Source organism: Rhagoletis zephyria, unplaced genomic scaffold (assembly GCF_001687245.7).
Source record: "Rhagoletis zephyria isolate East Lansing unplaced genomic scaffold, Rhagoletis_zephyria_1.1 Rzeph_scaffold_03093, whole genome shotgun sequence".
In the NCBI taxonomy this organism is placed as follows: Eukaryota; Metazoa; Arthropoda; class Insecta; order Diptera; family Tephritidae; genus Rhagoletis; species Rhagoletis zephyria.
Window position 1 is genome coordinate 1 of NW_016160177.1, and position 68,999 is coordinate 68,999.

Here is a 68,999-nt window from a genome sequence, read left to right on the forward strand (position 1 = left end):
TGGACAGGTTCTCATGGCTCCCGTTATGCATACGCATGCCAGCCTTTGTGTGTTGGAGAGCACTTTGATTGCTCCAAGTTGTGAAGTTCTATCGGCCCAATCGATGGCTCCATAAGATATCATGGGTCGTACTATTGTCGTGTAGATCCATCATGTAATTATTCTTAGTTTCTCCTTAGGGAGACCCATGAGTAGACTAAACGTTTCCTTTACCATGTTGGAACCCATTGAAAGGAAGCGCTTAGATCCTATCGAGGTCGAGACAGCAGTCATTTCCATCGACTCCCATGTGCCCTCATACCCATAGCTATTGGATAGCATTATTCTCAGCCACTACGACCACTGAAGATTTGATCGCATCACATTAGAACCTTCTCACTTCGGTAATTCCTGCGAAGATTGATCTCAACACACAGACTGATGGCATAGAATTCCGCTTGGAAGATGCTTGGAATGATTTCCACTTGTTGTACGACCATCGAGATCACCATCTTTTTTTTGGTGAATATGAGTATTTCACGCATTGAATTCCGGGCTATCGGTCTCTGAGGTGGTTTATGCCCATGTTGCCTTTAATTTCAGTTGGTACCGCAGACAACTTGTGAGATTATTGTATGTTCAATTTTTGTAGGAGAAGCTCATAAACGTGATCGTCATATATACATATGCTTGCAACCTTGATTGTACACCCCGTCTTCAAGAAGATGGAAGGTTTTTGCTTCTTTCCGACCTTCGCTCGGGTTACATAAATTGATTGCGTTATGCATAATTAGAGTAAACTTTGTACTTTGAACGCTTATGTATATATATTTGGGCTAGAGTTTCGCAACTCCTTTGGAAACCTGCAACGTTTTGTTCAGGAACTGGAGTTGTATTTACATTGAACCAGTAATTCGATTCTACACCATTTCGGTCAGATTTATATAACAAGCTAGTACTCTTATAAGTTCAGACCACCTCAAGCCCTTCCATCCATCTTTCTCAAGTGTTCTACATAAATCGCTTCTTCCAAATTCTTTATATGTCGGCGGTTGTTATTTTCTCAGATTGTCAGGCCGCCATAGTTAGAAGCTCTGATGTGTTGTATAATCATTTCAAAAACCGAAAAAAATCGAATGTAGAGATATTCCAAGTGGTCTGTAAGGCAAATATACAACAAAGTAGTGTGGCAAGGGTAGGCACATCCCTTTCGGCCGTAAAAACCTGCTACGTTGAGGGATTATCAAAGAGGAAGAAGGATCAAAATGCAGACTAGCTAGACCATAACGTTTTATCTCGTAAAACGCCCTCAACTTAGAGTTCTCACTGGCCAACCACTTAATCGAGACTTAAATGTGTTAATACAGCTGTGGGCACGACTGAAAAACGAAAAGGTGGAAAATTCCCCAGCCTTTTTCAAGGATCTGTCAGACGAGGAGGGGTCAGCTGCATTCGAATCATACGGTTAAAAACCTTAAGATTCCAAAAATCCCTTCATGTTTGACGTTTGCATTTTTTTTTTTGGGAATTCGCAGTTTTTTTGAAAATAAAATCTGACAACACTGGTTACACGGTCTAAAACTCGCATCTCCTTATTTCCAGTGCTTGAATTGTATGACAATTAATTCGATGAAATTTTCATTTCAGATGACTCGATTTCGACATGCATCCTATCTATAATTAGGCAGTCAATTTCGAAACGAGACCCAAGAACTGATTCTTACGGTAAACTCTTCGTGAAAAAACTAAAGAACTCAAGCATAAGCTATTAAAGTAGGGAGCAGAACAGATTATATATATAAATAAACAAAAAATATATCGAGTCCTAGCCGCCAAACAAATGTAATCGACATTTTTCGACATTTTTTTCAAAATATTTTTTGTGATGCAGAAATGCTTCTACATGCCTTAGGAGCATTTCTGCATCAAAATAAAAAAAATTTAAAAAAGTCGCTTACGTTTTTTTTTTGCGGCTAGGGCTCGATATAATTGTGTGTGGATCGACGCTCGACTGAATTGAAACTTCTTCCTGTTATCCGTATAGTGCCCCACATTAAATGAGTATTTTACTGTAAAGTAATGAACAATTATCTTAATCTTAAGCTTACCCTTAATCTTAATCCTAGCCTTAATCTTAAGCTTAATCTTAATCTTAATATTACTCTTAAGCTTAATCTAAATTCTAATCTTAATCCTAATCTTATTCTTAATCTTAGTTCTAATCTTTATCCTAATCTTTTTCTTAATCTTACTATTAATCTGAATCTTAAGCTTAGTCTTAACATCTTTATCTTTATCTTAATCGAAATTTAAGCTTAGTCTTATTCTCTCAAACACATTTTAAAAGAAATTTAAATTAAAAGATTGCAAAGAAAAATCACAAACCTATTTGACAAACCTCCCAGCTTCAGCAATTTTTTTTATTTTTTTTTTACTCTAAAATAGTACACAATTTAATTTCGAGTTCGTTAAATTTTATTACAAAAAAGTTTCATTTCAGATTTCGGAGTGTACATATATACTTATGTATACAGCATATGTAGACAAGTGTGTTCATATATATACTGATAAAGTCACAACAAACTCACAAAGGTACCAGCGAAACTCAATTTGTGCTAACATGTATGTATGGATTTTAAACCGTTATATGAACAGCTGATGATAACACTACTCTTAAAAGCACACCATCCATATAAGTATGTATGTATGAATGAAGGTATTGGCGCTGCTGCAAGTGTTCCTTTTACACATATTTTTTTTAGAGATATAAGGTCGATGGCTTTTAATATTATTTACATAATTTTACACTCTTTCACTAATTTCACTTTCTTTCTTTCCTTCACTTGCTTTCAAAGTAAACAAGCACGCACATACACATTTTAAACACATACATATGTACATACATATGTATAAATGTATGTGTGTACAAAACCGACGGACCACTTAAAATCGTTCAGTTGCACAACCGTTTTAACCGTTTGCCCGTCCGTTTACCAAACTACGCGCTGGCACCAACGAAATGAAACTGATTTGAATGAATTGATGTCATTCACACAATCGTCAGGATGCTGTATCCTTATATGTAGTGCATAACTCCATAACTGTTGTATGTTTGGCAATATACACATACGCATGTGTGTATATATTCGTTCGAAGCGAGAGTTGTAAGCAGCTGGCTCAAAAACTCATAAAAGTAAAGACTCGTTTCATGCTGACGTTGCTCTAGTTTCGTCGGTAGGCATCGGTAAAAGCTTTGCCGCCATTCACATCCGGTAACGGTGAAGAGGAGAAAACGTGAGAGTGAGAGTGTGAGAGAGTAATAATGAATTTGCTACAAAGCTTTCGAGTCACTGGAGCATAAATGGTGGCATTTCGTTTATTTGCTGCCTATTGTACGAGTGTGTAGTCGCAGAGGTTCCTCTTTGATATCGCGTACATACATATGTACATTAGGGTGGTGCTTAAAAACCAAATGAACGATCTTTTTCAGTCTCACCGTCTCACATCACATATCAATTTTGGTCCCAATTGGAGACCGTTACGGCGTGTCTATAGAAACTCAAAAAATTAAAATTATTATTTTTTTGTTCATCTAATTCCCAAAATCGATACCAAAACCGGACCAAAATTCATATGTGATATCTTCGACTAAAGTAGTATCGATTTTCAGTATTAAATGAAAAAAAAATTAATTTTTTGAGTCTCCATAGAGTCATTTCACATTTGGCCCCTTTGTGACAAGCCTCAGTGGTCTCAAATTGGGACTAAAAATTATACGTGATATCTATGACTGTGGTATTACCGATTGAGGGGGTGAGACTGAAAAAAATCGTCCATTTCATTTTTAAGCATCACCTTAATATACATATATATGTGTGTGTGTGTACTAGTAAGTTTGTACATGTGTCATTACTTTCTATGGCACAATTTTATCAATCCAAATTGTATCAAACTCTGTCGTTTTATGTCTGCCAAACTACTTTGTTTTAGTTGAGTGAGTTTCCGTGTATGCTTAAGCAGTAGGTATAAAGCAATGTTATCGAATCTACAACAGCTAGTAATTCAAAAACGAAGCTTTGTATTCTAAAGCCAAATTATGAATACTTATCAAACTTTGATTGGGGTTTGTACAGATTTCCCACTTAAGCTCACTCGAAAGAATTCACTTTTATTAGATAGACAATATCATCTTAGACGGTATAAGTGCAGCTCTTCCAATGAGGATCTAAGCCTTCAAGAAGTTGTTCATGTGCAATATGTATACGACAAAGTATAAAGCAAACCTTGGTTCGGTTACCCTCGGAGGGCCAGTGGTTGAGTATTCCGACAAATTCAAATATCTATATGGGAATTACCATCGCTAAAGGGCTCACCAACTTAGCTAACTTCAAAATAGGGTACCGAGTTTATTTTTTAATTGCAACTTTTCGAATAACTCGAAAACAGGTTTTGGGAAAAAAGGCGAATAACCGAACACCATAATTTCAGCGGGAAGTATGTACTACGCTGCGATTACTCACTTTCCCATTATCGATTGTTAATATTTTTTGTTATTAAGTTTGATCAAACGCGGGGATACGTGGCGTATGCGTAACAAAATTTCAAGCTCACATTTCATACAAAAAACTTGAATCATTTAATTTAACAATCGATTACGGTAAAGTTATTACTCAGGGCGTAGTAACTGCAATTATTTAGATAATTTCCGCCTCTACGAAACATAACTTCTTCTATCTTCATATGATAAAATAGTTTTGCTACTGAACTGTTGAACCATATCAATTTCGCGAAATAGCATTTGTTCAAATATTTGTTAATACCAAATTTAATAAATTTTGTAACCGACTTCACAAAAAGGAGAACGTATCCAATCATCGGAATATATATATATTTTTTTATGATGTTACCGCATAACTTTGGACCACGATAATGGATTTCTATAATTCTTTTTTTAATGAAAAAGTGTTATCTCACAGGTGGTCCCATACTACATTTTAAATCCGATCATTAGATTATTGGAATTACCGATAACACTGGATCACAAATTTTAATTTGGTTTTTGTTCTTCAGACGCCACTATCCAATTCCTTTGTAGAAAAACGTGTTACTTAATCTTGCGCATTTTTATTTGACCACTCATTATTTCGTATTTATCCATCGATTTTCTTCATCAGTAACTTGATTTTTTTTTTTTTTTTTGTAACAGAACAGACTTTACCACAAATGCAAAAATTTGGCACAGAACCTGTTATTTTTTTAATTTTTCTTCTGTTAAAGTTTGATTTTTTTAATTTGTTCATTAAAAAATAAAAAAAATCTGTAATGATTAATTAATTTTTCAGAAACTATATTATGAAGAATTTCATTGGCTTTCATTTGCCGCATTTTATATTAAAATTTTTAAATTGGTTCGTAAGATATACGTGATTAAAAGGAACCAATTTTTGCTTTAAGCTGAATAACGGTAAATTGCAAATATCTCGAAAACGTATCCATAGAAAAAAAATTAATTCGATTTTCGGAATCACCGAGCAATTCTACATAAGAATGGGATAGTGACATCCATAGAACATTTTTGCTGTACACCAGTGTAATCTTAAATTTTTATCTGAGAATTGAAGTCGATTTTGCGTTTTGCTTAAAAATTACTTGTGAATTAAAACTATCTTATACATTTAATGAATTATTTTTTTAAATATCTGCAAACACTTTTTATTCATTTTTCAACATAAAAAGTAAAGCTTGTTTGAAACATCGCCTAGGATAGATTGGCGCAAAATTTTATTATCTTTCATTAATAAAAAAAATAATTTGAAATCATTTTAGATTTGGGCTCTCAAAATCAATTTGCCCAAGATCTTTAAGTTAGCAGTGCCCCTTATTTTTCCAATTTAAATTAACTAACTGTTTTACGAGTGACTCAAGTCAAAAATGTATCAAAAATGTATCGTATACATAGCGCTTTCAGACTAAATGAGATTTGAAGAATACAACTACATGAAAAACTTCTTACTTAACTATTTCCACATAATTGTGTACCACTCAAACTCAACCAGCAGGGAGTAAAGTAAAATAATTTTATTACAAACAAATTTTCCCATAAACATTCACATAATGAACACCGCTACCAATGTTTGCTATAAGCAGCGAAGAGATTTTTGGGACCTGAAAACCTTATACAAAAAAATGCAAATAAAATAGCGAAATAGGCACGAAATAGCACTAAAAATCTCAAAATAATGGCACTAAAAACCGAAAAATAGGCAAAAAGGCACATTAATTTTAGTAGTTTCTCTTTTTACACGAAAAAAATAATAATAATTACTAGTTTTCCATTTTAAATGTTTTCCCTTGAAGCAAATAATTGTACTGCAATGACCAATGTATATTTAAATAAACAATTAAACGCCCTACAAAGAATCTCTGATATGGTTTTTTTTTTCGATCAATTTACTCCTCCGAAAGTTTTTCAAGATTAATACTGTTTTTCAATGTGGATATTATAGTTTTTCAAGTTTTCCTAGCGTTCCAAATTGGGAAATAACGAACACACTAGTATGTATGTATGTTCGGTGGATGAAAATATCAGGTGCTAGGTAGTTTCCTCGATTAAGTAATATATGCATACTTTTTTATAATCTTAGCGTTAAAAAAAAAATCCAACAACTTTGCATTTTGGCACATCACTCATACGCCATGCATGCCGCGTGCCCCGACTACCAGGCAAGCCTACTTTACTGTACTATGTGTTCAATTTTCCATTAATATATCGAAGACTTATATTCGATACCCTCTATCTGCTTTTCACAAAAATGAGATTCCGATATAAAATCCACCTAAGACTTAACTGGCATCGGTGATATTATACCTTAATTTGACATGCTCGATTTGAAGCGCCTGCGTAATTCTATTTAAGGTAAATAATCGGTGTCATGCCTTAATCTTATGGAAAGAGAACGGATTTTATTGGAGTTTTCTTTCTCTGCTAAGAATAAGAGGAGTTTCAATAAAAAATTACCACTACTTACTACTGTTGATAAAATAGTAAAGGGCGGGGCAATAGAGTGTCCAAGCTGGTGTTTTTTTTGCTGCCGCTCATTAGTTTTCGCACTAAAATAAAAATATTCGAAATCATGTAACAATTCCCCAAGTACATAAATAACATGGGATTTTTTTGAATTTTTGAATTTATTTATATTCATATATATATTATAGGACGCCTAAGTTTGTCTTTAAAATGTCTGCCATTTAATGCCTAGTTGAAATCCGGCATAACTTTAGAAGTTTTCAGTTTCATTTTTCCGTTTTTATCATTTTTCTTTTTTTCGTTTTTTCGATAAAAATAAATGTTAGAAAACTTTAATACTTTATATATATATAATATAATTAAGAACATTTTGAAGAACAGTAAAGCCTACTTTCCGCTCTATTATCGGAGCAGTTCGAAAACACTCCATCTTGGTTATCATCTCACAAAATTATAGGTCTTTGTTTTTTGTGGTACCGAAATTCCCTTATTTAAGTAGTCCTAAAGGTACACTTTTTTCATATATGTATATTGAGAATGTCCTTTTCTCCGCGGGTATGCTCCTCTGGGACTCTTTTCGCAGCCACCCTAGGAACATCAACGCACCGTACGGACTCCGCTGGTATGCTGGAAACAATATTTTTGAACAATTAAATTTAAAAAAAAATTTGCTTAAAAAAAATCATTGCCGACGAACTGTGTTAAACTCTCGATAAATGTGTATGTCGGTAAATTTCAATTTTCTTTTGCGAGTTAGAGATGGTCGAGAACTCTCCTCAGTCTCAAAAACTAAGATAAGTACAATAAGAGACTATTTTATGAGATGTAAGTAATCAAAACCACTTGAAGCACTGTACGGTAGTTATTAAGGAAATGGTAATGCCTTGATAAGAAAACGTTTACTATAGCATCGATACTGTCGTGTATAGTGTCAAAACTGTTCTGATTTTTTTCCTGCCAATCAAAGAGTACCATGTGAAATACAAAAAAAGTAAAAATTAAAAATTAAATTTGGGAAAAAATTGCTGCGACTTTCTTTCTTAGTAAATTTTGTTTGCTTCTCGAAGCATTGATCCATTATTTGCAGGGCCCAGGCATCAGTGTGCTGCGGAGTTAGGTGACCGTTCCAAAAATTGCTTTTCAATCGCTTATTTTGTATGGGAAGAGGTTTTACATGCCAAAACATTTTGATAATTTATATTTTTTGTGAGAAGAAATTAAAAATATTTAAAATTTTGAAGACGGAATAATTTGAAAAAAAAATAAATCAAATCAGCTGCTCTACTGATATTACCTGTTCAATTTGTCTTGGGTAGAACAAAATATTGCAAAGAAGTACATTTGACTGTACTTCGAAGTACGACGTACAACGGCTCAAAAAGAAGTGCTGTACTTCTGAAAAAAGTACGATTGGTCACATTACGTATGAGTAACATTATTTCTGGCTTCTATTTCATACAAAAAATTATTGCACATTTACATTTAACCATTCAAACGTTATTTATTTATTAATCGGTTTTCATCGTTAGTCGCTAGATTTTTTGGCAAGCGAACAGACTTTAATACAAATGAAAAAGATACAAGAAATGTGATATTTTTTAATCTTTTTCCTGAGGTTTGATTTTTTTCATAAAAACTAAAATATCTTGGAGAATGACCTGATGCAAAATTAAGTTTACGTGTCTCGTGCTTTTTTTTGTCATTTAAAAACTTGAAATTTTCCCTACAGTGTTATTAAACCTTCCGTCTGACAAAATAACCAGCAGATATGCTTACCTCAGAGCCGTGTAAATATATTTGAAAGCTTTCAGAATCTCACCCTCGGTAAAAGATTATGTGCATGTCGTTACCTTAATATAGAAAGGCCCTATTTCACAATTTTGTTCTTTCAAACATAGTTCGAAAATTTAGCGAGAAGCGAACTTCTGCCATTGCGAATTTAGTCGAAGTGCTGATTTTTATTAAACATAATATATATTTTATCTAACGCTGTAACATTTGTTTTCAATTACCATTCGATTTATTGTGAGCATATGACCTTGGTTTCTTTCTGTCATATTAGTCTGCTCTACTATTACCGCTGTGAATAAGAAGCTCAATTCAATTCGCCTTGAAAGTGTCTTCCAGGCATAAGTATTACCAGTTGTCCAGTTCCGATTAGGAGCACCCACATATATCACATTAAGGAACGTATGCGTTTACATTGTTGTAAGATCTGTCTGATAATTCGTACCTAACTTTATCAAACATGCTGATTTTTAAATAGGGGTTTCATCTTACCAAAGGCCAATTAGTCAGTCGCGCGCAATGGTCGAAAAAGTCTCTGTGTGTATCGAAGGGGGGAATCCCCCTGGGCAGGCTATGTATAAGGGTCTGAGATTTCTCAGTTCGGGCCCGAGTTTTCTCTCGGCGGCCCTGTCCTTGGATCATTTGTTATGTCTACAGAAGTTCACAAATCAGTGGCATCATCTTCCTCGCCGGTTGTTGTTTTTTAATGTCCTTGAGGTCACTTTTAGTTATTTTCATCTCTTTTGTATTATTTTTTTTTGTTCTCGATTCCAGCAAAGCTTGGAGTTAAGTGACTTAGTGATGCGCAAATGCCTACCTTTTGTTGCCTCTGAATATGCCATCTGCAGTAGCCATGGTTAGAGAGCTTCTCCGTTGTCCGTATCTAAAAATTTTTGTAGCCGCCGCTATAAATGAAACACTTCATCTCAAATCAAAATGTTTTAGATGAAAAAACTTCGCTTTAAATGCACACCTGAGCTATGGGATGAGACAGCGATTTTTTGTTTTTAGGCTTTGTTGTAATATTGTTATTTGTAATTACCCCTAAATGCACTTCAATACACATACCTACATACAAACACAATTTCAGTAAAGTTCACATGCTCACCTATGTACATACATACGAATATGGTTGCAAATGAAGCACAGAATGTGTGGAAAATAGCAAAGGACCTAATTCTTGGACTGACATTCAATGTATGGGGAACAATGATGCGCTCTTGGGACAAAACAAAACAAAGCATGTTGGACTACTGACTGTTTGGGTGAATGAACTGTCTGACACACCAATATCAAGCCAATACCGGTTGCCTCTCTCCTCGTACACTGGTGCTTTCGTAGCAAAGCTCACTTGACTCTTCGTGCATGTACTCGTGTTGGTATTATTTTGACCGGAAATTATGATATATGATTCAAATTACCACAAGCTTTCTCATAATCGAGTGAAATGAAAGTGATAAGCACGATTTTTTGTTTTGTTGCCTAGAAATTTTTTATATCAAGGTTGAGTGAAAACTCATCCATACGTACATATGGGAAAACTTCCTTTAGGTGCGGAGAGAATTAGGTCAGAAATGGAAATTTTTAACTCAAAACCAAATGTAAAGTTTTTTTGAAAAGCTATGTAGTTATTTTCGGTAAGCAAATATGTACAAGCCTTTTAAACAAAAAAAAAAAAAAAAATTGTAGAAAGTAACTCACTTTAGTTAAGAGCAATTAAATGCTAGTCACGTCTTCCTGATAATCGCAGTAAGTGGTTATTCGGTCATATTTTTGTACAGATTACACCAATAAGATATACCAAAGAATAATAGCTACCACATAACCTACTAGACGGAAGGTCTGAGAATTGTAGAAAGATGCTCGTATGCCATGTGCAATTGAGTATAAGGAAAAATTTAGCGAGATTAATAAACCGTAAATAAATTGAAATTTAGGCATAGCTTAAAGGATGGTTCCGGTTAGAGAAGTCCACGCATGTGGGTAACGTTTTAGATCGTCACTCACCTTGGAGTACCAAAAACAATTAATTAGCGTCCAGTTCAGGCACCTTCGCCACTCAACTCTCACTCCTGTTCTCAGCGAGCACCTTTCCGCTCATTGCAGCGATCCCGAAGGAACAACTGGTCCGATGAGGAATGCAGAGAAACAAGATGCCGCCTACAGGGCCCGCTACGATCGGGCGCAACGCGAGCCATGTGGGACCGTTATAGGCAACTGAAGAGGGAAGCAAGATATATTTGCCACATTAAGATGAGCGAGGCCAAAATACATGAATGCAAAGCGCTCGAAATGCTGGCCGAAAGGAAAAACGCTCACAAATTTTACCAGAGAGTTAGGCGACTTACAGAGGGATTTTAAGAACAGGGCGAACTCTCCTGTTGGAACAACGAAGACGGTCTAGTGACATACTTAAATTATGGAGGCAACAATCTTTTCCCCCTATTGAATGGCGGCAGCACTGAAAATAGTGGAGAACACGAGAACACATATGACGAGGTACGAATGGCAATTACAGGGGAAGCCTCCTTCATTAAAAAGGGGAAAGAAAATGCTGTTTACAATTCTATTACTGCAAAGGTTGCTTCCTTTTTTCAGTGAGCAATTTAGGAAATTCAGACCTTTCAGGTTATCAATTTCGCTAACAATTTTCAAAAGTAGCCACTACAAGATTGGTTTTTATAATTTTATTTTTTATTTTTTTGTATACCAATATTAAAAACATCACTGCACTCAAACTTTTCGATAAACCACAAATTTAAAAGTGAAGAGTTAAGATATTGTTTTTGCAAAAATATGGTATCTACTCGTTTAACGTACATAATTAATTTTTGTAAAAATTTGTCTGTGAAAAACGCAGTTTCGAAAAAAAGTGTTGGTTAGGGCCTTTGTGAATTAAGGTAAACGGTATGTAAAATGTATTTAATTAGGTACTGGCATTGTTGAAAACTACATATTTATCTTTCGTTTTACTTACCATTAAATAGCATGGTAAATAACTGGGAATTTAATTCCAGCATACTGAATTGAAAGTCTTTTAGTTTGCTGTAGTTATTTCTGACTTTATTTTTTTTATGTTGATTCTTTTCTTAAAAAAAAGTTATTTTTTAATTTAATGTTAAATAAACCCTGCGGCATACCTATCTATTCGTCTCCCAACCAACCATTAATTTCCGCGCGTAAGGTTTTATTTATTTTTAAAAGTTTTACACGTCTCGCTGCAAGTAAGTACTCGTATATCCGAAATCGAAGCTCACGTGGAATTCCAGTTAAGCTTGGGTGTGGAAAAGCGCCTATACATGACAGCTGATCACCGCGCACTGGCATGAATACTTCATTACGCAATTGCAATCTCAGTTGGTCTAGCTTCTGATAACATGCTTCCACTGTTCGGGGATCCTCCGAATGCGATATTACGTAACGGCCTATAGATAGACAGCTGCTGCGGCCTAGTAATTTTGTAGAATGATGTGGTGTTAGCGTAATCATCATAAAATCGCCCGACACTATGGCCGTAAGCACAGACTTCAAAGCATCATCTTGTTCAGCTTTAACATTTGTGCTGAATCTTTCATGGAAGTAAGTCTCATGCGGGGAATCGTATTCATACGTAGGCGGTTGACTGCAACAAATCTCCACATTTTTCTTGTGAAATGTTGACCAAGATTCCAAAGGAAACAAACTTTTTAATTGGTTCACAAAAAAATTCTGTGGTATAAATCCGGTGTGTAGAGCGACAACATAAACGGCCAAGAAGAGAAAGTGTGCCTGAGATAGTGACTTTTTATCTAGCAGCTGATAAAGCTCCTTCAGACCCTCCAGCATTGGTTTGCGTGAATTATCCATTCTATTTATTTCCATATCGACTGGTTGAGAACCTGAAATAATACATAGTTGGGAGAAAGTTTATTTTGCAGTTTGTACATACATTACTCCCTATATATTAAATTTAGTATTACAGCATTTTAATAGTTCCGCCAAAAGATTTCGTAGCAATATTAAGATTTACGTGAGCTGGACCCATTTGAAAATACATCCAAAAATCGAGATTTTTATAAATAAAATGTTTTTTTCTCAAAAATCACAAGGTAAAATCATTCTCTCAAGTCGTCGGCCATGATTTTTTTTCTGACGTTTGCGAGCATTTCAGAATAATATAAAATTGAACATAAAAAATTATATTGTTCACAATTGTTGTTTGAGATTGAAAATGAGAATATGTACATACACATGTATGATTTCAATCAATGATTTTACCTGGTAATGTTATTATCATGGTATGGTCGCATAAAGATTTTTAAAAGACTTATCGACGGAATCAAAATAATTAGATTTTTGGTCAAAAAAATCAAAATAATTGGTTTCGGTCCAGCTCACGTAAATATTAATTTTTTCCCCAAATATTTTAGCCGCAGTTTTAAAATATATACATTTTATACTTCCGGTGGAAAAACCCCAACTTTTTTGCTGACACACCCTAATGTACAAACCTATTTTTCCGGCTTCCAAAAGGACGCTATATGCGGTTAGTTTTTTTTTTTAACTACATAGGCAACCCTGATATTATATAGCATAAAATACGTTTACTTTAATGGAGAGAGGAGATGGCACCGAATTTGGCACAACCCCGACACCGAGTTTGTATTTTTGCTTATTTCTTCTATTTTTGTACTATATTGGAGTGGAATAAAGCTTATTTAGCGAATTTCGTACGACGGGCACCTGACTGATCTTGATTAAAAGTATGAATACACTCTGAAAAAATTCGAAGCATTCGCATAGATATTTCAGAGAGCCGCTAAGTTTGTTTTGCAAATGTTACTATTATAGCTCTGTTCCACTACTCCATGAACATACAGGTTTTTACACAAACTTGCAGGAAGTAACAGGAAACATTTTCCCGTACTCCAAAATCCTGTAAATGAGAGCAATTTTTGGAGAGTTGTGTAAAGAATGAACTTGCAAGAACTTTCTTTTTTGGTAAAATCATGAAAGGGGTCAAGCGATAAGCTGTTTGAAGTTTTTACAGGAAAAATGCTTGTTTGTTCCCGTACTTTTTGGTTGTTGCTCACATTTTACTCTCACTTCAGAGAGTAATTTTACTGTTTGACCTTTTTACAGGATTTCACACGAAAATATTGGATCAGAGCTAATTTTTGGAAGAAACTTTAGAGAATTTAATAAAGAGACTAGCGGGGTTGCTTTGCGCATTCTTTCAATGGTAATAGTAATGCGTAAGTATTCTGCTTAGTGGCCTGTTTCCGTTACGATGCAGTGTTTCGACTATATGGAGCCAGGTGGAAAAAATGGTTGGCGTGCACCGATTTCGCTGAAACTTTACATGTGCTATAATTTTTCTTTGGGATAGAGAATTATGAAATATGGTAAAGATGGGATAATTGCCACGCCCTCCACTTTTGTGGGCGTAAACGTTAAATTTCATCCGATTTCTTTCATTAGAAAAACCTAAATATAATATATGGGGAAGAAATATAAAATATGGGGAAGAAGATTGAATCACTATAACGCCTACAATTCGCAAAAATATGTGGGCCCAATCATTAAATGTGATGAAATTTCTCTTAATTTTTGTTTTCTGTTGTCCACTCAGAAAAAAAAACAAAAATTATACTTAACAATTACACCTCAAAATCGTTGTACAAATACGCAAAAAGTGTCCGCTAAATTTCCTGCAAATATATTCGAATTTACGAAAGAAATTTCACTACTAATTGCCTAATTTGCGTAGTTCTTTGTCCTTCGTAAATGCAACCTTTTGTAAGGAGTGTCAAACCACAGCTGCCAATAATTATTGAATAAAGGCCCGTTTACATACAACTTTGGCGTTGCGTTGGCGTTGGCGTCGCTTCGACAGCTGACTATGAATACATGCATTTATATGAAAGTCTCCACATAACCAAAGTTGGGCAACGCCAACGCCAACACAACGCAGAAAGATGACCAACTCTCAACTTTTCGCGCGCGTCATTCGTCAGCTGTTCCAAATAATCAAAATTATGTGATTCAATTTTCATTTTTAATCAAATGCGGGCAAGAAATATATTTTTTAAAGCAATTATTGATGTAAAATTTTGGTTTTTGGTGCCGCTAGTATGTTAATTTAGTGACCAAAGTATTCTCTGCTAAGCGTTCATTGTAGCAAGCGCGGGCGTTACTCGCGCTGCTGTCAAAGCGACGCCAGCGCCGACGCAACGCCAAAGTTGTATGTGGACGGGCCTTTATGCTGACATCCCTAGTCAGCTGATGTAAATAACATCTCTGCCCATGGAGCTAAGGATGTTCGATATCGTATCGATTATTCTGAATATCGATATTGCATGGCAAGACAATCCATTTTTTAGATCGATATTCCAAGGTCGATATGTCGAAGACAACGATACCTTAAGCGAAGCGCACATTGGCGCGATTCTGTCGTTACGAATACGTTGCGAATTCGGCTGTTAACTTCGAATCCGCAAACGTGCGCACACTTGAGCGATTTTTTCGCGTCGATTTCCGATGTACAATTCACTCAATTTTCCCTTTATTTCGTGTATTTTCGCACTCGGCGTGCCCAAATCGTACAAAATACTATTATTACGAACGTTTTTATTAGTTTTTGTACATTACACCTTTTTTTTTCTTTGCCTTTATTGCTGTGACACCTTTCTTCTTCTTCTTTGACGCCTTCAAAACGCTGCAAGCCGCGTTTCGAACGCGTCAATAAAGAGGAACATTGAATGTTCGAAAAATTCGCAGCGACGGAATCGTGCAAGTGTGCGCTAGCGCATTAATATGTATGGGTAGCATTGTTGTAATTTTTGGGCTTGCGGATTCGCAACGACAGAATCGCGCCAATGTGCGCTTCGCTTTACCCGCAATATCGATATTTAAGTTGAAATTTATTTTTCATCTTCAAAAAAGTGCATGGGAAAATACTAAGTAGGTTCAATCAGCAGCTTGTGTGATTTATTTAGCTCTAAGTTTTACAAACCGCTTAAGTCGACCGTCATGCCGTTTTAATCCTCAGTAAATATCAAGATGGAAATAACACAATTAGGTGAGTTGATAGGCAGGTCTAATATTAGGCAAGCAAATAGCTAAATCTTGGTCAAATAAAACGAAATCAGTTTATTTCCTATGTTAGCCTAATTTTGACAGTTGTTTGAATGCAAATAGTGTCAAAGCAAGTTTTTGCCTCTTTCTGATTGGCTGAAGGAGAAAATTTCTGATGCTGAATGGCAATGCCTCTTGTTCAATATACAAGCCAAGATAGCTTTTCAAAAGCCAATATAATTATGTTGGGTAAGTCCTCCATACAAAATAAGCTAATAGCTTAAATTTCTGGACAAATAAAACACGGCTATTCTATTCAATTGGGAGTAGGCTTTTGAACATCGATTCTTCCGATATCGATATTGTTCAGCCCGATATATCGCAATATCGATTTTACATACAATGAATTAAATCGATAAATATCGAACATTACTACATGGAGCCCCAACGATAACATTAAATGAATCCAAATTCTTTTTGTAAAAATTATATGCGTAATACACTCACGAACAAAGATACATATATCTTTCTAGTGCATTAGCACAAGTACTTACATATGCAAATGCAAACGTCTAATATAATAATTATGTATATGAATGTATAAACAAACAAATTTCACAAATGCATAGCTATGAAGTTAGAACACTAAACAATGCAGCTCCCATCTTTCGATAGCCGCTCACACTCATGTGTAGCCTACGCGCTGTGCGTTTTTATCAATTGATTTTAAGTATGAAGATATTACCTTTTTCCGTGAACAGTTTTTCACGTATTAGCAAATTATTAATTGAAAATCTGCTTAAAAGAAACAAAATATTCAAGCGCACGAAGATCTCATCTCATTTGCGTGTTTTCTTTTTTCTATTTGACAGCATGATTTTGACAATCATTTCAGTAGTGTTTAGAGTGCGGTTACCCACGAATGTGTACGTAGCATACCGTAGAAATACGTAAACTCATATCAAGTTTGCTGTGGATTCAAAGAGAGAGAAGCAACGTCTTCGTCACGGTCAGGCGGTAGCAAGACCGATAGAATAGGGGTCTTCCCTTAAACTTATAAAAGTCTCGTAAACCTCGTAAAGCTAGTAAATTTACGAGCCTCGTATAAGAACTATCAAAATTTGTATGGAGCTTTATTTACGATCCTGTCGTAAATTTATGAGGCAAAGTTGATGCGCAAACGACCTCGTAAACTTCAGTATTGCCGAGGGGCCGAAGTTTTTATACTAAAATGTATGACAAAATAATGAAAATAAATGAAGAAAACAATACGCGACTAAAACGATTGAATTTCATCCACTTACTGTATTGACTTAGGTTTTCTGCATTTTTAATTGTATTTTAGCTAAGAGTGATAGAGACAAGATGGCGGGATGTTATGGAAAATACTACGCAACAAAAATTGCTTCACAAAATCCTGGTTGATCAGTCAAACAGCCACTTTACGCCCTTATTTACACCTTTTCACAAAGGGGGCGTTCCCATAAAAGCCTCTTAAGATTACGAGTTTTACAAGGTTTAAGACTTTGCGAGTTTAAGGGAATCCCCTAATTATTTTTCATTTGTATTCAATATTATATAATACATTTTACAATGAAGTAATAAAATTCGCCGCACTTGGGGTCTGTAAACCTTTTTTATAATTATTTAACATTAATTCGATTTTTGTAAGAACTATACAACATATATATAAAGTACGTATACCAAATTAAAGGGAATCTAATTTCCTATTAAATGATCATCTCTACCGAACCCTATTTTTTTATTTGAGATTTGGAGCCAAACTGCATTTATGCCAAGTTCGATGTCAGTCTGCGCTACGGAAAAGAACTTATCTGGCGAAGCCCTTAGTGCTCATTTACACACGGCGATTTTTGTTGCCGCAACTCGACGTTTGTAGGAGAGAGCGGGACGAGGAAAGGAGAGGGGCACCGAGTTGCTCGTGCTCGGGCAACACGCTTTGTGCTCTCGTTCGCCTGTGTAAATTGAACCGCTGTTCACAGCTGACAACAACAATTGCATACACACAAATCTCCGTGTGTAAATGGAACGAGCAACACCAAAAGGGAATGTGAAAAATCGCGGCGACAAAAGTTTTCGTGTATAAACGCAGTCTAATGAGCGGACGCTCGGAATTGCAAAGGCAATGCGAATTAAACAAAGAATTACTTTTCTACTACCTTAATAGCCTTCAAATTGGAAATGGAGTGAAAAAGAAATGAAGAAATGTCATCAAAAGGAACGAAGAATAAAATCCGTGTACGTATAAGACCTTTGCATGTGTGGGATAATGAATGGTGCATGTATGGGTGTTTGTCAATTGGACTGTTTCGAATTTTCTTTCATCCTTCAAAAAGTCGTGTTGTACCTCCACTAGCCACGATGGCGGCCAATCTAGGAAGAATCTTCGGCTCCAAATTATTAGGAACTTCGACTGGAGTTAATCTCCAACAGGTACTTAATTATATTTACCAGCCTTATATAAAAACTCGGAATTTTACAATACAGCAATTCCCATAGATTTACCCCGGACCCGCAATTTTTGAGTGTTGAAATATTAAAAGTTTTAAGTGAAATTACTTAATCCTCTTCGAAATGTACTAAATAAATTGCAATCTTTGCACTATAGCGTAAATTTATGCATGTTGTGCTCGTTATATATCTTTATATTTCAGTTTTAAAAGCTAGAGAGTTTTTCTTACGCTGCTTACATAACGAGGCAAAGTAGTGGTGATAGTAGAGCGCTACATAAGAGCAATTACCTCATATGTTCCTCTGAAATTCTATATTTATTAAACCTATAGCAATAATTTATTTGCGAATTTTTAACTATGGTAATAATTTACTCGAAATTTGTTCTTCTTTTCAGGCCAAACAGCTGTCTACCACTAAAGCCTGGACAAATGGACAAAAGAAGGTTTGTATAACTGAGTTATGTTTATACATCAGCAAGATACCCTTAAAAAATACTTAAATGGCTAAGGTGTGTGTTGTTTGGTTGGCGAAAATTATCAAGTGTTTATTCTTGCTGTATTTCATAATGAAAAATTAAACATAACCTCAATGTCATCTAGGGTGAAGTGGGTGGTGGTGGAGTGATTGTGAAGAAATAAACTCAAATAAACAATATATAATAAATATTTGTAAATTACGGAAACTCATGCCAAATTTTTGTGTGGCATTTTAATTCACACACAGCTCATAGCGGCGGTTGGTGCCGTCACCGGGGGCTTGGGAGCTCTGCTTTTTGCTCTGGAGAACTCGGTTGAAGCTTCTGGTACAGAAGTCCATCCACCAGCTATGCCATGGAGTCATAAGGGCATCATTTCCTCACTGGATCATCAAAGGTGAGAAAACAAAATTCTAAAATACTAATAAGTACCTAATTCTAAAAACCAAATTATTAAATTTTATTGCATTACAGTATCCGCCGTGGCTACGAAGTGTACAAGCAAGTTTGCTCCGCTTGTCACTCTATGCATTATATTGCCTACCGTAATTTGGTTGGGGTTTCCCACACCGAAGCCGAAGCTAAGGCAGAAGCAGAACAAATAACGGTATAGCCTGACACTTAATAATTAATTGTAAACATATGTATGTATATATGCTATAACTTTTCTCTTATACATAAGGTAAGAGATGGTCCTGACGATACCGGAAACTACTTCGACCGTCCGGGCAAACTCTCGGACTATTTCCCTTCGCCATATCCGAACGAAGAGGCTGCTCGCGCTGCAAACAACGGTGCTTACCCACCAGATTTAAGTTACATTGTATCAGCACGTAAAGGAGGTGAAGATTACGTATTTTCGCTGCTTACCGGCTACTGCGATGCTCCAGCTGGTGTGGTGTTGCGCGAAGGGCAGTACTTTAACCCGTACTTCCCAGGCGGTGCTATTTCCATGGCTCAAGTGCTATACAATGAGGTAATATTTTTACATATATCGATATGGAATCCTATTTAAATGTCTCTATCTGCTTAAAGGTAATTGAATACTCTGATGGTACACCACCAACAACGAGTCAATTGGCCAAGGATGTAGCTACGTTCCTTAAATGGACATCTGAGCCAGAACATGATGACCGCAAGCAACTTACAATTAAGGCATTTGGTATCCTTGCCTTCTTGGCTATAATTACATACTATATTAAGAGACACAAGTGGTCGACTTTGAAATCTAGGAAGATTGTTTTTACGCCAAAGGATAAATAAGTATCCTGAAAAGGGCTTGCTATGAAAACAAATTGAAGCATTAAAACATCAAGAAAATTTATGTAAACGAATTATGCATACCGAATAAAGCACCGCCATCAGCCGAAGAAAGCGCAAAACTTCACTGCGGGGAGGGTATTATTGGCAGAACTCCCAAAACAACTTAGAAAATTGTTACAATTTAAACTAAAGATTACATTTAACGTAATGATTAAACGAAACAAATAGACATACAAATAAAATGCTAAAGATACTAAAGAACTCGATTGTTTTTGATTATTTAATCGCTCGCTTTCATTTAGGGAATATTTTTATAGATTTCCTGAAAAAATAATTTAAGTGCATGTCTAATAGCCAGTTTTCCAGTGCAGGTTGTGATTTAAACTTAGTTTAAACATTTGTTGTTGTGGTAGCGGCCGGGCACACAGTTCATTTAATCGTAAGTTTAAACTGGCACTGGAATGCTGGCCCTAAGGCATTACATCTTAGTGTAGTTTCNATTTCCTGAAAAAGTAATTTAAGTGCATGTCTAAAGGCCAGTTTTCCAGTGCAGGTTGTGGTTTAAACTTAGATTAAACATTTGTTGTTGTGGTAGCGGCCGGGCACACAGTTAATTTAATCGTAAGTTTAAACTGGCACTGGAAAGCTGGCCATAAGGCATTTCATCTTAGTGTAGTTTGCATTACGTTACCTCAATATAGAACGGCCCTATCTAAAATTTTTGTTTCTTTACAGAGTAGTTATACAACTTTAGAAAAACTAAAGTTTTTCAGTTGCGATTTTTATGTATTTTTTTTTTAATTTTTTATGTAGTAGTGGATTTTAAATTCGATGATGTGTAATCTCCCGACTTTTATGCCGAGCTGAATTTCAAGTGAATATGAATTAGGGCCTCCCTATATCAAGGTAACGATTTGTAAGTATTAAAATTACATACTTTTCAACAGTTCGAGATCACGACTATCGCGTTTGAATAGCAGATATGTATTTTCAAGTTTTCAGTTTATCCCGATGAGATAGCAGAATCTTAGCATTAGTTTACTCGTTCTAACCATATACGGACCATATCCTTAATACATCCTCCAAGAACCAGTAATTTTTAGCAAAAATAATATATATTCAGGGTCATAAAAACCGCCCTTGAAGTGGCAGTCGTTAAGAGTTGCGAGAATTTCATTTTGTCCTCAATAATATTCCACTTNGAGTAGTTATACAACTTTAGAAAAACTAAAGTTTTTCAGTTGCGATTTTTTTTCAATTTTGTATGTAGTAGTGGATTTTAAATTCGATGATGTGCAATCTCCCGACTTTTACGCCGAGCTGAATTTCAAGTGAATATGAATTAGGGCCTCCATATCAAGGTAATGATTTGTAAGTATTAAAATTACATACTTTTCAACAGTTCGAGATCACGACTATCGCGTTTGGATAGCAGATATGTATTTTCAAGTTTTCAGTTTATCCCAATGAGATAGCAGAATCTTAGCATTAGTTTACTCGTTCTAACCATATACGGACCATATCCTTAATACATCCTCCAAGAACGAGTAATTTTTAACAAAAATAATATTCCAAGAATACTCAGGGTCATAAAAACTGCCCTTGAAGTGGCAGGCGTTAGCCACGTAAAAATAACGACTCCACAGGATTACCTATAAAGTTCATAGAGGCATTTCGATTCTTCAGACCACTGCGAGCATTTCATTTTGCCCTCGGAGGGTAAAGTTCCACAATAATGTTCCACTGGCGGCAACAAGCCATTATTGGCGTCCAGTTTTCATAAATGTCAAGAACCGTTTCTCGTAAGCTGCCATCAGCTGCTCCCTGAAGATATTTACTTGTTTTCACGGTCAAAAAGACTTCTCTCAACGATTTCTCAAAAGAAAATCATTAGGGCTAAAGTCATTAAAGGGATACCTAAACAATTGGGTGTTCAATCGTTTTTATTTGTGTTGGCTTATTGCAACATCATTCTAAGAGGTACTGGTAGGGTGGGCTTAATGTATCGTANTTCTCGTAAGCTGCCATCAGCTGCTCCCTGAAGATATTTACTTGTTTTCAAGGTCAAAAAGACTTCTCTCAACGATTTCTCAAAAGAAAATCATTAGGGCTAAAGTCATTAAAGGGATACCGAAACAATTGGGTGTTCAATCGTTTTTATTTGTGTTGGCTAATTGCAACATCATTCTAAGAGGTACTGGTAGGGTGGACTTCATGTAGAGCCATACGCTGCCCTAATTTCGATAGCTATGCGCAAACATTATCGTAACCTGTATGGTAGAAAAAAGATGAATTTAGCAACCAGGTTGCTGATGGTACTGCATAGGGCTGGGAGCTCTATCCGGATAATCTAATAGTGTATATATATCCGGATATTCCGAGTATAAAAATTAACAATTGTTTGTGTATTACTTTATATGAACTATATTTATTTTGCAACTCGATAGATTCCTTTCAAATACTGTTTAAAATATCTCGAAATCCCAGCCCTAGTACTGGTGCCTTCCCTTTAACCGGTTTTGTAAAAGTTTTATTTTTTTTTAACAAAGGGAGCAACTACTAACGTTATTTTAATTGTTGATAAGCCGATATTACTACTGAGGTGTTTTAGCATACTGTCTTATAATGCTTAAGTAAAAAAAACCAGTGCACACATAGCATCCGCATACCCTGACACTACTAAAGTTAGGACGCAACTAAATGGGCCACACATGAAGCACAATTGTAGGTTTTCCTAATACCAATTGAAAAAAAACATTGANTTTTTTTTTAACAAAGGGAGGAACTACTAACGTTATTTTAATTGTTGATAAGCCGATATTACTACTGAGGTGTTTTAGCATACTGTCTTATAATGCTTAAGTAAAAAAACCCAGTGCACACATAGCATCCGCACACCCTGACACTACTAAAGTTAGGACGCAACTAAATGGGCCACACATGAAGCACAATTGTAGGCTTTCCTAATACCAATTGAAAAAAAACATTTAATCGTAGAAGAATAAGCCATCAGACAAATTATCGTATGAAACAACGCATAAATTTTTGAATTATTTTTAGATTTTTGGTTTTTAATGCATTTATTTACGTTTTAAATTTATTTTATTTATAGTAATTAAGGAAAGAATCAAAAAGAAAATGGAATTTTACTTATTTTAACCAGAAGCCAAATGCGAATGTACATTCTTATGCATTCACTTCACGCTTCTTTAAAAAGCTATAACTTCTAACCAGTTTTATGTTTGTTGCCACAAACCAAATGTTAAAGGATTTGAAATAAAAACAACAACGAAAAACACAATTGATCCAACTTGAGCAAAATTATAAATTTTGGAACATCAATATTTCTAATGAGCAACAAAATGGTCTTTTTAATAGAAAAAACTCGCAAGTTGAAATGAAAAAAAAAACTAAAAATATAAACAATTTTAAATGCAGCAGCTTAGCCGCCTCATCGAGAAATTGCCTGCTGTTCATGTCGCTCCATAGATGTATTTTGTTTTCGCTGTTTGGTGCTTAAATCTTTCGATTTCAATGTTAGAAGCTTCATATAAATGCACGCTTACAAGCGGCTGAATGTTAACATCTTTTGCTACTTTATTTCTTTACTTTAACTTTGCATAATTACTTAGCAGCACATAGAATATATTACGCTTTTCCTCTGCATCTATTGTTCAAGTTAATATTTCATTAATTAATAAATATTTAATGCGCTTATAATCTTAATTATGTTATGCAAGTTTTCTTTCGGCCGTGTGTTTATTTTAGGCGTGTGTGTATGTTTCTAGTGTAAATGGTGTTAATGAATTCGTAAGTTACTGTTCGTCACTACTGTAGTTCTTTTAGCCTTCTAAGCTATTCAAGAGTACACCTGAAGTTTCACTTGCTTATGTGTGGTTATTTCTATCTTAGATTCCCTTCTTCTTGTTACTTATTATTTGTTTCAACTTCATCCACTTATTATTATTATTACTATTTTCGTTACTTTATTTCTTTGATGTTTCCTTTTTACGGTTCAACTTGATTAATTAAATTTAAGAGAATGATAATAATAATAACACGTTCTCATACGAGAAGACGTTCAAGTGGTGGCGACTTATACAACGGCGACGACGTTTACGTTGAAGATTTATGACTTCGTTTTTCGGCAACATTGATGACAGCAACTGCAGGGCAATAGCAGCAGCAGTGGCGACGGCAGTAGCGGCAACTGTTGCTGATTTGTCATTAAAGACAATTGAGGTGATCAACTAAAAAACACTGCCTTCTGGTGGTTGCGCCAATTTAAGATTTTCTTTGCAAGTCATGATTCTTCGAATTTCTTGGAGCATTGACTTTATAGTGTATTCCCGATTCCATCTGGATAACATGGGCACTAATCTATGATCAACCTAATATATATATATAAAGTATTGCTTTCATTAAGTTAGATGCAAAATTTTGTTTATCAATTTGTAAATAATCGACACACTTACCACACCATTGCTCTGATTAATGCAGTTTATATTAATTCTTGTTAAAAACCGTATTGCAGGCGGTTCATCTGGATATCTATCGCCGCATTCAATTTTCAGCGAATACATTCTATTTTCATAAGGAGTCTGTTGGGATAACATGAGAGTTTTTATCATGGTGCTGACAAATATCAGATACTTACTCTGGGAGGGCCTATTATCATGCCAATCCAGTGTGTTAGTGTCATGTCATCGTCGTTTTCGAGACCCCAGGAAATTGTACCATCGCCTACACCTTTTTGGCCTTGATCCAACTCTTCTAGCAAGCGAAAGTTTCGCGGAACCACTGAAAAATAGGGAAAATTATAAAATCAGTATAACAATCTCTCGGAAACAACCACTATTGATATGCATAAAACCCCAACGTTTCGTTATCTTTGCAGTGTACCTTTTTTAAAAGTCGATGAGCACCCANGAAAAATAGGGAAAATTTTAAAATCAGTACAACAATCTCTCGGAAAAAAGCCACTACTGGTATGCATAAAACCCCAACGTTTCGTTAACTTTGCAGTGTACGTTTTTTAAAGTCGATGAGCACCCGCATTTGTTTTTCCCTCATCTATACCATACCTAGCATTATTTAAGCATAACTTTTGCAAAAAAAAAAACAAAAAAGACAAACTTTGAGAATAGAATAGTCGGGCCTAAATAATAACAAATATAATTTTAAACAGGCGGAAAGGGCATAGCATAAGTGGATTTATCCATGGTCTTAGNCCATACCTAGCATTATTTAAGCATAACTTTTGCAAAAAAAAAAAAACAAAACAAAAAAGACAAACTTTGAGAATTGAATAGCCGGGCCTAAATGATAACAAATATAATTTTAAACAGGCGGAAAGGGCATAGTATATGTGGATTCATCCATGGTCTAATAAGTTTGCGTGTTTGGCCAAATGATGTAACTTAGTCGAATGTCTACTCCTCAAATAAGAAAGTGCTTCGTAGTGCGTCGGCACGAAGTAGGATTTCACACTATATCGGAACTCTCTTCAAAAGAGACAGAAATCAAATAAATTAAGTTGATTTTCTTTGCATAAATCATTTGGCAGGATTAATCTCCGTGTAATGCAAACATTTTTTTTTTTTGATATATTGTCATTACGGGAAAATTGCAATTATACCTGTTTTAAGATTAATTGCGATGAGTCAATACGATTTCCAAGCAGTTATATTTCCCCGACATTTTTGCTAAGTGCTTAGTAGAGCCTAAAATGGGCTAAATGAACGCTGTATGTCATAGTAGCACCTGGAGGGTTGTCTGTTGTTGTTGTTGTAGCAGCATACAAATTCCCCAAAGACATTTTGGGGAGTGTTGCTGGAGTGACAGTCCTTGGCCAGATATAAATCTGGGTCGTTCCGGTTACGTAGACCCGACTGTCGTGGGAACAAGGTTGTTGTCTCTGCCTGGCCGCCTACTACTATTAGAAAAAAAATGATATTGCAGGGATTCTCTATTTGAAAATGTTACAACTAAGTTTGTTGTTGTTATAGCACTACGTTACTTTTAGATTTGTAAGGGCGTGGTTGTTGTTGTTGTAGCGGCTACTAAGCCTCGCTCGGGTCGGTTCATCCGTCAACGTTGTCGTCCATTTCAGCTAGGGGGAGGCCCAGGAAGTGTGCGACTTCCACAGGGTCTGTCCATAGGGACAGGGGCGTCAGTCGCGTACAAGGACTACATTCCCCAGTAAATCTGCCGATTGGTAGTACACCTGCTGATACCGACAGCCTGCCATAGTCGAGGAATGTAAGCATAAAAGCTTTCTCAAGGCAGAAATAAACCAAGGTTAGCCATTCACGCAAAGTTGTTTACCATTTTTTGATATTTGCGGTCTGTGTGCTTTTCACTTGGTTTCCCCACCCCAGCTTGGTAAGGTTTAAAATGATAAAGTGGAATCATTTTTTGTTCTTAAATCGACTAAAACAACAATTATTATCCTTATTCTTTACATGATCTAGAAAATATTGCTAATCTGCGAGATTTGTTAGTTTCAATGTTAAATTCGTCAGGAGAAAAGTTTGCTAATACGACACATTTCTACCAACTACAAAATTTATTTATTCACAAGGTGTGATGTTCACGCGATTGTCAATGAGTCATTAAAATTAGCAGTAGGAAAACATTGGTTGTAAAAGCAATGGGTGTAACAGGCTGAAGGAGCGGGGTGCTGGGTGTATATGTACATACACAAAATCAAAAAAATATTAACAGTTATCATAACTTTGGGATATTCAGAATCAATACCACTCCAAAATACTTTTTACAGCACAGCTTGCGAGTCTCTTATCTACGCATTTTATTTACGTTGGCGGCATAACTAATACAGTACTAGCAGATAATATATTTACAATTTATAAAAGTGCTTGGGCGTTTCGAGTTATGACTACCTACCCATACAACAGATGGCAGGAGAACCAACGAATTGACCGAAATACCGTCTGCATATGTTTTTTTTTTTTTAATGGAAACATTTCAATTTCTAATCTAATTAAATACGACCCTTGGTATGTGGCATGAGGAAAGTGGTGCAATAATACAAGCAACATAGGAAAAATTGGCCCATCAACCGGAACTAAAGGCTGGAGGAACTAAGAGGAGAATTAAAACCGCAAAAGGGTAATGAAAAAGTCAAGTCATTGAGTTTAATGAGCTGATTAATGTGCATATACAAGTTTGGATTAGGATTTATTTAAAATTGTATAATGATCTTGCCGATTGACATCAATCGGCCTAGGTATGCATAATAATTATTGGTTTCTTGATTTTTTTAACCCCCCATCCATGCTAATTTTTTTGTCTCTACACGCTCCTGGCTATGACGAGTGGACCGGCTGGAATGGTCAGCGCAAATATATATCCACTAAATATGTGAATACTTGCACTGAATATCGGGCCAAGACGATTTTATTTTCCGTCATCAACAGTGCATTTTACTGCTTTTAAGTGCTTCACATTTCATGCTTCTTATTGCTGTCAGCGAGTGGAAACGTGAAAAATCAAAAATCGAACCAAGAAAAAAAAACTTGCAAAGCTTCCTCGGTTCTCTATGGCACGTCACATGTTTTACAAAGACTCCAATAAAGCCTCTTTCCCGCACAATACGACGGATTCAACATTTGCACAAGCCACTTTTAAATACTTTTAATGCACAATAATACGCGATTTTTTTAATTTTTCACGAAATTTTTCTTACCAACACCGGTGCTCGCCATTGTGGACTTTTGCTATTTTTGTTCCACCTTCTTCGCTCTTTGCCTTTTTCTCGACGTTAATTTTTTCCTTCTCGTCGTCATCGAATATTTGCAGCAATGTCGCGCTAAGTGGCACCACTCATCGATTCTGCCTTTCTCGCTTGCTCATTCGCTTTAATAATGGCAATAATTCCGGGTGTGTAGTTTTACACCAATGGGTTATTTCTTTCACACTTACGTAGTTCGCTTGATTAGTACCAGGGATGCCAGCTCCCCTGAGGCTAGTTCCCCAAAATTCCTGAAAAAATTCCTCTATACATGACGTTCGCCTAAAATGTATTTAGCTGCATATTTAAAGCACTTATCGCTAATTTTTTATTAAAAAAAAAAAAAACAACAAATATTATTATTTGTGATCTAAGTATGTAATAGGGATAGTTCTTTTATCATTTCGTGTTTATAATATAAAATTCTAATACGACGGCTTGGTGGCGAAAACCAAACGAGAAAAGAGGGTGTCAAACGAAAACGTGAACAGTCGCTATGCACAGTTGCAATTTCTTTAATACCCACACGGTTGCACGAGGCAATTACGTAATGTTTCATGTTAACCCGTGATAAAAAATATAATATTATTATCACAGTCTGTAATTTATAAATGCAATTTTGTCCTCAATAGGAATGTTCTAATCAAAATCGTTTGTATATTGAATTCCCCAATATTTAAAGTCGTTCCCCGATTCCCCCGAGAAATTCAAATACCACTAAAGTTCGGGAATTCTCCTTTGGGTTGGCATCACTGCATTAGCAATGACACAACAAAGTTGCCAGTACATAAACTAGCAAATTTTAAACTTTTACAACAAATATGAAATAGCACAAAATTAATTTTAATGAACTGCAAAATTTTTCGTTGCTTTATCATTTAGGGTTGCCATACCCTAGTTTTTCTGTCATGAGTAGATTGACAGATAAAAGTAGTGCCATTCCTAGAACCACAAGTTGACCATGATCCAAGTTGACCACTCAAAATCACCCAACCGACGTTAGCACCCCATTTGTGAAAATATTAAGATTTTTGTATTGCAATCGATAGTTCGTCGATTGTTCTTTAATGTTCGTGCATTTTTAACGTTTGTTCGTTAGCCAAAAATTTATAATTAATTTTTTAAGTTTCACTTTAAGTTAAACATTACAAAATCTCGCGATTTTTTATTCTCAATTTTCGCCTGCGGCGCTTTTTTTCATATAAAACGATGTTTTGATATATATTTATACAAATATAATGTGCAGAAGAATTCTTTTAGTTACAAATCATATATAAAATTAAATATATTTTTGTGCTCTTTCTGATAATCATATTTGGTGATGCAGTTAATTACGTACTTTTACGAAAATCATATTAAAAAAAAATTGTCATAATTACGTACTTTTCCTAGAAATATGTATACATTATATACATAAATATATATCGAATGAAAGGTCCTTCAATCACCTTTCCATCTGTGTCCATAGTTTTAAAATTGGTTCAATAGTTTTCGAAATATAAGTTTTTAAAAATGTTGAAAATCCCACGTTTAACCCCCCTTAACACCGCCCTTGCAAATTTGCACCAAAAAAAAAAAAATGCACTTAAAATCAGGAAAAGGGGTCGGTCCACGCAACGCTATTAGCTGAACGGCCCCTATTCCAATTATTGTTTAAACGTTTAAGGTAATGTTTAACGTAAAGTGAAAATGATGAATTTATTAACGGCTTTTGCTCGATTTTAGGGATGAAAAAACGACGAACAAACGATTTATCACAGTTAACAATTGAAAATAATGAAATTCTTACAACTGGGGTGCTAAATGCAGGAACTGTAAAATGTAAAAATTAATTATAAATGTTTGGCGTAGCAACAAACGTTAAAAATTGACGAACAATGAAGAACAATCGACGNCCCTTGCAAATTTGCACCAAAAAAAAAAAAATGCACTTAAAATCAGGAAAAGGGGTCGGTCCACGCAACGCTATTAGCTGAACGGCCCCTATTCCAATTATTGTTTAAACGTTTAAGGTAATGTTTAACGTAAAGTGAAAATGATGAATTTATTAACGGCTTTTGCTCGATTTTAGGGATGAAAAAACGACGAACAAACGATTTATCACAGTTAACAATTGAAAATAATGAAATTCTTACAACTGGGGTGCTAAATGCAGGAACTGTGAAATGTAAAAATTAATTATAAATGTTTGGCGTAGGAACAAACGTTAAAAATTTATGAACAATGAAGAACAATCGACAAAATGTCGATTGCAATACAAAAATCTTAATATGAATATAATAATGAGGTGCCTCAGGAAGTGCACAACTTCTAAAGGGTCTGCCCATAGGTACAGGGGCATTAGCTGGGTGGGATTTTGGAGGCATGCGAAGAGGTGCCGTTCAACATGTGGTGACTCTCCGCATGCCGGGCACTGGTTGGGCACATTCATTNGAACAATGAAGAACAATCGACGAAATGTCGATTGCAATACAAAAATCTTAATATGAATATAATAATGAGGTGCCTCAGGAAGTGCACAACTTCTAAAGGGTCTGCCCATAGGTACAGGGGCATTAGCTGGGTGGGATTTTGGAGGCATGCGAAGAGGTGCCGTTCATCATGTGGTGACTCTCCGCATGCCGGGCACTGGTTGGGCACATTCATTCATTCTGCTCAGGTACAAGTATAGCCAGCTGCAATATCCAGGGCTATGTCGGCCTATTGTGGTGTATATTTCTGGCCTAGGTTTGACTCTATGCCCGCCTTGAACAAAAGAATACGCAGCAGTAGTATCCCCTAAATGGAACAACGTTTGATGGATTTCGCCGACTTAAACGGGGTTAGATCATCGAAACAGNAGGGTCTGCCCATAGGTACAGGGGCATTAGCTGGGTGGGATTTTGGAGGCATGCGAAGGGGTGCCGTTCAACATGTGGTGACTCTCCGCATGCCGGGCACTGGTTGGGCACATCTTCATTCATTCTGCTCAGGTACGAGTATAGCCAGCTGCAATATCCAGGGCTAAGTTGGCCTATTGTGGTGTATATTTCTGGCCCTGGGTTTGACTCTATGCCCGCCCTGAGCAAAAGAATACGCAGCAGTAGTATCCCCTAAATGGAACAACGTTTGACGGATTTCGCCGACTTAAACGGGGTTAGATCATCGAAACAACAGCCCTTGGTCGGGTAAAACCCGAGTCATTCCGGAACGTAGAACGAGGTGTTGTGGAAATGCTTGTCGGTGCGTTGTTGTTCTTGTTGTTGTAGGGCACTACTAAGCCCCGCCTATTTCGGTACATCCCTCAATCATTGTCGTCAAGCTCATCTAACGGTAGGCCTAGGAAACGGGCAGTTTTAATAGCGTTGGACCAAAGGGAGAGGTGTGTTAGTTGAGTGGGATTGAGCTGGCATGAGAAGAGGTGGTTGGTATCGAGCGAGGAGTCTCCACATACCGGAGACTCATTGGGGACATTGAGGTGGAGTCTGGACAGGTAGCTGTTGAGGCGGCTACAGTAACCAGACCGTAACTGGGCCAGGGTAACGCGGGTTTCTTGGCAGTTGATGCTCCGTTTCTGCAACAGGTGGTGATTGGGCTCCGATCACGGCATTCATAGGCCGAGTAGGTGGTGACCGACTGCATGGAATGCTGTTGATCGCTCGCCGGTACGTCGTCGGGTCTAGTGGTGGGTCTATATATGTCTGGACCGCGTCCGTATAAATGAATAGGTGCCCCCTTGCGTGCCTGGGTGGAGGCTCCTCCTCTAGCAAGGGTCTGTTAGGGTGTTCATTTCTGTGACACCCCACCATAAACTGCTTACAGAGCATTTTGTTGTGCTCCCTTATGGGGAGCACTTGGCCTGGCTGTGTAGGTGGTGCTCTGGCGACACCAGAAGGCACCCTGTCGCTGTCCGGCGTTCTGACAAGTCTGTAGCTTCGTCCACTGCGTCCAACTATGTTGCCAGCGTTTCTTTGTCTTTGCCCCAGATGCTGCTGGCGAGCGACTTGAAGACCTTGTTGCGGCTCTGAGAAGGAGAGCAGGCTATCATAGGTGATCCCTAAAATTTTTGGGTTGTTCACTGTCGGTAAAGATGTGCCATCGACGTGAATAACTAATTGAAGCCTGACCTCCTTCGTCAAGGTGGTGAAGAGTGTCGCCGTTGATCTCGTTGGGGAGATTGTTCAGTTCCTTGTAGTCAAGAAGCGAGAAAGGCTGGAGAGAAAGCCGATGTCAACTCCATTACGAGACGCAAATATCAAGCAGTCGTCAGCGTATGAGATCAGGGAAACTCGCTCAGGTGGCTGGGGAAGCCACGAGATGTGGAAGTTGAACAGTAAGGGGGAGAGGACACCACCTTGTGGAACCTCTTGTTTTATTCTTCAAGGTTTCGAGGTTTGATCTCGGAAGATTGCTGACGACTGTCTACCAATCATATAATTCGCCGTGCACCGTTTGTGTCCCTGTGGGAGAGAGGAATCCTCTATGTCTTCTAGTAGCGTGGAATGACAGACAGGGTCAAATGCCTTTGACAAGTCCGAGCCGGTGGAGTGCAATAAGGCCCGCGGAAATAACGCCCATGGGCTTTAATTCCCAAAAAAAGAGAAATAAAGACCATGGACGTTATTTTTATTTCGAAGGGGAAACCGCGTCCATCAATAAAAGGCAATAAGCGGGTTTTATTTCCTTTGCGAAAGAGCAATAGTGGCAGCGGGCTTTATTTCCTAAAGAAAAGGAAATAACGCCCGTTTGATTTATTGCATTGAAAAAGAAATAAAGCCCCTGTTTTTAAGTCTTCAATGCGATGCGCATATTTGTCCTCAGCGTCTTAGGTTTTTCAGTGGTCGCGCGATGGCGCCAACGCGGACCGCCGCGGTTGAGCGCCAACAGGCTCTCATTTCATTTTTTAGGAAATGAAGCCCGCAGGCGTTATTGCCATATCGAAAGGAAAATAATGCCCACCGGCAAAAGGCAATAAAGCAAGCGGGCTTAGTTTCATTTTCGAAAAGACAACAATTTCCGCGGGCTTTATTTCTTTTTTTTAGGAAATAAAGCCCATGGGCGTTATTTCCGGGGGCCTTATTGCACTCCACCGTGCGAGGCTACTATGCTGATGCTTCGCAGAGGTCAGGTGGTGGTTGAAGTACGGGAGTAGCAGGGTCTCTAGTGTCTTTGCGACCGGGGAAACGAGCTTTATCGGGCGATAAGTCTCCTTTGTGGGCGGGTTTCCCCGGTTTCAGCAGTGGGACAACTCTCCCACACATCAGGGATGATGAGAGGTATGAGGTTGACTGAAGACTGCTATCTCTTCAAACTGGCTGTGGAGTCCGTTGCAGTTCAGTTCTACGAGTTTCGTATGCCTTGGGAGGCTTGTCGCGGTACGCGGGGTGAGGGACGTGTGGGATCGACCTTAGGCCTGTTGCGCCCATCGCATTTGCTGTTGCTTCCTGATGGTGGGTGGCTGCAGTGGGTGCGATATTGTCTGCAACGGCAGCGCTCTGCAGCAGGGGGCGCGGTAACATGGGTAGCCGTGGAGGCGGATGATGCCGTTTGGCTTATAGACAGGGAGGCCAAAAAGCTTGTGGTCCACTCCCTGTGAGTCCTAAGGCCAGAACAAGATCTTGAGTGACTCCATCCGTTGCAAGAGTTGCACCTAACCGAAGTGGAGTTCGGATGGAGTCGTATCAAGCAAACGCAGCAGAAGTATGTTTCTAGTCCGGGGTTGGGCTTAATACCCGCCTGGAGAAGAAGGATGCGGAGCAATTCAGTTGCAAGGTATTGCTCCATGAACGTAAAATGATTGATGGGTTTCGCCGATCTAAATGGGTTTAGGTCGCGCAAACAACAGCCCTTGATCGGTTAAAACCCCCCCGAGTCATTCCGGTACTTAGAACGGGCTGTCGGGGAATGATCGTCGGTCCGGCGTCCAGTGGTTGTTCGATGTGAGTCGGAACCGCGTCCTTGTACAATAATTATACATTATACATAAATCTCTGTTGTTCCGGTTACGTAGACTTGACTGTTAACTCAGCTAATATTAAAGGCTGCCACGACAACCACCAATACACTGCGCATAATGGGTATCCACCGGATACCAATATCAAGTTTGTTTAACAAACAAGCGTTGTGCACTCATTAGTTTACTTCAGACCACTTCAGACATTCCTATACCGAAGTAATTCTCCACTTTTATGTTCCATTTTACATACATATATATGTATGTATTTCGAATATAACCAAAGCAATTTCAAAACGATTTTTCAGTTTATCGAGAACGAAGCTAAATTGAATGTTAAATAGATAACAATTAATTTCGTAGAAGAATAAATAAACACATATAAATATTTAAAAAAATTCTATCAATTTCCATACATAATTGCTATGGCCCATAATACCGTTATAACATGGGAGAAGCCGGTGCCGCATTTGGCATTATCCGATTGGAATGCACGCGTGAATCAACTACGTAACGTTGCGGATGCAAGGCGTGGTGATGCTTTCGATATCCGTCAATGTTCACGTAACTTGCGCAATGAAACGCGCATCGAGGCCGACTGGATCAATTATGAAACTAATGAGGCATTAGCGGAACGGTAAATATGTATGCATTTGGTTAAGTGCTAAATTTTTTCGTAAGTGTTTTTTTAGTATTGCAGAGTTAGCGCGCTGGCGTGAAACTGTCGCTAGAACACTGGATCGCATTGTGAAGGAAGTGAAAATGCTGGAGGAGGAGAAAGCTTCAACAGAACGAGAACTAGAAGCTATGCAGACACCCATTAGTGTTGTTGGTGAATGCCTTACAATGCGCGATTGTCGCTTAGGCTCTGAATTGACTTATGACGATGCAGATACGGAGATTAAAAATGAATTGGCGGTAATCGAGAATAATCAACGACTTCTAGCCGATCAATGTCAGAACGCTTGGGAAAAGCTCAATCGTTTGGAGGAAGTTAAATTCAAACTCGGTTTAGAGGTCGAAAATAAAGCTGAGGCTGAGGTAGTGGACGTAGCGCAGCTGGACTTGAACAAGTTTGCTGCAAATATCACCTACAAACCTGATCCATTGCGTAATCCTAAAAAGTAAACAACGCAATTTTGCTAATTTTTAATCTTATGTTAGGTAGTTAAGTTCTACTTAAGTTAAATTAAACAAAGTTACCATGACTTGAAGTGCCAAGGAACGCATGTTTCGCCCTGTTTTAGAATTTCAGTCGATAGCGAAGATTATCAGTTATTTTTTTGTGTACTCTACAGTTGTTCTACCTATCAAGGATGGCTGGAGCACACCAAAAATATAAAGCAACTTGCTGAAAACGAACTGGCCGATACATACGCTATACGGGAAACCTTATTTGTCTGTCGTGAGAAGGCACGCAATATGCTATTATCGCAGCAGGACCGAGCGGAGCATGCCATACGCAAGCGTATCTTTGAGACGCAACGTGCCCGAAACGAGCTTGAATGGCAGCAAATGAAAGTATATTTTGATGCTAAAAATAGGAAAAATATGCATTTAATTAAAAAAAAAAAATTTACGCGTTCTTACANACGTGCCCGAAACGAGCTTGAATGGCAGCAAATGAAAGTATATTTTGATGTTAAAAATTTATAAAAAATAGGAAATATATGCATTTAATTACGTTTGTTTTTACGCGTTCTTACGCTTTCAGATGAAAGAAGAAATGGAGAAGACAGTTTGTGAAATAAAAACACTGGAGCAGGCTTTGCGAGACAAAGCCGATGCACTGAAACTTGCTGAAACACGTTTGGAGAATCGCGCACAACGTTCTGGCATGGAATTGTGCTTGGATGAGGCTCATGACCAACTTTGTTTAGAAGTACAAAAGCTTCGAGACATACGACGTCGTTTGATGGACAGAATCGACGAGACTAAGGCAAATTATAACCTACTGGAGGAACATGCACAAAAAATCGATGTTGATTTGGAGAACAAACAACATTCCCTTATGACTGATATTCGCGCTTTAGATTTGCGCCAACGTTTGAAAGGTGGTGAATTTAGTCAAAAACAGCAATCACCGAGCGCTCAGACTGATCGCAACATAGTACTAACGAAAATGGAAAAGGAAATACCAAAAAATTAAGTGTTCTTTGCGTTTGCATAGCTTCTTTTCTCGTATTGCGAACAATATACTATAAACGTTTGTATGCATATTTTTACTCTATGTATGCTTTTGCAAATTAAATAAAAATATAAAACGTAAAATGAGAATTTAAATTTACAGTTAAACTTACGCTATCCTTTTTTAAGATCTAAATTTAATAGCCGGGCGCATATATCGCCAATTTGTCCCTCTGGGTTGCTTATATCCAGGTTGTAACGTATTCAAAAATTTTAATACGATTAGGGAAATTTCACATGTACATCAATTTCTATTTTGGTCGGCTTTGGTTTGTACTGCAATATCCATTGCACACTATTCTTCGCGTTAAGCACTGTATGACTTTCTTCAAATAATTGAACACCTTGTCGTACAAACATATCCCATTTAATAAATTTTCCTGGCACGATTGATTCAACAGGGCCAGTGCTTACAACGGACTTAGGACTAGTTCCGCCATCGATATTCCATTCCACCCAAAATGCGATACCATTCAAAGATCCATCACTAAAAGGTAAATATTGCTTATCAGAGTTTTCGATGTACAAACATACAGTGAAACAAATATAAACCGGGACGCGAGAGTTTAGCAAGTTTTAGCCATGGCGAAACTATGAGTATTGGCTATTTTACTTTAGTTTATTTATTGTTTATTATTTTTTATGAAGGTACATATAGCTGATTTCTTAACCAACACCATACAAATCCAAATCTCAGACCTTGTGCAAAAGTGATGAAAATTCTGCAAAATTCCAACAAAATTTGTAACTTTTTATTCAGCATCTTTTGAAAATAATTTTGCAAACTGCAAATTCGAAGTAGCTAAGATTTACCCTTGGTTTTTGGCAACCTTTTTAACGGCGGTGTTAGGTAAGAGGTAAGAGTTTATTATACTTAAATAATGGGCTACAAAACTGCAAACAAGTTTTGTCTTAATTTTCATAACTTTTACACAAAGTCTGAAATTTGGATTTGTACTTATAGTGTTTGTTAAGAAATCAGCTATACTTTTAAAATAATAATCAATAAATAAACTTAAGAGAATGCTAAAATGTCGCGTCACAGTTTTCATTTGGTTCACCGTATGTATCTGTTGATACATATGTATAGAGCTAGCTCACCTTTCTATTTTCATCGTTCCACTTGTGGAGCACTCCGCGTTAAAATCGCTGAAAGTAACATGTAAAATTTCCTGAGGTGTAGCTAAAGCTTTGCAGGGATACTCCCAAAGCGGTTGCGCTTCAACACCTTTATCTGGTAGTACTGATCTTGCTTGCTGTAAATAGATTGTGCGTTATATTAGATGTATTTGTTTTTAAATGTTAGCACTTACCTTAACCATTTGGTCGAATATTCCCAAGTCAAAGCCTTCACATTGCTTCACAGGTGTACGTATTTTATGAAGGTCGGTGAATTCAACCGGTACTGCAAATATTTTAGCTGAATGTGGTGCTATTTTCACTGTTGGTGGTAATTTGTCCAAGAGGCTTTGTAAAAGTTCACTGAAGCGAAAATTATCCCAGGGTAGAATAGCGTTAAGGAAGTATGGCTCAGCGAAAATATGCGTCAGGTTTGACAATTTCGACTGATCGAGCTTCTCTATATTGTCGACAAATTCCACGTTTTCAATTGTATTGCTTTTCTGTACAGAATCCATGAATCGTTTGGAAAATGTATGCTTTTCACACAGTATTACAGAAGAGACTCCCATTTTAGCTATAGCTAAACCCAAAATACATCCATCGCCAAGGCACAGTACGTGTGAATCTTTGCTCAAATTCTGTTCTAGATAGTTAAGATACTTTTTATTACGTATGGACTGATTTAATTGGCCAATACGTGAACGGGGATAAGAGAAATGTAAACCGCAAGTACATGCATGGCGTGGAACGGGCTTTAAAACTTCGCTCGGTGTGCTTTGCACGTCAAACCAAAGAGAGTATTCGTCATGGTTACAATTGAGCATAAATTTCCTACCAGCGCTGGAAATATGTAAAGGCTTTGGTATATAATAGATTGCCTGCATCCAATGATCTCGCCATGGTAGAACATCTTTTGGTTTTTTCCAATCGAAATGTACCCAATATGGAGCGCAACTCAAAGTCATCATATCATCTGCATACATTTGTATATCCCACCAATAGAATACTAAATCTGTTGAACCCGCTTGCAATGCGTCCATTTCTAGTAATTGCTGTCTTTCCGTAGGCCTTTTTAACTTTTGACTAAAATCAAAAACAAATATTTCCTTTGGATTGGTTAGAAGTCTAAAGTGTTCTAAACCTAATTGGGAAAGCTGGACGTCATGCACCGCTGCTTCGCCCTTGCATTGCAATACTTGTTCTGGTGGTTTCAGCAATATATTTCCATCTAAATCGGCAAGAATTTTCAATGTGTTCCATTGGGCGGCAAGTGGCGATTGCACCACTTGCGCGTAGCATGTTGCCCGTGCGGGAATGCAAACGACATCGTCCGTTAACAATTCGTCGTGCGCGTGGTTGTATATACTGATTGCTCCCTCGCCTATCAACTCTGTATCCAATAGTTCAGCAACTAATAGATTTGCCCTCTGCGGCATATCTTCACCAATACGCATTTCAGTTGAGCGTTTCTTCACCAAGCGGACCTTATCACCAAACCCATTAGCTGCTAATATGCGCTCCGCACAGTTTGCCATAGGCGTAAATGCTTCACACGCTGTAACTGAGTCAGCACCAGCACTTGAAGCCATCATGGAAAGAATACCGGTACCAGTGCCAATATCCAACACGTGGACTTCACGTCCATCGGCGTGCATGCGCGCTATGGCCTTTCGCAATGCTGAAAAGTATTTTTGATTGCGTTCCCTATCGTGCAACATATCCCCAAAGCCGGTACATGTTAGCTCCATTTGGTAATCGTAGTCATCGCTCTGTACAGCCCATTCATTTTGGCCAGTCAACGGATTAACAACTTGCGTAAAAATTGCCATAGGATTACGAGGGTTGCGGAATGTTCTGTATATATTTTGCAATAACTTGAATCGCATGGAACCACAAAACTTCACCTACTCCAATCTTAAAATAAAAGAAATGTGTACTAGTAAACAGCTGATTTGCAACAAAAGCACAACAACAATAAAAAACCTGCAAAACTGACACCTTTCGGTATTTACCAGCGTTGCAAGTGATGCCCATGAAGTGATGCCAAGTTTTTGGTTTGTGAAAGAGAAAAACAAAAAAGTTAACTTTTGTCCATTTTCTGCGAAAAATTTTTATAGCTGCGCTTTTTTCAAACAAATGATAAACTAGCATTCTACCAATGTGCGTTCAAACGCTCAATAACCTGTTTTACTATGTCAACATGGTTGGCGTGCAGTTGTATGCTGCTGTCTGTGTCCAGCCACTTAACATTGGCGGCATCATCCCCTGCTGAGAGCATCAATTTTCCCACCTGAGTTCCATCTTCATCGTGGAAATTGTACGCCACTGTTTCAATCCAAGCATTATCTGTATTTCGGAAGTCATCCACATATCCTTTATAGATCTCTACCCCTTTTGCGAAGAACTCCTCTATCATCTTTTGGTTATCTGCATTAAAAACAAAACAAAAAAAAGTGTCAATTTGCTATGCACAAATGTCTCCTTCAGAAATCTTACTAACCAAAGCTATCCAAAGCTTCTTCCATGAATTCGCGTTTAAGTGTTACGCTAACCTTTTCGCCCGGATCCACCATTCCGCCTGGTATGGCCCACATTTTATTGTCATGACGTTGAATTGCTACCATTTGCAAAATACTTCTGTAATCAAATTGTAAAATATAACATTAGACGAACATTTTAATAAATGTATTTAAAAACAAGTACTTTTTGGTTTCACTATTCCGTATCACATTTCCATCAGCATCCCGCTTCCAGCGAGTTACTACCGGATCGGCAGCATGGTTTGGGCCCCAACGACCCAGTAAACCACGCCCGCGCAGACCAGTACGCCCAATCGGATTTATCGGATATCCATTTTCAATTTTATAAATGCCGTTAAACGAGATCCGATTTACAGCGCCATCTAGCTCATTCCATTTCACTTGAAAGTCCGCACATCCGATGTCCGCATCAGCCCAAGGTTGTCCATTGATGTGTGGCGCAGTATAAATTGGAGGCGTATATTTGCTATACTCTACCGACCAATAGACGAATTCATCTGGCACGATAAAGCGTTTCACTGTACTTTTTGGGTAAATATTATTCCGACAAGTAATATGCTTAAAAGTGCCGGGTTTTAGAATTGTTGCTGCCATCTTGCACAGTAGCAAAATCGGAAAGAAATGTGTATGTGGAAAAGAAAACAAAAAAATAAGCGGAAAGTGTAGATAAAAACAAAAAGTGTTAAAAAGGAAATCAAAGCGGTCAGCAAAGAAACAAGAGCACCGGAAATTGTAAATAGGCATCAGCAGTGCTGCCAAATTGACTTACAGCTAATGAAGCGCGGTGGTTATTTGTGAAAATTTTAAAATTTCTACTAATGGATGTGTATGCATGAGTGTCGTTATTCACTAAATGACAAATAATGATCTGTATAAATTTTAATACGAACTTATTTTTGTGCGACAATAAAGTACAGTGCATATAAATTTTATATTTGTACTCGTATGTATGTACTTATGTGAGTGTGTGCAGTTACTCACACATAATACTTCCGGTTAAATTAAGGAACAATTGATAAAAGTTCCAATTTCGTCCATATGTGCATATGTATGAACATACAATATGTGCAAAAGCAAAATGTGTGAGCTCAAGTGCTATTGTACTTCAAAGGCATTCAACTTATGTCCAGTCCAGCTACATTCTTTTATTATTTCCATACAATCTGTGCCCACCTCATCAGATTCATGGATGTGTGTATATACATATATGTACAAACATTCATTTGTATCTACGCATGTGCATGTAACAATTCAGTTGAAATTCAATTTCTGTAAGAAGCCAAATTATGGATGGATCCACGACTTAGCACATTTGATGTTTATCTTTTCAGTGAGAGTCAGCGAGTAAAGCTCGTTGTGAATAAATCTGCCGCGCGAATTCGTTTTATTTGCTCCGAGAAATCTATGTTAAATTTCCTAGATGACTACTTTGTTGCTACTATTACTGCAAATCTTCTTCTTAGTTAGTGTGCCTGCAGCGCGTAACGTAACACGTCGTAATGTTGTGCTTGTAATTTTTGATGACCTACGACCTGTGCTTGGCGCTTATGGAGATCATTTGGCATATACGCCATATTTGGACGCGTTCATCCAGGAGAGTTACTACTTTACGCGTGCTTATAGCCAGGTAGGTGTAAACATACATACATATATTTTGATAGATAGAGCACTTACAATTCGCTTTCTAGCAATCTCTATGTGCGCCCAGTCGTAACTCAATGCTCACCGGCCGTCGTCCGGATACGTTGCACCTTTATGACTTTTACAACTATTGGCGCGATTTTGCCGGGAATTTTACCACACTTCCACAATACTTCAAAGCTCACAACTATTACACTTATGGCGTTGGAAAAGTTTTCCATCCGGGCATTTCATCAAACAGTTCAGACGACTATCCCTACAGTTGGTCATTGCCGACTTTCCGACCACCGAGTGAGAAGTACATGAATTCACCGGTATGTCCGGATGCCAGCGGTGTTTTACGTAAAAATCTTATCTGTCCCGTGCATTTACAAACTCAGCCACTGAAAACGCTGCCCGACATTGAGTCTACCGCAGAGGCTATACGCTTTATCACCACTTACCAGCGTCGTAGACCCTATTTTTTGGCGCTTGGTTTTCACAAGCCGCACATTAACTTTCGTTTTCCGCAACAGTTTCTGGAACGATTTCATCTCAAGGATTTCAATAACTATACCACAGATACTCATAAGCCTGAGGATATGCCGAATGTGGCTTGGAATCCATATATAGATGTACGTTCACGCGACGACTTTAAACATCGGAATATTTCCTTCCCGTATGGACCGATTTCGGCGTTGCAACGTTCGCAGATACGTCAAGCATATTACGCGTCCGTTGCATACGTTGACGATTTGTTTGGAAAATTTATCGCGCATGTGAATAGACGCAACACTATTGTGCTGGTGACCAGCGATCATGGCTGGTCATTGGGCGAACATGCTGAATGGGCTAAGTATAGTAATTTTGAGGTGGCGTTGCGCGTGCCACTCATTATACGGAGCCCGGAATTTCCGTTGACAACATTTCAACGCATGCATACAATCGCCGAACTGGTGGACATTTATCCAACTTTAGTGGACTTAGCACATTTACCCCCGCTACCGCTTTGCAACGCGTCAGCGCCTGCATATGAACAATTGACGTGCAGAGAAGGTAAAAGCCTATATCCACTATTACAGGGTGTCGGCTTGGGCGAAGAATATGTGGCTTTCAGTCAGTATCCACGTCCGGGCATAGAACCAACAAAGCATCCTAATAGTGATAAGCCAAAACTGTTGAATATCAAAGTGATGGGCTATTCAATGCGCACAACAATATTCCGTTATACGCTTTGGGTGCGTTTTCATGCACAGAATTTTAGTAGAGGTAAGCGTTTTAGATTTACATATACATACATGTACATTTGATTGATGTACACACTTTAGGGTGGTCCAAAAAGGGTAAAAGGGTAGTTTTACACCGAAAAAATATACCATCGTTTTTTTATTTTGAACTCAAAAAATTACGGTATTATTATTGGAAGTTTCCTGCAGAGAAAAAGAGTTTTCCGATCGAAAAATATTGATTTTCGAGAATTCTATACCACTTCTACGAACAATTTTTTCGAATTTATTTTTTTGATTTTGAAATAATTAAAGGACTATATTTTTTCGATACAGAACTATCCAATTCTCCTAGGGAACGAGAGAATTAAAGTTTCGAACTTTACTCCCCCCACGAGTTTTTGGACCACCATAATGTACATGTACATTGGCTTCTAATATGCATTTGGTTTTTATGCTTCCTCATTTCAGATTGGAATGATGTTTTTGGCGAAGAGCTGTACGACCATCGCTTAGATATGGGCGAGGATATAAATTTGGCGAACATACCTGAGTTCGATGAGGCGCGTATGCGTTTGAAACAGCAGTTGATAACAGCATTTTCAAAGTAATGTGGGTGTACCACCTTTAATAATGTTTGTTTAAAAGAAATCTGTGTTAGTTGCCCGAAAACAAGACGATAAATAAATACTGAAAACATCCTCCCACAAGAGGATCTTTGCCGCCGACATCATAAACTCTCTTGTGCAATATCCTGATACAAATGATTTCCTAGAAAGAAATTGATTAAAAAGACGGAACAGATATGTAAATCATAAGGGTTATAAAAATAATATATCTAACTAGCTTTTGTCAAATCAATCTGTTCTACCGAATACCATAGAATTATGCTGATCACATTGATGCTCTTACTCAGATCGTTATCTAAATCGAGCTAGTCTCGATATTTGCCTTTCCTGAGGATTCTGGTATACAAATAATATCTTATCTTACGTATTTAGATGTTCTTTATAACAAACTAAATGACTAAGTAAAAGTTTACTTTCAAAACAGTTATCAATCCTCTTTTTTGGCGTAAAACTTCTTTTATCTTCTTTCCTTAGACTAGAATCTTAAAGTGCTGTAAACCCTTCAAATTTTTGTTTAAGTAAAGCTTTAAAAGTATTTTAGAAAAAAAATATTATTAATAGAAATAATTATATTGTTAATTAACCTGATTTTGCATTTCCAAAACAGGTGGCAACCCTCTTATATATATATAAATTTTTGGGTATAGAAGAATCCTTTTTCCCATGCATTTTTGGACCACCCTAATGCACGTATGTGCGTATGTCTAGTTTGACAAAGAACATTGAACTATACTAAACTTGTTTCACCTGCCATTTTAAACCCATTCACCTTACACCTTTATCCCTTCGACCTTAACCTATAAATATTCGGACTCATTTTAGAATCAGAAAAGTCTCAGAATTCTGAGTTGTAGCCCTCATTATGAGCTAAAAAAAAACTAAGTAAAGAACATGTTCTCCTTCTCAGACGAGCATCCCAATACGAATCCCAGATAGGAGTCATATTAGAGTCTGAAATATGACGCTTTCTGAGTCTTAAAAACATATGTTCTTTATAATTCTGATTCTTAATAAACTGCTGCTTTTGCTCAACTCAGAATTAATAACACCAAAAGAGTCCGATATGAGTCAGTCTGGATAACTGGTCTCAGAATAGTATAGTATATGACGAAAGAAATATTCATTTTAGACTCATAAGTTCGTAGCACTTAGGGGTGTTCCAATACCCGAAGACTCGTTGTTTGCTATCAGGAGGTACTTTGTCTTATCCTCGTTCATTGCTAGATCAACCTTTTTTGCTTCTCTTTCTAAGCTGAAAAATTCCGCGCTTACGAGCCTGGTGTTGATACTGATTCAGATGGTCAGCACGTATTTCGCTTACCAACAGTAGATTGAAGAAGATTGGTCAATGATCAAGGTCTATTAATTTTAAATTTTATTGCTTTAAAAGGGAAACTAATTTATTTAAATTTAATCTTTTATCTTTTTTAATTTAAATTTCCTGTGCTTTTTTGATTGTATTATTTTAACAAGAAACATACTACTTATTATGTAGTTTAAAGTAACTCTTAAAAACTTATTTTATTTATTTTTTCCTTTTTTAATTTACTTTTTTCTTTTTTTAAATTTAAATTTTTAGATTTATTGAGTTTAAAGAAAATATTTTTTTAATGAAATTTTTAGAAACTCGATATTTTTTTTTCAATTCAACCTTTTGACTTTTTTATTTAATTTTCTTTAAATTTTTAGATTTTATTGCTTTAAAAAGGAAAATAATTTTTTTAACTTAAACTTTTTATACATATAATTTTTTAACTTTTCCTCTATTTTTAGATTCTATTATTTTAATAAGAAAGGTATATTTTGTAATTTTAATTAATTTTTAGAAACTTATTTAATTTATTTTTATTTATTTAATTTCGTTTTTTTTCTTCTTCTTTTTTAAATTAATTTTTGTTTGATTTTTAGTTTTTATTTTTTTAAAAAGAAAAATATTCGATTTTGCTATCATAATTTAAACTTTTGTCATTTTTAATTTAACTTTGTTTTATTTAATTTTTAGAATTTAATGTTTTAATAAAATTTTCCTCTTTGCTGTTGCCACACAATGAGGAGGGACATACAGTTTCACGCCGAATCTAAACAGCGGTTGTATTTATATGAGAAGCTGTTTTTTCATGACAGAAATACGCTCAGAGGTTTGCCGTTGCCTGCCGAGGGGCGACCGCTATTCTTAACTTTTAATTTTCTTTAAATTAAAAAAAACTTCCTTTAATTTCATTTAATTTTTATGAACTAATTTTATTTAATTAAACAATTTTTATTGAGCTTGAGGCCGTTTATATTAAAAAATTATTGTGGAAAAACAGCAACAGTTTATAAATGGTAGAAGTTATAGCTTCTATTTCAGAGATCACCACATCTCCTCATCAGACTTCTTCACTAGGATTCGATACCGCGACCCCCGCAAGAGTTGCAGAATTTTGTATTCGAATTCGTATTCGCAATTGTATTCGAATTTCTCAACATGAGGATGCCTTATGTAGGCTTCCTTATACTATATGGTAAGAACTGACTTCAAAAGGTTCGATTCAGCATTAGCTTTTCAGATATAATGCAGAGCATCCATACACGAAACTGCATAAGTATTTACATAGCTGTGTACGTGTACTTTCCGAGATTGTATGGTACCTACGTAATAATTTAAGTGAAACCGGTTTACAAGAGACTTGCCCACTCAATGGTAAAATCCGAAAAATCTACCAACCAACCAACGATTCAAGGAAAACAAATCCGCAATTGTAAGCTTTGGCAGGCACAATACCAACAACAACAACAACCGCCACTGCAACAAAAACAAACGACTACAATATCAATGGAATAGCATAGAGTGCAGTGCAGTGCAGTTTGAGCTGGAGCTTTGTGTGTGTGTGTGTGTTTTCAGCCTCTTTAAGGAAGACGACCACTTGAAGCGGAAATGGAACGTGTACAATTGGATTTGCGCGGCGATGACGATGAAAGCTGCTGCAGCAACGGAGATGACGACTCTCTTGCACTTCAATGACAACAGCAATGGCATCTGCAACAATGACAAAAACACATTGAATAAGAAGAGAATTTATATGTGGTATGTATGTATGTATGTACATTAGGCTGGTCCAAAATAAGTAAAGTCGGAATATTAAAGCTCTCACCCCCTAGGATTATTCCATGTCGAAAAAATATACCCCTATTTTTTATTTTGAAATTTTAAAGAAGATTTAGAAGTTGCTCAAAGTGCTCAAAGTTTTCCATATATTTTATATGGGGAAAAAAACTTTTCGCAGAAATGGGATAGAATCCCTCAAAATCAATATTTTTCGATCAGAAAACTCTGGTTCTCTTCAGGACACTTCCAATAACAAAACCCAATTGTCCAATTGTTTCTTTAAAAAATTTTTAATACTCAAGATTTTTTATTTATCCTCCCATTGCGTATTCCGGAGGTTTTGACGGACCTGTAAAATATAGTTACTATAAAAAATTGTGAAATAAATAATTGGGTATTATTATTGGGGGTCTCCTGAAGAGAAACAGAGTTTTCCGACCGAAAAATATTGATTTTGAAGAACTCTATACCATTTCTACGAAAAGTTGTTTTCTCCCCATATAAAATACAAGGAAAACTTTGAGCGCTTTGAGCGACCTCTAGAAATGAATTTTTTCGGTACAGAACAATTTTAGGGGGGGGGGGGACATACAAATTTTGACTTTAATTTTTCACATGCATTTTTGGACCACCCTAATGTACATACATATGTATCTCTGCATGCATGTTAGTATGCACATTTTATGTTGCAAAAGAATGACTTTCAACATGACAGACAAAAATTGGTTAGGCTACTGGTGGCTACATATGTATGTACATATGTACATAAGTATGTATGTATTTACTTGACGCCCTTTTTCAGTGACACACAGTACAAAGAATTGAACTCATATGTTTGTGTTTATGTATGTATGCACTCTGTGCAATCTATGTATGTACATAGCTGGGTGTTTGTGTTAAAGGTGAGCAAAATTAGTCAAAGAGTTAACTTCCGTTACGCGTTAAAGTCACTTTACAGTAAACGTCGGTCGGTCGGTAGCTTATCTGACTGAAGTGGCAAGTGCGCCAAGTCAATGCACTTAAGCATGGGTTGTGCTTTGAGTCGTCAGCTAATTTTTCAATAGCTACTATATAGTTACTTAAAATATTTATTTTCATAGCTTCAGCGAAGTTGGCTGGGGTCTTATGATCTCTGCTTTCTAATATGTATATATGAATCGCACGTTTAATAATATAGAGTATTATTCCAAAATTTCAATTTTGTTGGAAAACGCAATCAAAATTTCAAACTTTTTTCCTAGAAGTGTTAGAATATTTTTGAGTACACAGTTTTATAGCCCATTCAATTTTAGTTTAACAATGTGCAAGTTTCAAGTGGCTAAAAATTACCGTTGATTTTTTAGAATGTTTTTTTTTGTCGCGTTTGCATCCATATAACGAATAAACACAATTTACATACGTATTTACGAAAGGACCGCTTAATATGCAGGTCCTTCGAGTGGATACCGGCTACGGTTGCTTGTTCCATCTTTGAGCTGTCAGTGTAAATGGATATACCATGAAAATATCATTTAAACCCTTCCTGAGGTGCGCTATTCACTGCCCGCGATATGCCAAGGCATGCGAGTCTTTGGACTTTTTCTATTATCCTCTTGTTACTCCCTTTGTCTAGAGCCCTCCCCCATACCAAGGATCTGTGGGTTGCCATTAGTCTGATGACTGTGGTGTACATCCCATAGGTGACATACGGTGATAGCCCCCATTGCTTTCCGAAGGTCCTTTTGCAGGTGTAGTATGCTGCTAGAGATTTCTTGGCTCTATCCTCTAAATAATTTTTCTAATTCAACTTGGAGTCCAGAATAATTCCATGGTGTTCTGACTCCGAGGAGAGTTTCAAAGTATATTACCCTAATTTTGGCAGAGAAAAAGTGGGTACTTTTATTTTCCTTGTAGGCAATACCAGTTTAGTTTTGGAGGGTTTGAGATATCACCTAGTGCACTCTCCATTAGTTCATTCATCGTTGACAGGAATTTGCCAGTGATGAGTATCACTAAATCGTCGGCGCAGACGACAACCCTTATTCTCTTAGTTTTAAAAATCTCCAGGATTTCGTTCACTACCAGGAGCCAGGGGAGAGGGGATGGTACACCCCTTTGAGACCTGCCCTTGGTGGTTTTCCTTCTCACAGATCCTGTACCTATGGTGGCGTTGATTATTCTGCTCTGGAGCATGGAGTCAATCTATGCCACCATAGAACGCTGAATGCCGTGATCAGAGAGTGTCTTGCTTATCGCTTCCGTTCGGACATTATTGAAGGCCCCTTCAATAGCCAGGAACGCGGCAAGGGTATATTCCTTAAGTTCCAGCGATTCGCACTTCGTGCAGTACGCTTTCAACAGATCTACCTTTACGGTATGCGTGTTGGGCTGTATCCATTGTGTGTATACAAAAACTTTTCCTACTATGCAGATCGACTAGTCTCTCCAGTGTTTAAGTATGAACGATGAAATACTTATTGGTCTGAAATCCTTTGGCTGTCAGTTGTTTATCTCTCCTCATTTCGGGATGAATATAATCTTTACCTCCCACCATGCTTTCGGTACATATCGCTTACTAAGCATATTTCACATGAATATTGTAGCATAGCGGGCATCACGCCGTCCGGTCCCGCTGCTTTGAATGGATCGAGAGATTTGATGGCCTAAGCTACTTTGTCATTGTTCACAATATCTGAAACTTCTTCTATACGAACACAAGGCCGATTTGTCACATGAGTGGGTGTCTATTAAACATTCAAGGGTTTCCTGGCTGGAGACCGTCCAAGAGCCATCTGGCCTCAAGACACTGCCCAGAGTAGCGTCCGACCTGGTTAGTGCCTTGCGAAGCCTCGAAGCCTCATTTGTGGTGTCCAGCGTTACGCAGAACTCTTGCCAGGATGCTTTCTTTACACTCCTAATACTACTCTTGTATTTGTTGAAGCTGGAACAAATATAGAGTTCCAGTCTTCCTCACGTCGGCTGCGTTTAGCCTTGTTGAAAAGCTTACGTGCCGTCCATCTAAGTTGACCCAGTTTTTCGTTCCACCGTACCGCCTTGGGATTTGATCGAGGCCCAGATATAGGACAACTCCGCTCGAAGGACTTGGTCAGGACCGCCTTTAGACGATTAACTGCCCTATCAAGATTAGCGTCCCCCCATCTAATTTCGGTTTTCATCGAGGTTAATGTGTTGGACGCTTATTCGGAGAAAGTTTTCCAATCTGCTTTTTTCGGATTCCTTAAATGTCGTGTCCATTTGCTTCACAACCTATTACCAAGTCCATCCTGCGTGCTTGAGCATGCGCTACAAGCTGTCGGAAAGCTGTTGATAATGGTTGCTCCTCCCCGTACGGTAGGTATGCTGACGTTAGTATCAAGCTATGCATGCGACTGTGTTCGCACACCACCGTTGTGAGATCCCCGGTGCTGTATTGGGCGAAAAAAGAAAGATTAATATCTTTTTAGCTAGTATACAGGCCGTTATCTTACCTACAGTTATTGGAATCTAAAGACAGTAAACGTCTAACCCCAGTCCGCTAACCCAACACCTTACCAGCCAGGGCTCTACGATTAGTACTACATTCAGGACCTTATCTGCGATGGACTTTATCAAGTCGAGCGAGGCGGAAGTGGAGTGATGCAAGTTAATTTGCACCACTGCCAGCCTCCTCCCTTACAGCTTGTGGCCTGTCTCCGGAAACACGTGCCTTAAAGGTGCCTAGCCCGAACTTGATGTGGCCTCCGCAGTCCTTCAATTTATCGTGCGACGTTTGATCAACAGCGATAAGTGCGTCGCTCCCCACTCTCGCTTTTCAGGGTGTCAAACACACTACCTGCTATAAAGAAGCGCTCAGCCCTGGGTTCTGACGCCCAATTAGCTTCAGAATTTTCCTTGCCGCCGGAACCGGTGACGGAATCCATAGTGAGATGATTGGTCCCTCATTGGCCTTGATCGAGGTATGATCTCTAACCGAGCGCCAGACCATATTGCGTTCAGGCTGCCAACCGCGCACATTAGGAAGTCTAGCAACTTCATAGCCAACAACCTTCCGCGAAAACCAATTCCTCCATCTGGGTTTCAAGCATCAGGTCCATGAGCTTCGCTTCCATAAGTAGCCAATGTTCCGGCGTTATCTTCCAATCAGGGCCAACATTGTCGGTTATGACCACTTGAAGATTCATGGGCGAGTCGAAGGATGCCGATTGTTTTGGCCCTTCGGTTCTTTCATAGGGGGCTCGTCTGATCTGCTTATCTTATTTACTCTTCCCTGGAGACCTGCGGGCTGGGTTGCAGATGCCATAACTGCACTAGCTATCTGTCGCATCGGTCTATTTTTTCGAATTTTGCAACGACTTTCTTCTGCTTCTTCACTAGATCCTTATTCCTCTTAGTAAGGGATGATGGATCGTCTTCCTTAATCTTTTTAAGGAAGCGAACCGAGTTCATGTAGCCATTCCTCCTTTAACTGCTCCTTCCCCTGACGTGGCTCTTCAGACGTTGAGCAACAAGTTTTCTACCTCGGGGCTTATGACAACAGATCGTTGTCGTCGGTAGCTTTCCCGATCCTTAAGCCCTGGAGTTGAGTACCGATGGCTCGAGCAGCTCCAGCTCCCAGTAGCACTAGTAGACTGCGAAGCCTGCGGTTTCACGGCACAGCCTGAGAAATTCCTGCATAACGACGCCAGATGACTTTATCACCCATCATCTACTGCACCGTAACTTCTTCCTTTTCGGACCTACGCTCCATAAAGAATCCTCTTCTCCGGGGGTTTCTTTGATGTACCATTTCCGCTGCACCATTTCCGTTGCACCATTTCCGTGAGCAATTTCCGTTGAATTTGCCAATTGACTCCCAACCAACCAACCGCCGCTAAAGAAGTTTCACTTCAGAAGGTACATCCCTGAGTCTAAAGTATTTTGGCAAGGCAATGATATCGATAAATATACTGGTAGATATTTACCTCCAGTCTTACTAGCCCACATATTTGTGAAAGTGCACTAGTATGTGGTCACAACAAAACCAAAAATTTCAACAAACTGGCAGCACTACAGCTCTGATGAGATCACTTCGATAATACATATGTATGTATGTATGTATGTATCCACGTATTTCGACGGCTAACGCGTGGCTGCAAAAGCCGGTATGATTGACACTGCCGAAAGTCCAACAACACGTGAGTGGGTTCATGATGTTGATTGCCCCCGCAGTAAATGTTCAACTATGTATGTAGGTATGTACATATATATGTATGTATGTATGATTTTTGTACGCCACAGTGCAGTAAGTGGAGCAGCCAGTCAGACTTTCATAGTATGTAGTTGAAAGCACAAAACTGGATTAATAACAATGCCATAAGAAAACAATGCACTACTCCAAACTCATTGAAAAGGTGTACATCCAAAGAATTGAAGATAAATGAATTGTCGGAAAAAATATGAGAATTCATTAAAAAAAATTATACTCGTATTAAATAATAAAAATAAAAGCTATAAGTACCCAACCAAGAATACATACTGGCCGAACATTTAAATCTCGATCACAAGCAATACAGCTGGCATTTTTTATGTTTTAGCTGAAGCAAATGCGTAAAAGCAATAAAAAAAACTTGCAGTATTTGCAGCGCGTGCTAAACAGGCCTGAAGACCATACGATATCCACCGAACCCGATATGGCCATTCAATCGGACACTCGTTCAAGAGAGTCCTATGTACCTACATACCTGGAAACATAAGCAGATACGCCAACACAATTGATAAGGCACAAAAATGCGATACGCGGTAGCCGGTAGGCGGATGGCGCGCGTTCGTCTTTGGATGAAGCTGAAGCTGATGTGTAGTTGAGGACATGGTTGAGAGATGCGACAGATAAATGCGACACAATTACGCGCCCGAACACAAAAAAGTGCACGTCTGTACATACATACATACATACAAAATTGTGTATGTGAGGGCGTATGGTCTCTTCTTGCTGCTGGTAAAAGCCGAAGCTAAACTTTTGAAGATGAACATGTCAGACGTAGAATAAGCGCGAGCTTATTCCATATCATTGTTGCTTTCATTTTTATCTTATTTTCTTCCTTGCTATTGTCTCGTTTATTGTTGAAAAGAAATGGTGCATCTACGGATATGTACATAATAGTATAGATAGGAAGGTATATATGTATATACATTAGGGTGGTCAAAAACGCTTGCGAAAACATTTAAGTCACCTCCTAGGATATACCGCTCTTTATTTTCAAATAAAACAAAAATTTAGAGGTCGCTCAAAGCGCTTAAAGTTTTACATGTATTTTATATGGGAAAAACAGTTTTTCGTAGAAATGGTATAGAATTCTTGAAATCAATATTTTTCGATTGGAAAACTCTGTTTATCTTTTGGATATTTCTGATAACAGTTCCCAATTGTTTATTTAACCATTCTGTAATATTTAATATTTTTTATAAATAGGTCCCCCAAAACAGCCAAAAAAATGCAAAGGGGGCCCATAAAAAATCGTTAGTATTAAAAAATTTTGAAATAATAAATTGGGTATTAGCTCCATATAGGACATCCAATAGTCTCCTGAACAGAACTGGATTTTTCTTATCGAAAAATATAGATTTTCATTCTATGAAAAATAGTTTTTTTTCCTATGAAAAGCTTTGAGCGCTTTTAGCGACCTCTAAATATTTTTTGATTTTGAAATAAAAAATCAGGGGTATATTTTTTGTGTATAGAACAATCCTAGGGTGTAAGAGCATACTAACTATTTTTTATAGGATCCCCAAAAACCTCAAAAAAGGTAATGGGGTGACCCATAAGAAATCGTTAGTATTAAAAAATGGTATAATAAAAAAAAATTGGTTATTATTATTGGAAGTCTCCAGAAAAGAAAAACATTTTTCTGATCGAAAAATATTGATCTTCCAGAGTTTTATTCCCCTTCTATGAGGCAGTCATGGAAAATCTTCTGCGAAAGCGAGGAGTCGTTGAACCTTCTCCTGGATGCTGATTTTCCTTGCAGTCCTATCCCAGTAGAAATCTCTTTTGGGGCAATGCACGAGGGTGCACCTCCCTCTCCGACCTTCTGGACGATCGTCACATGGCCTGGGCAATTAATTCGCTCAAACCCTCCAAGTTTCCAGAGGCCGATAAAATCATACCTGCGCAGCTGCAAAAGCCATAATTTATGCGAACTGCGTGAAGACCGGATACATCCCCAATGCTTGGAGGGTGGTCAGGACCGCGTCCATCCCGAAGGTCGGATTTTCCTAAGGATTTTAGGCCCACCAGTCTGCCTTCGTTATTGCTAAAAACGCTAGACTAATAGATCTGAAAAAAGCGAGATCCCCAGTGACTGTCTTTTGAGAGCTCAACATGCTTGTAGCACGGGAAAGTCGGTGGATACCGCCCTGCACACATTAGTAAAGTGCATAGAGGAAGCCTTCACTTATAAAGATTATGCAGTAGGGGCCTCGATGGGGTAGAAATCAACCTAATCTACAGCTTACTGCCTGACAGAACTGTCGTGGCGGAGCGGGGTAGCGCCTGTGCTCAGCCTACATAGAGTCAATAGGGGCATTGCGCGTGGTGGTGTTTTCTCTCCCCTGCTCTGGATTACTGTTGTAAACGACCTCCCAGGGGAACTAGAAAAAATCGGCTGTCGGATGATCGCCTATCACATGATGTAGCACTTTTGGTTTGGGGTCGATTTCTAGATACCCTTTCTGATCTGACTCAAGGCTATCTGAACCAGGTAATCCAGTGGGTAGCCTCGCGGTAAATCTCGGCAAGATGGAACTGGTCTTGTTTACCAGGAAGTACAAGATACCCGTTGTGGCCCTTCCCTCGATCTGGGTTGTCTGTTTGCAGCACTCATACAGGGTAAAGTACCTAGGTTTGATCCTGGATAAAAGCTGTCGTGGAAGCCTAACATTGAGGAAAAGGCAAGAAAGGCGTCGGTTGCCTTGTACTGCTGTAAGAGAGCTATTGATAAGAGGTGGGATCTCTCACCCAAAGTAATTCATTGGTTCTATGGAACCATAGCTAGGCCTATCTTGTTTTACGGAGAGTTTGTCTGGTGGACCTTACTATAGATGGTTATACTTGTAAACGGCATTAGTGGGAAATTAAGAACCACATCTACACTATCGCTGAACGTCACGTTGAACATTACACCTGTGGATTTTGCAAGCAGAATTTTAGCAGCACGAACTACTATTACGATCAGGGAAATTGGGTGGTTAACTGGCTCGAAAGTTGAACACTTTGGAGTTATGGAAGGCTTTGACTTCATCCCTGAACAGATAGAATACTGCGCCCACGAAATAGCTCCCAGCAGCTCCTTCTCTACCTACCTACGTGCCCACAAGAGAGGACTGGAGATGGTGGGGTTGCTGGAAGAAGGGAGCAATAAACTTCTCCACGGACGATTAAAAACTTGAAGGCAGCATTGGCGGCGGTGACTTATGTCGGGAGCTCTCTATTAAATTATATTCAGGCTTCCGGACTTTTACAGTGGCTTTCAGGCGGAAATATTTGTCTTTAAAGAAGCGGTAGACTCAATGCTAAAGAGTGTGACATCAGTTAGGAAGGTAAGCATACACTCGGATAGTCAGGCGGCCATCAGGGCCCTGAACGCTATGATGATGCGCTCGAAATCGGTCAGAGAATGTCTGACCTCTATATCAATCGCGTCGAAGTACTTTTTAATCGGGATAGTTTGGGTACCGGGTCATAGAGACATCGCGGAAAACAGCGTGGCTGATGACCTGGCAAGAAAAGGCACCCTTGAAACGTTATCACCAGATATGGAGCAACTAGGGACGCTTCTGTCCTCCTGCGGTACACTCTTGGATGGCTGGCCGTCATGTTAGCTCATAGAACGCTGGGCTTACACTATTTATACATGGGGAATTGCAAGATCCTTCTGGCCTCGCGTGGACCGGAGGCGGCTAAATTAGCTCCTTACGCTCGCAAAACCTCAGCTCACGCTAGTGGTCTGGGTTTTCACAGGCCACTGTGCGATTGGTATTCACGCGACAAGACTAGGAATCTCAACTGATCCCTTTTGTATCGGCTGTCAAGAGGAAGAAGAGGTGGAATCATCTCAACACTTTCTATTAGAATGTCCAGTCTTCGCGAGGATAAGATGAAAACATTTTGGTTCGAACTTCTTAACTAACTCTGAGATCTCAGGCATCGAAATCTCGTTATCGGTTCGCGGCGATTCGCCGACTAAATTATAGGTCTCCGTTCAGTTTTTCGTGGTAGCACAAATGACATTCTCTAAAGCATGCCCCTTGCGTTGGGGCAACCACTTTAACCAAACCTACAGAATATGAATAAGGGAGTAACCTGACCATACTTTTTAAACGGTACCTTTTGCACTTCGCTGCAAGTAATGTCAAAGATATGAGCATTACAGTAAAGGGCTATTTTCGAAAATGGACTATATGCAGTGCTCTAAACTGTCCTCAGTAAATTTTCTTGGTCATGCGATCCTCGAAATCTGAACGATATGTCTACATTGCATATACAGTCAATCGATAAAGTTTAGGTACAGAGAGTTTTTCGCAATACGGGTAACTGTTTATTATTTTTTGCTAATTTTTTATAAAAATATAGTAAATTCTAAAACAAAAGCCCAAAAAAAGAAAAGTTTGCAAATTTCCATTCAATTATTGCGCTTTTTATGTACACTCTTTCGAAAAAAGTTGAGTATGGAGTTTTTGAGCCCATTCAATTTTAGTACAATAAAGTGTAAGTCTGAGGAAGCTAGGAGTCCTAGCCTAGGACTTACCATTGATTTTTGGCAATTTTTTTTTTTTGGTGAAGGTGTCGCTCATTTTATCCATATAAAAAAATTTTCGAACACTATATAAAAATTTTGTATGACATTTTTTTGCCAGTAGTACACGAGAGTTTTACTAGGGATAATTGCGCCTAAGTACGCCCCTGCACCCACTTGGCTGCGATGCCGTCAAAGTATTCAATTAAATGCATTAAATTGCATAGAAATTATCATTTTATTCATTGATTGTCTCTTGGGCTTTCATTTACTTATTATGCTGGACACGAATTACGAAAATAAGCAAAAAATAAATAAAAAATAAAAAATATAAATGAAATTATGAATAAAAAGTAAGAGAATGACAAAATTATATATTTTACAATGGCACAGGGGAGTAACTTCTTTTCATCAATAGCGATGCAATTGTTAATTTTGTTGACTACCTTTCGCCAGACTGTAGTTACTTAGCTGTGGATGTTTGCTGGCTATTCTATTCAACGAATGGCTGGCTAATCATTGCGCGCCATTTGCATTTTAATTAATGAAAAATTCATTTTCACTATATAATTTATTTATGTATGTATGCAGGTTCATATATGTATAGGCACTCATCTACATACACTTATGCACATAATAGGCAGTTGCATACCTCCTACGGATGTGACAATATGGCAATGGCTATGAATGACTGACTACATATTTGTTTGGTGCTGTGTAGTTTCTTGCCGCCACTTGTTTGTATATACAAAGTATGTAAGTATGTACATACGTAGTACGATATGTGGGTATGTAAGTACATATTTGCGTATGCAGCGACTTCCTGTGTGTTGTCTCCAAAAAAGGGCGCCAATTTCTTTTATCATCGCGGTTTTTTGTTAACATTGTTTGCAAGGCCGTAGTCAGGATCAAATACAGGAGGAAAGGGGCACAAGGTAACTAAACCAATACAATTTTTTTTTTTTAATTTTTTCTTGAATCGTTTTTATGTTACCGATTAACAAACACCTCGCATATTCAGCATACTTTTCAATTATTTTCTTCTCAGATTCGGTTTAAGAGCTCACTAAAACCAGTTGCATCTGTTCAGCTCAGATTCGGCTACAAGCGAGCGTCTGCTGTCTTGGAACGAGCGGCTCGCTATGTAAATGCACATTCGCAAAAACTCTCGCAGTAATGGATTGTGCACTGAGTTTGGGAGCTGTAAGGTAAAAAACAGATCCAACGGGAAACCCAAAACAGCCTCGGTTAATTTCCCTCCAAAACTCTGGGGACCCCCTACGCCAAACAAGGATCACGCTTTACGGATAGGCGCTTGGAATATCCATACCCTTGGCAGGAAAGGCTCCTCTATGCAACTGCTAATTTGCTTAGAGAAATACCATGCTGATATCACCACTGCGACGAGACGGCGCACAAATTTGGTGTGAGATTTGTAGTTGGGCGAAGGCTTCGACAGCTTTACCCAGGTTCACAACCATCATTGAACGAATGGCCACAATCCGCATGAAATATAAACATATTTGGTTCAACAGTCGGAAATTTAGTCTTCAGGACAACCCCTCCGAAGCTTCGAAGCGCGAGAAAAGTTCGAAGTCGAATCGAAACGACATCTGAGAGCTTTCACAATCCACCTTAAACAAGAAACCGACCGAATATATACAAATGAGCACTACGAATGGATCCCCCTATCTCTTCAAACCGCTGCGGTTTGCTACCATCACCCACAAAGGAATAGCTGGTATGCCGAAGGCTGCAGCCAATTCCGATACGCGCCTCAATTAAGCGGCATGCAGCTGGAAAAAAGGAAAAAAAGAGAGACGTATTTAAAAAAAAAAATAAGAAAAGAGTGTGAATAGCTTGAGATGCTGAAAGGCAGGAAAGCCTTTTGGCCCAGTTATGCATACTTGCACTGCTATACCATTTTTACGTAAAAATCAAAACCCAACAGAATTCTACATGTTAAGTGCTATGCGATGGGTAACCGCTTACACACAAATCCCGTTTAACAGATTCTTATGTGACAACTCTCGTGCAAAGCTAAGTATGCATAACTGGGCTATTTCTCGAAGAATTAGTCTATACACACAATTTTGTATTTTTTATAAAATTTTTTTTTTTTTAATTCGACTTCGTCTTGTAAGTTTTAGCGGGTTAGCTACCCCCACCCATATGTGGCTACGCTTTGCTATTCTCGATTTATAGTTCATTTCCACCAAGTCTTAACTGCAGTTTATGCCTATGGGAAGAAGGAGATTCAACTCGAAGAAGGCAATTGCTCATATAAAGACAAGCAAACGAAAGAAAAAAAGCAAAAATGAGGAAATAAACCTTGCCGATCAGCCCATGTAAAAATTCTTGGAACTTGTCTGAGATCTTAACTGCAGTTACGCTGGAAATAGGAAATTATAGACCTTACACCTTCGTTTGAAATACAAAGCCCGAAATATTAATAATTTTACTTATTCTGTCCAGATTACGACAACAACAACAAGAACGAATGGCGCTTCTCAAATTCAACGATGTTCTTGGCCGAGTTTTTCTCCCAAACATGACGGGATCTACAGTTTAACACTGCCTTCGTTTCCGTGGTTTCCTGGGCATAGGAACACAGCGATATTGAGTTCAGACCATGTTGCATTGAGAAAATTTATTTACGTGCTGTCGAAAGTGGCTTTGAAAATGAAAAATAATAGATAAGAGTGCTGAATTTCGCTTTGGGCCTTTTCCAAGGTTTGACGTTAATGCATGGTACCAGCAGATCTAAAGCCACAATTCATTGACGGCGGGATTTAGCCTTTCATACCATATCTACACTCGATAAAACTTTATAACCGATGTTAGAAAAACTGATTTCGGGGAAGTTGGCGCATTTATGTAACAGCATCACCCTTTGAATCGACAGGCATGTGCACCTTAGCAACTACGCCACCGTACTTGAAAAATTCATCTGGAAGTTAGTTTATTGTCTACTGCTGTTTGTTTATCTCGTTACAGCCTGAAACGGAATATCGTTTCCCTTATAGCCGATTGAACGCTCGAATTTTTCGTTATCTCCACAATTTTCGCCGCTGGCGTAATTAAGCAGGGTGGAGGGGTTTCCCTTTATAGTCTAAAGTACCCTGGATATCTGCCACCAGGTCGCCACCCTTGTTTTGTACAGGAGCTCGTACCTGTTTTTTAACCTTCCGAAAGTCGCCAAACTTTCTGGAAATATTTTAGGATCTTTTACGTGTAGGCCAGCGCTTGCCGTCGTACTAATTAATTCTGCGCGGAAGGTTGGAAAATGTATTCCCATAAAAATTATAAAGGCAAAGTACGCAGGCAGGGTAAATATTTGGATGCAGTACGTGCACTTGGCCCACATGCCGAGCTTCGAATCATTTTCTCCTATGGTAGTATATCCATATTCTTATTGGTAAAAGCACAGTTCGCACAATGCATCAGACTACGTTGAAGCGTGTTCTAAATAACTATTCAAGGTTATAAAATGCCACAACTCTAAAAGTAATAGGATTCGTTCGGACTGACTCAAGCATCAGTCGCAAAGGCACAATACCAACTTTGGTGTATTGTGGAACGATTTTCCGTCATCCCTTGTCAAATTTGGTTTGGAGACAAACCGTTTTTGGCGTTGTGCCATCTTCAGTGTCATTTTTCGTTCTGTCCAACTTTGGTCCCCATATAGGTAACGAACTGTGCCACTTTGTTCAAGCCACTCGAGATCAGGCCGATCGGCAATTGTTGCCTTAGTGGCTTGGTTGAAGACTAAATTAATAGGTGCGTTCCGTATAACTTCGTGTAAAAACCTACAAAGCTGTCAAATAACGGAGAGAGGAGCGAGAGCGAAAAAGTAAAAGTCACCTGGAACGCGAAAAACCAGTATTCCTGTAACTACTTCAATTTTCTTTAACAAATGTAAGGTTCTTTGCTTTCACCACGTTCTGTCTTGCTTACAAATGCAACCCTGCCTATCATTTGGCACTTTTCCTAAACTTGCAGGAAGAAAAACTTCAGACTAAAGCCGGCAACTTCTGACTGAGAGAGAGTGCAAGTTACTCTCACAAAAGTGCTTTGACTTGCAAGTTTCTTGACCCCTGGAACGCTTTCCTGTAAAAAAACTTGCAAATCGTGAATATCTTTAGCATCTGGAACTCAACTATTGGCTAGCTGTGGCCCGTGTAGACTAACCTAAATCTACTGGTCGCATAATTTTACCCATCGCAGTTATGCGAAAAGAAAAATAAAATTTTTTTCCTAAAGTTAAGCAAAGTTCTAAACTTTTCAATTTCTTAAACAATTTTTATTTCGTTTAAATTTATTTTTTATTTAGAAATTAGATTTTTTTCAATTCTTTTAAAATAAGTGGAAGGTATCATACATATAAAAACAAATTGAACCAACATTTTTTATAAGTTTTTAGATATATTTAAAATTTTTTTATTTCAAAATTTTTGAAATACTTTTTTTGTTTTTCGAAATTTATTTTTTCCTAAATAGCCTTAAATATCACATTTTAAATAAAACCAGAACTAAAAATGTATATAAGCTTATGCTCTTACGATTTTTTAAGTTTCAAAATTTTGTAAATTTTGTATTTTCTAACTTTTGTTTTTATTTTTATTTTTTTCTTCTTTATAGCCTAACAGATTTTCCAGCTGAGTTCGATAAATTTCCCATTAAATTTAGAGACTGCAGCGATCTGTTTGTAATTCGCATAGTAATTGAATCTGAATTACCTACAAATGAGGTAATTCGTTCTCAAAATTTTGTATGGCGAATTATGTAATTCGAAGGGTAAGGAATTTAGTATAAACATCACCTTTAAAACGAAACAGGAACCAAAAATGTAATAAGTTTTTGCTTTTACGGTTTTTTTAAGTTTCAAAAGTCTGTATTTTTTCCGAATATTTTCTTGAAAGATATTATTTTTTATCAAACAAATAAATTTGCAGAATCCAAAAAATTTTAAAATTTTTAGCTTTCGTAAATATTTTATATGTTTTTCTCCTTTAGTAGAACTTCTATATATGATAAAAGAAAAGTATAAGTTCTGACAAAAATTGATCCAAATCAAAAATTGTCGATTCCAACCGTTGGCCTCTTTGACAAGTATATTCGTCCTTTTCTTAGGTGCCGCATTATATGCGGGATATTTAATTCTCACAGGAAGACTGATTTTAGTACAAAACAACCACGAACACATAAATATATTTTTCTGAGAATTTTTAATAGTCACCGTTTAATGAAATTAACCCCAATGTTGACCCTTAATTTGGGTGAGGGTGAGCAGCTTAATCATGCGAAGAGGCATCAATGAGCAACACCAACAGTAACCGCAGTATTTATAAGTACATATTCACATATGCAGTCATCCATGCATATGTACATACATACATATCTACGGGTAAATGTGAATATAGTATCTGCTGGAAAATAGTGACTCTCATCTCCACCGACGCTTAGCAGTGTCACTGTCAGTGTCAACAACGGTGCAGTTTTCTTCGAAGCGCGCCAGCTTAAGACAGTCACAAAGGCAAGCGACGTTCGTCGTAATTGTCCGTAAGACATTTATTACATAGGCTCTCGTACATAATACATATGTACATACATGTATACATAAGTATGTAAGTATCATATATGAGTAGGACTTCATTGAAATGTGTCATTTCGCAGCACCGATCGTGTCATAGCGGGAATTTCACGTAACGCCCACAGATGTCAATTCGATTAATTAATTTAGCGTCACCTCTTAACCCTCTATTTATGAGCCTGCATTTGTCAAACGAATACGCAATGGTGCAAAAATTTTTAATTTTAATACAAACATATGTATGTATGTTTGTAATATGAATGAGTTAAACACTTTACAGTGGGAGGCAGTCGGAATTAAAAACAAATTCTTCAGGAACACTTATCAGTTAAGAAGAATATGTTCGGTTATGGCGGAGAGTGAATAATATGATCTTTACTGGTACTCGGTGCCCTTTTTCTTAAATGGTTACCTAGCCTGTCAAACTTTTAGCGAGTGCAACGAAAACATATACAGCTTCCACCGAATTGACTACTACTGATATCCAAAGGTCATCTGACTAGCTGCTGAACAAGTGCATAAAAGCTCACAAAACATTTTAAATTTTCCCCTCTTAGGATTCCTAATCTCTTAAGGATCTTTTATAGGTAAGCTGAAAATTCCTTCCAACCCCGAGTACGCTTGGTTTTGTTAAATAGCTTACGAACCAGCTTCTGCCTACTGACCACTTCCGAGTTCACCAAGCGGTCTTGACTTCACTTTTCGGTTTAGTCACTGGGCAACTGAAGTTAAATTCGTGGGTTACGATGCCGTTAAGCCTTTGAAATTTATCATCTAGCCGCATACAGTAAATTTTCCTGTTTTGACCATTCCAGTTTGCATTTCTGATGTTTGTGTTGAGTATGCATTTCTTTATTTCCGTTTCGAACAAGAGTTCCAATGAGATCTTCTATTGTACGATCATATTCTCAGCCAATATGTTTACGAGAATGACATTAAGGGCTCATTCTTTATCCACAGCAACAAATGTTGGTCCTTCTGTATATATTATGTGCTAAATTAAGGAATCACCCCTACGATTCGTGTTTGAACTACCCATTTTATAATGTCGACATTTGTGTGATAGCGCAGGAAACTGTGTGGCAACACCCTCGAAGTAATATCGCCAAGAAAAGAGTGGAAGCTCTCTTCAGTACTTGTAGACATCTCCTTCTAAGATCGGGGCATCGGGTCAGCTGAGCGAACGCTGGGGCTTGTGCTATGGCGAGGCCATCCTGGCCGAGAGTGGACCGAGGACGGTTCTGGGGATCTCCTTAGGTGAGCGACACCAGATCTCTCGATTTTGGTAGGTGTGCCGATAAGCCACTGTCCTATCGGGAAAAAATCACACCAGACTCCCCTCTTATGTAGTTGCATAAAGGACGACGAGGTGTAATCAGCTCTCCGTGACAAAAATGTGCTGTCTGCGAAGCTTCCTTTTCTGCATTCGGCGATTTTCGCAGTTACCCTTCGCTTCCTTGACAAGGGACAACCAGCTTCAACTAACTTAACACTGTAGGAGGAAGCCTGAAGTGAGAGAGTGTCTTAGTATTCAAACCTGTTTATACAAGTTAATAGAACATGGAGTTTAAGGATATCGTTGAACCATCAATGAACCCAACAACAACAAGTTCCGCTTTAAAAGACACAACGACTTCGATGGATACGATGGTTAGCACTGTTATTGGCGATCTTAGTTTTGAAGAATTGGAAGTTTCAAGAGTTATTGATGAGATTTTGAAAGGATTATGTTGGAAGATTATAGAATCTAGAATATTTATAATTTTTCGGAATGTACAAAGCTTTGACAGATGCAAAGTTTTCGTAGTGGATTTTTAATCGTTTTTCATGGTTTTATAAATTGCACATTTTCTTCATAATATCTGTCAAAATATTGTAATTTAAAGTGCTAAACAAAACTCTTCAAACTGCTATCAGATTCCAAACGCTAAAAACTTTCATTCACTCAAATACGCCTACGTGCGTTACCTACCTACACATCGTAATATATGAGTGTACATACAAACACATATGTATGTAAGTAAATTGTTCAACGAACCCAGCCCAAGGTAATGCAATCAATTTGAAAACTTCATAACACAGAGCACACTTTTCATAATGCAGACTGCCTTCAGAAAGTCACACAATCACGGCTTTGCCGCTACGCATTGCACATTGTTTCCGCGCGCGCGCGTTCATTTCAGACGATCGCTCCTTTTGCAAGAAAACCAAAAAGAAATTACTCTGCAAGTTCGTTCTGTAAAAACGCAAAAAAAAGTAGGGGGGAAAAAAAACTAACAACCGAGACGGAATGAGAATGTGTGACGAACGGCGAAGAGCGCAATGGCCAAGAAGAGACGCAACGTTTAATGACCTTAAAGGACGAATGAAGCACAAACAAAAATTGAAATTTAAACTCAAACAACAATCAACGTTAAGAAAGAAAATAAAGAAAAAACAACGACAGCTTGAAAACAAGCATAACATCTAGGTACGCGCATGCAAAACAAGACCAGACTAGCAACAGAAACACCAACAGCCCAGCCACAGCTCCGGCAATATCGATAAGCAGTGGCAGCAACTGCAATAAAAGCTGAGATTTCTTTGAAATGGTTAAAAGAACGAAAAGGAAAAGTAAAAACGTAGGTATACCATTATATACTACAAACATATTACTTACTTATGTATGTATGTATGTATGTGCAAACAGAAAGAAAAGCAGAGTCGAAGTATAAACCCTAATACACACACTAACATATGTGTTGATGCTAGATCTTAAAGGGTGATCCTTTTGTGGAGTTCATTCAATTTAGTTATTTTCAACGACCTGGCTAGGTATCGTACTCTTCCGATCGTGTTACTAAGTAAGGAGACATGGCATCTCCATTGGCTACTCAGCTTCTACTGCTAGAGGGAATGTAAAGCTCAACGGGCTTGGGACCGTTGTCGAGCAAAGTACTAAGGTCCAAGCTAACTGGGATTGGCTCAAAAACTGTGGTGCAAAGAATCCCCCGCTCAGGGGAAACAGGCTTCACTTTTTTACAAATGAAGTTTGTACCCCTTTCAGGAAGGCGCGCTACTGGATTCCAGAACCAGATCTGAAGATGTGCTTTCCTTTTTCCGTGCTTAAAATCCGGGTATAGACACCAGGCACTGGCGTGTCATTTCTCACAAAAATACTAGCAACTGGGAAGGTAGAGAAGGTGCTACACTGGTTGTTAACTGATGGACTACATCTCCGTGTATACATTCTCATCAAAGTACCGAAAACGCCTGAATCTCTTTTTTTGGAACCGTCTCATTTTTAGTTGATCGAAAATGAGTGATAATGGCGACTCATGGTAACATGCAGTGCCAGGGCACAACTAGTTAGTTGCCAGAACTGAGAGCTTCAAGTCGCCCGTTCCGGATGGCAAGCTACCTATTGTACTCAAAGAAGGTGTTGAGCTTTTGTTGACGACCTTGAACAAGATGTTCACAGAGTCGCCTGGAGAGATTGGTTAAGTTCGGCATTCATAGGGAGGCGCTTTCATTGCATCCTCTGTCTTTGCATCAATATTCCTATCAGTAGGGGAAATCTTGTGAGACGGTTATTGGAATACAGGCAGAAGGAGGTCAATATGTCACCTGTGGAGTATTTAGGGGCTGTCCTCTGGGCAATGGGTTTTCTCACTTGCTCTGGTGCTTGGTAGTTGACTCCCTGCTGGTGAAGCTTAACGACTGTAATATCTACGCCCAGGCCTATGCAGATAATGTGGTCTGCCTCATTACAGGCCCTTCTCTGTCAGTTGTTTGCAGGAAAGCGAAAATAACACTGGAATATTATTGACAGTGTAGTGAGAATGGGCTGTCCGCTAACCCAACCAAAACGAGGTTTGTACTCTTCACTAGGAGGAGAAGATTGGACGGTCTTATAATATGGAAGTTTCACGTTCAAAAATATTACGTACTTTCTTCCAAATGAGACTCCAGTTTTCAGTTTGTCATTAGGAGCAACTCCCTGTGCCCACAACTCCAATCGTCGTGCCACAATCCAAAAGAATAAGGTGGACACATCGTTTTCATTGCTTTCTCTTGTATCGCAAAATCCAGAGCAGGGAAATCCAACAAAGCATTAAGAACCGGTCCTGATGTTGTACTCATGGCGCCCGTATGCCTATCTGACGAATTACACACCTAGCCCTTTTAAGATAGGAAGCGTGGTTTTAACTATGGTTTTACTCCACCATACTGCAGAAGAAACTAAAGCTGTGTTTATCCACTCTACGTCTTTTGGCCGCAGAGCTGATTCACAGAACTTTCCGCTTTGGTATGCCTGTTGCTGTACACAAAACCCTTGATCCAGCGTACAATTCGACCGTGTGCTCCAGATTCTACAGCATGTAAGATGTCAGACTGATTGGCCTAAAGCTTTTTGCCAGCCCATAGGCATCCTTCCCCGGTTTCGGAATGAAGACTACCCAGATTTTCCTACCCGGAGATCCTAGACTCAGCTAGTTAAACTCAGCCCAACCGACCGACAAAATATGCAGATGATCTCCGATTTAATAGGAATGATAATTATACATACATATATATAAAGCATATTTAGCCGATGACACGAACGTCTTAAGTTATAATAAGTTAACATTCATAATCAACATCATAATGATCATTTGACAATCCCTTCGTCATTCTAAGTAGGTACATACATACATACTGCTGTTTGTCACGATCATCATGAATGTCATATTTATGTTAAGAGTATGTGGATTTGTCGCCGTTGTTGTTGTTATGACGATGTTGTTGATGAGGTTTTATAGCGAGTAAGTATTTATTGCTCTTGTCTGTGCAGATGTAAATACTTACATATATACAATGTACTATATGTATGTGGATATATACATATATATGTATGTATCTCCCACTTCACTGGGCACAGTTCCACTTCAGACTTTTATAGGTGCTAGTTGGTACACTATACATACATACATATGTGGTATAATACGCATGTAAGTATGTATGTACAAAAATGGTTGTTTGTAGAATATAAATATGTCTGAATGTATATACATATATGTATATCTGTATTTATATATACAAATGTCCGTATGTTCGACTTCACTCCATGAAGTAGTCGTCGTTGGCTTTGCCGTGTTTGATGCGCGGCATGCCTGACTACTGTGCTACGCAAAGTATTGCCAGAGCACGCGTCCACATTGTTGGGTTGTTATGAGCGCGCATAAAAGACCCAAAGACCCGAAAGATAAGTAAAAGAAACTCCAAAGTAAGCGAGAATGCGCTTCAAGCAATCAGTTAAACAGAAAGCAACAGCAACTACAACCGAATAAAAAAATAAAATTAAAAAAAAAACACGCAACTTTTTTTTCCTCTTGAAGTTATTTTTCTACTTTTTCGTCTTATTCGCCGGTTCAACTTGATTACGACGATTGGTTCTGTGAATTTAATGAAAATATACGCTTTTTTTCTGTATTTTGGAAGGTAACTTTCTTTAACATGGTTTTGATAGAAATACATACTTATAATTGTGGGAAAAATAACTTCATCGAAAAATTTGACTTTAACACTTTTTAAAATAGTAAAATTAAAAAAAGCGAAAAATTAAAACAAGAAAATAAAAGCTTTACAAAACCAAATTAAATTATGAAAAAAATATTTTTGTTTTGTAAATAATAATATATTCTAAAAATCAAATTAAAAAATGGGATCAAAAATAAGAAATAAATAAAATAATCAAAATAATAAACAAATTAAAAAAACATTTTTCTGATTAAATTTATATATCTAATCTAAAAATTAAAACAAAATTTAAACTTTCTGGATTCTAGGCCAATTGGCCTAATGTGGTTTAGTGCAAAAAAAACTAGTTTGTGAAATGTCACCATTCGATGTCTATGTTTTAATACGTTTTGTTTATTTTAATTTTTCTTCTTTCTTTTGTTGATGTTTTTAATCAGAAAATCGCCCCTGAGGAAGCTAAGAAAGTTAGCGAAACGTCGTACTGTAATGTGAAGAAAGTTTTTTCTTGCACTCAACCGCATTAGGTCAATTACCATAGAATCCAGAAAGTTTAATAACCAAAATTGCCCATCAACTCGGAATTAAAAAAAAAATTAATTAAAAAAATTATTCTAAAAAAAAAATAAATAAGTTCTTAAAAATAAAATAAACCTTAAAAAAAGTATTTTTCTTATAAAAAGTAAAATCTGAAAATTAAGTTAAAAAGCAAACAAAAATAAATTTATAAACAGAAAAAATATGGGTAACTAAAAATTAAAGAAAAATACATATGTATAATTTTTTCTTTTTAAAATAATATAATATAAAAATTAAAAGAAAATTAGATTTAAAAAATTATACAAAAAATAAGTTCCCAAAATTAAATGAAAAATAGCATTTTTTATATAAAAGCAATACAAGATAAAACTAAAAGAAAAAATTTAAGTTTGTAAACTTAAATAAAATTAAAAAGGTAAAGGTTTCTTTTTAAAGCAATAGAATCTTGAAAACTAAATAAGTTCTTAAAAATAAAATAAACATAAAAAAAAAGTTTTTTTCTTTTTTTCTTATAAAAAGTAAGAACTGAAAATGAAGTTAAAAAAGCAAACAAAAATAAATTTATAAAATATATATAAATTTTTCTTTTTAAAATAATACAATATAAAAATTAAAAGAAAATTAGATTTAAAAAATTATACTTAAAAAACAAGTTCCCAAAATTAAATGAAAAATAGCATTTTTTATATATATAAAAGCAATATAAGATAAAACTAAAAGAAAACAATTTAAGTTGTGGAGTTAAAAAACTAAATGTTTCTTTTTGAAGCAATAAAATCCAAAAATTAAGTTAAAAAAGAAAAAATAATGAAATAAGAAAATAAAATAAGTTACTAAAAATTCAATTAAACTAAAAAGTATACACATAGATATATTTTATTATTTTTAAAACATTAAAATCTAAAAATTAAATGTCAGAGCGTATACGCAGCCGGATTAGATGTAATTTAGAAGTACATATCTGGGATGAAAGGCAGACGTCAGTTGCGGATTAACCATGTAGTAAGTGTAGTAAATGCTACAGGCCGCATCTTGAGGGCTACGCACATCCATGTCTCCATGAGCTTGATGATGTTTTTCAGTAAGAGCAAATAAGTCTGGAAGTTTTTTTTTAAGTTCATATGAAAGATATACATACTTACATTGTACATACATACAACTGCATCTGATGGCAACTCATCGTGATATTCCAATGATAAATACGAGGGTCATCCCCTCTGTTTAGCCTTGGAATACTCCATGAGGATTACCATTTCGAAGGCACAGTTGACGGTCTTTTGGAATCTATGGGCTGATCGAAGGATTCTTCATTGAGTAGTATCAGCATTTTTCAATACAGTTCCTCGGCCTTCTTCAGCTTGATACTCTGCAGTTGTTCTCATCTGCCCCAATAGAGGGTTTAGCAGAAATCCAGAGCTGCGCTCGTAGGCGAAGGTATCGAGCCTCCTTTCATCCGGTCTC

The 68,999-nt window shown here is 37.6% G+C and overlaps 7 protein-coding genes and 1 long non-coding RNA gene across 10 annotated transcripts; 3 read left to right on the forward strand and 5 right to left on the reverse strand.

Moving 5' to 3' along the window:
• Window positions 1–11,820: 11,820 nt before the first annotated feature.
• On the reverse strand, window positions 11,821–16,706 carry LOC108368367 (protein nutcracker-like). Of its 2 annotated transcripts, none has more exons than XM_017623213.1 (2): window positions 13,285–13,317; window positions 11,821–12,672 (listed from the first exon to the last, which is right to left on the reverse strand). In XM_017623213.1, exon 2 carries the CDS (start codon window positions 12,653–12,655, stop codon window positions 11,939–11,941), a length of 717 nt encoding a protein of 238 aa, XP_017478702.1. In that variant the 5' UTR covers window positions 12,656–12,672; window positions 13,285–13,317; the 3' UTR covers window positions 11,821–11,938. The 2 variants fall into 2 exon arrangements, with proteins under 2 accessions (XP_017478702.1, XP_017478701.1); XM_017623212.1 differs by lacking the exon at window positions 13,285–13,317 and adding an exon at window positions 16,596–16,706 and having other exon boundaries at window positions 11,822–12,672.
• A 1,418-nt stretch (window positions 16,707–18,124) lies between these two features.
• Window positions 18,125–20,324, forward strand: Cyt-c1 (Cytochrome c1). The gene is made up of 6 exons (XM_017623211.1): window positions 18,125–18,304; window positions 18,720–18,767; window positions 19,049–19,197; window positions 19,275–19,407; window positions 19,483–19,776; window positions 19,836–20,324. The coding sequence occupies exons 1-6, from the start codon at window positions 18,152–18,154 to the stop codon at window positions 20,061–20,063; spliced, it is 1,005 nt and encodes a 334-aa protein (XP_017478700.1). The 5' UTR covers window positions 18,125–18,151; the 3' UTR covers window positions 20,064–20,324.
• Window positions 20,325–23,579: 3,255 nt separating this feature from the next.
• Window positions 23,580–27,862, reverse strand: Uev1A (Ubiquitin-conjugating enzyme variant 1A). The gene is made up of 4 exons (XM_017623219.1): window positions 27,772–27,862; window positions 24,721–24,863; window positions 24,539–24,664; window positions 23,580–24,454 (listed from the first exon to the last, which is right to left on the reverse strand). Exons 1-4 carry the CDS (start codon window positions 27,788–27,790, stop codon window positions 24,314–24,316), a joined length of 429 nt encoding a protein of 142 aa, XP_017478708.1. The 5' UTR covers window positions 27,791–27,862; the 3' UTR covers window positions 23,580–24,313.
• On the reverse strand, window positions 25,102–25,835 carry LOC108368374 (uncharacterized). The gene is made up of 2 exons (XR_001848356.1): window positions 25,301–25,835; window positions 25,102–25,147 (listed from the first exon to the last, which is right to left on the reverse strand). It is a non-coding gene; the product is annotated as an uncharacterized LOC108368374 (long non-coding RNA).
• Window positions 27,863–28,014: 152 nt separating the features above from the next.
• Window positions 28,015–39,039, reverse strand: Art7 (arginine methyltransferase 7). The gene is made up of 4 exons (XM_017623214.1): window positions 37,249–39,039; window positions 37,037–37,191; window positions 36,049–36,422; window positions 28,015–28,098 (listed from the first exon to the last, which is right to left on the reverse strand). Exons 1-3 carry the CDS (start codon window positions 38,941–38,943, stop codon window positions 36,158–36,160), a joined length of 2,115 nt encoding a protein of 704 aa, XP_017478703.1. The 5' UTR covers window positions 38,944–39,039; the 3' UTR covers window positions 28,015–28,098; window positions 36,049–36,157.
• On the forward strand, window positions 30,692–36,012 carry LOC108368370 (tektin-B1). Its single transcript, XM_017623217.1, has 4 exons — window positions 30,692–34,385; window positions 34,441–34,872; window positions 35,047–35,269; window positions 35,463–36,012. Exons 1-4 carry the CDS (start codon window positions 34,174–34,176, stop codon window positions 35,895–35,897), a joined length of 1,302 nt encoding a protein of 433 aa, XP_017478706.1. The 5' UTR covers window positions 30,692–34,173; the 3' UTR covers window positions 35,898–36,012.
• A 98-nt stretch (window positions 39,040–39,137) lies between the features above and the next one.
• On the reverse strand, window positions 39,138–40,226 carry LOC108368372 (ADP-ribose pyrophosphatase, mitochondrial). Its single transcript, XM_017623218.1, has 3 exons — window positions 39,761–40,226; window positions 39,558–39,694; window positions 39,138–39,484 (listed from the first exon to the last, which is right to left on the reverse strand). The coding sequence occupies exons 1-3, from the start codon at window positions 40,189–40,191 to the stop codon at window positions 39,210–39,212; spliced, it is 843 nt and encodes a 280-aa protein (XP_017478707.1). The 5' UTR covers window positions 40,192–40,226; the 3' UTR covers window positions 39,138–39,209.
• Window positions 39,993–43,302, forward strand: Ids (iduronate 2-sulfatase). Of its 2 annotated transcripts, none has more exons than XM_017623215.1 (4): window positions 39,993–40,128; window positions 40,929–41,224; window positions 41,286–42,486; window positions 42,915–43,300. In XM_017623215.1, exons 2-4 carry the CDS (start codon window positions 41,018–41,020, stop codon window positions 43,052–43,054), a joined length of 1,548 nt encoding a protein of 515 aa, XP_017478704.1. In that variant the 5' UTR covers window positions 39,993–40,128; window positions 40,929–41,017; the 3' UTR covers window positions 43,055–43,300. The 2 variants fall into 2 exon arrangements, with proteins under 2 accessions (XP_017478704.1, XP_017478705.1); XM_017623216.1 differs by lacking the exon at window positions 39,993–40,128 and adding an exon at window positions 40,829–40,868 and having other exon boundaries at window positions 42,915–43,302.
• The last annotated feature ends 25,697 nt before the right edge of the window (window positions 43,303–68,999 follow it).

Coding starts and splice junctions, on each gene's coding strand:
- LOC108368367 (XM_017623213.1), bottom strand. CDS start 12,655: ATGGAAATAAATAGAATGGATAATTCACGCAAACCAATGCTGGAGGGT.
- Cyt-c1 (XM_017623211.1), top strand. CDS start 18,152: ATGTATGGGTGTTTGTCAATTGGACTGTTTCGAATTTTCTTTCATCCT. Junction 18,305..18,719: donor CTGGAGTTAATCTCCAACAG/GTACTTAATTAT, acceptor TCTTCTTTTCAG/GCCAAACAGCTGTCTACCAC. Junction 19,198..19,274: donor TCCTCACTGGATCATCAAAG/GTGAGAAAACAA, acceptor ATTGCATTACAG/TATCCGCCGTGGCTACGAAG.
- Uev1A (XM_017623219.1), bottom strand. Junction 24,665..24,720: donor TGATAATAGGCCCTCCCAGA/GTAAGTATCTGA, acceptor TTATCCCAACAG/ACTCCTTATGAAAATAGAAT. Junction 24,455..24,538: donor TTAATCAGAGCAATGGTGTG/GTAAGTGTGTCG, acceptor TATATATATTAG/GTTGATCATAGATTAGTGCC.
- LOC108368370 (XM_017623217.1), top strand. CDS start 34,174: ATGGCCCATAATACCGTTATAACATGGGAGAAGCCGGTGCCGCATTTG. Junction 34,386..34,440: donor AATGAGGCATTAGCGGAACG/GTAAATATGTAT, acceptor GTGTTTTTTTAG/TATTGCAGAGTTAGCGCGCT. Junction 34,873..35,046: donor CCATTGCGTAATCCTAAAAA/GTAAACAACGCA, acceptor TGTACTCTACAG/TTGTTCTACCTATCAAGGAT.
- Art7 (XM_017623214.1), bottom strand. CDS start 38,943: ATGCGATTCAAGTTATTGCAAAATATATACAGAACATTCCGCAACCCT. Junction 37,192..37,248: donor TATTCGACCAAATGGTTAAG/GTAAGTGCTAAC, acceptor ATCTATTTACAG/CAAGCAAGATCAGTACTACC. Junction 36,423..37,036: donor GGAACGATGAAAATAGAAAG/GTGAGCTAGCTC, acceptor TTTACCTTTTAG/TGATGGATCTTTGAATGGTA.
- LOC108368372 (XM_017623218.1), bottom strand. CDS start 40,191: ATGGCAGCAACAATTCTAAAACCCGGCACTTTTAAGCATATTACTTGT. Junction 39,695..39,760: donor CGGAATAGTGAAACCAAAAA/GTACTTGTTTTT, acceptor ATTTGATTACAG/AAGTATTTTGCAAATGGTAG. Junction 39,485..39,557: donor AGAAGCTTTGGATAGCTTTG/GTTAGTAAGATT, acceptor TTTTTAATGCAG/ATAACCAAAAGATGATAGAG.
- Ids (XM_017623215.1), top strand. CDS start 41,018: ATGACTACTTTGTTGCTACTATTACTGCAAATCTTCTTCTTAGTTAGT. Junction 41,225..41,285: donor TTACGCGTGCTTATAGCCAG/GTAGGTGTAAAC, acceptor TTCGCTTTCTAG/CAATCTCTATGTGCGCCCAG. Junction 42,487..42,914: donor TGCACAGAATTTTAGTAGAG/GTAAGCGTTTTA, acceptor TCCTCATTTCAG/ATTGGAATGATGTTTTTGGC.